The sequence below is a fragment of the Enhydra lutris genome, unplaced genomic scaffold (genome assembly GCF_002288905.1).
Source record: "Enhydra lutris kenyoni isolate GAN:26980312 unplaced genomic scaffold, ASM228890v2 scaffoldscaffold2, whole genome shotgun sequence".
Lineage (NCBI taxonomy): Eukaryota > Metazoa > Chordata > Mammalia > Carnivora > Mustelidae > Enhydra > Enhydra lutris.
In genome coordinates this window covers 40,012,112-40,084,200 of record NW_019154086.1, presented here as the reverse complement: position 1 = coordinate 40,084,200, position 72,089 = coordinate 40,012,112, and the positions used below count along the sequence as shown (strand labels likewise).

General features: G+C 36.9%; 1 protein-coding gene across 1 annotated transcript; it reads left to right on the top strand.

The window, feature by feature from the left end:
• The first annotated feature begins 16,144 nt into the window (after positions 1 to 16,144).
• Positions 16,145 to 59,964, top strand: LOC111150851 (angiotensin II receptor type 1). The gene is made up of 3 exons (XM_022508490.1): positions 16,145 to 16,154; positions 23,958 to 24,042; positions 58,210 to 59,964. Exon 3 carries the CDS (start codon positions 58,259 to 58,261, stop codon positions 59,336 to 59,338), a length of 1,080 nt encoding a protein of 359 aa, XP_022364198.1. The 5' UTR covers positions 16,145 to 16,154; positions 23,958 to 24,042; positions 58,210 to 58,258; the 3' UTR covers positions 59,339 to 59,964.
• The last annotated feature ends 12,125 nt before the right edge of the window (positions 59,965 to 72,089 follow it).

The window sequence follows — 72,089 nt, the reverse complement described above, 5'->3', positions numbered from 1 at the left end:
TTTTTCATATTATATTCAAATTAAACTGTAACTGGTGTTTAAAAATTAACTTCCTTAATCATTTACTTAAAATTTGATAAAATCAAAATACCTACAATAAAAATAGATTAGCAAACATATGTGTTTCCTCAATGTAGATTTCTGAATTCATATCAAGTTTAGAGTTATCAACACCAACAATGTCCGTGAAAGCTAAGCTATGATATTCTGAGCTCAATACAGAAGGAATTCTGGAAAGGCTGTGCATATTTTTCTCTTCCAAATTTAAATACTGGAAAACTGAGGTAGAATCTAAGACCAGTGAAATGCTGAAAATTCTGGTTCTTTCTATGAGTATGATTGATGTACTCTCTACAAAGACCAGGAAAAAAGGAAGCTAGATAAAATGCAGGGGAGTGATTTAGTTGATCTTAAAGAAGGGTATCTTAAGCACACTTATAAAAGTGGGGCAAATAATAAACCCTGCAGCATTAAGAGATTTAGAAAACCATGAATAATTTGACTAGTCACCAACTTGCAGACAAAGCATATGGGCTCTGATTTATGACTCTAGATTAATTCATATATGTCATATTTAAATTCACTTTTATGCATATCACCTAGTACTTAACTACACTAATCAGTCGTTGATAACCTCTTTTTGTATTGTGCAAGTTTTCACTTTTAGCAGCACTTTCTCCTCAAACCTAAAATAAAATGTGACAACTATTCAGGAAATTTGAATAGGCATTTTATTTGAAGAAACACAATTTCTATTTAACAGAAATTTTAAGTCCAGCTATCAGGCAGAGTCCCAGTAAGAAACAGAATTTACCCTAGAAGGATCATTGAAGACTTCCAAAATCCTTATAGAAGTGTGGATAAGGATGAGGAAATAAATAAGGTAGAGACAAGCAATAGTGGGAAACCATTACAACCCCTAAGACTAAAGGGATGAAGAGAGGAAATGGTGCTCCTGGAACCAAGTGAAAACTGTAGCCATAGAGAATGAGCTCTCCAGAATGAACTAGACACTTGGAGGAGTGACACTACTGCCAGAGACTCCATACCAAAGCAGGGAGGGAGCTGAGAAGAAATATTCCAACCTCCCACCCCCAAACCTCTTGCCTGTGCCTCCTCTTAACCAAATCCAACAAGAGGCCAGAACCAGAAGCCAAACCCAATTTCCTATTGAACAATTTAACCAAGGTCAGCCAGCAAGAAAACCAGATGATGTCTTCAGTAGTAGTCAATCTCCCCAGGAAAAGAACAGGATAGAAGATACACAATGGATTTGTGTGGTATAGGGGTACAAATTAATTAATCATCACACCAGAATAGCTAAGTCTCTTTTGTTTGGTGTTTTGTTGTTGTTGTTGTTGTTGTTGTTGTTGTAAGATTTTATTTGAGAGAGAGAGATGGTTCAAGTACGGTAGGGGATGGGGTGCAAAGGGGAAGGGAAAGGGACAAGCAGGCTCTGTGCTGTGTGCAGAGCCCGACTGGGGGCTCCATCTCATGACCCGGAGATTATAACCTGAGCCAAAACCAAGAGTCAGAAGTTCAACCTATTGAGCCTCCCAGGAAACCCAACAAAGTGCTGTTTAGATTTAAAGTATGAATTGAAAACATTAACATGGTCCTTTTTGGAGTTCACCAAGTGACAACAGTGTGAAGAGAAAAAGCATTCAAATGTATTCCCTAAGAGAGTGATCATTACAAAGCTATCACAAAATGGCAAATCTAAAACCAATGTTCCTACCACCTGGGCTGTTTCTCTGAAAAAAGATATGATCCTGTCTTCTGGAGTGAAGAATGGAAGTATAAAGTCACATTCTAAAATAATTTGTCCTTGAAAATATTATTTTAATGGACCCTGTGAGCCAGTTACTCCATTTCAGGTACGTACCCTTGAGAAATATATATATAAGTGGAACCATCTACAGGGATGTTCATTCCAACAATACTCATATTCACCAAAATGTCAACCCAAATAGCTATCCACAAAAGAATTCATGTGGTAGGTATATTCATACATCTAAATACTCTATCATAATAAAAATGAACATACTAACACTATACATAGCAACATGGAAAATTGGGACCAACCTGATATAGAGCAAAAGTAGCAAGATGGAGACAAATACATTAACAATATAGTTCTATCTATATTATTTAAAGATACATTCATATCTGGAAAAAGTATAAAGAAAAATAAGGAAATGATTACCATACAGATCAGCATTCTGGTGACCTCTAAGGGAAATGTGATAGGAAAGAGACACGCTGGGGGCTTCTGACATTCTGGCAATGTTTTATTTTTTATTCACACAGTATATTAGTTATCTAGAGATGCCTTAACAAAATATCACAGATTGGGTGGGTTAAATAATAAGCATTTATTTTCTCATAATTCTGGAGGCTGGAAGTCCAAGATCAAGGTGCTGTCAGGATTAAGTCCTCTCTCCCTGGCTTTTGCAGGGCTGCCTTCTCACTGTCTTCATATGGCCTTTCCTCTGTATACTAATGGAGGGGGACAGAGCTCTCTTGTTGTCTTCCTGCCTTCTTGTAAGGACAATAGTCCCCCACCCTTATGACCTCACTTAACTTTTATTATTGGCTCTATGACCAAATACTGCATACTGGGATTAGGGGTTCAACATATGAATTTTGAGAGAACAAAACTCAATGTCATAACAGATGGTCCTTACATGGATTTTGGCTTTATAATTATTCACTACAGTATATGTTTATTTTATGTATTCTTCCATATGTGTGTCACATTTCACAACAAAAAATGTTTTTTAAATTATTACCTGAGTTCCTTTTACTTGAACATTTTGAGTTTTACAATGCAGAGGTTTCTTGATAATTAGACACATAATTCCTTTCCAGGAAATTTTATGCTTTGAAATAATTTCCTCTGGTTCCTAATCCTTAATTATAGTACTCACCAGATATAATAAATTAGAAGGAAAAATCCAAAACATTTTGTTTCTGCAATGTCTTTGGGAAAGACATCATAGGTTTATCTCTATTGATGAAGACTATTTGTCCCAGAACACATGTGCCAAGCATCTGTTTTTAGAAGGAGATATAGCATAGAAAAATATAACTGCATTGTTTGATCTCAGAAGGGAAAAATTATAGTATGGAGAAATCATAAATAATAATTAAAATAATGCCAGTGTGTAAAAAAATACATAAAATTTTATTCTGGTGAGTTTGGACTGGGATTAATCACAGTAAGGGTCAAGTTTACTGATGAGAGTAGTGATGTCCTCAGGGAAGAGAAATAGAGAGAAAGCAACTGTAGGGCAGGAGGAAAAAGGCCTTCTGAAATTAAATGCAACGAAAATTGAGTCCTAATTAGAGCTGTGAAATAATTTATTTAAAGAATAATCTAGCCTTAATATGACATATTTGATTTCTATTCCTTGAAATTCCAAGTTCCATTTCACCTTGACATTATTTTCCTTTCATATGCAAGCATTTATCAGATATAATAAGAAATACTGAAGTAACAATTTAGGGGGCTTGAGTATAAACCTTTTCTGCCAATTTTCTTTAACTTTTTCATATTTTTTATTAAGTTTTTTTTTAAGATCTTATTTATTTATTTGACAGAGAGAGAGATCACAAGTAGGCAGAGAGGCAGGCAGAGTGAGGGGGGAAGCAGGCTCCCTGCTGAGCAGAGAGCCCAATACAGGGCTCAATCCCAGGACCTTGAGATCATGACCTGAGCTGTAGGGAGAGGCCTAACCTACTGAGCCACCCAGGCACCCCATATTTTTTATTAAGTTTCTTATTTTAATTCCAGTATAGTTAACATACAGTATACTATTAGCTTCAGGTTTACAGTATAATGACTCAGCACTTCCATACACACTTCCTTAATCCCCATCACTTGTTTCTCCCATTCCCCCCACCTCCCCTCTGGTAACCACCAGTTTGTTCTCTATAGATAAGAATCTATTTCTGGGTTTCTCTCTCCCTCCCTCTCTCTCTTTTTTTTTCCTTTGCTCATTTTATTTCTTAAATTCTGCATATGAGTGAAACCAAATGACATATGTCTTTCTCTGACTTATATGGCTTAGCATTATGGTCTCCAGCTCCATCCTTGCCATTGTAAATGGCAAGATTTCACTCCTTTTTATGGCTAGATAATATTCCATTATATATATACACCACATCTTTCTTATCCATTCATCTATCAGTGGACTTTTGGGCTGCTTCCATAATTTGGCTACTATAAATAATGTTGTAATAAACATGGTGCATGTATCCCTCTGAATTAGTGTTTTTGTATTTTGGGGATAAATACCCAGTAGTGTGATTACTGGATCATAGGGTCGTTCTATTTTGAACTTTTTGAAGAAATTCCAAACTATTTTCCACAGTGACTGTACCAGTTTGCATTTCTACCAACAGGGCAAGAAGGTTCTTTTTTCTCCACATCCTAATCAATACTATTTCTTGTGTTTTTTATTTTAGCCATTCTGCCAGGTAATATGCCATTGTATTTTTGATTTGTATTTCCCTGATGATAAACGATGATAAGTATCTTTTCATGTGTCTGTTGGCCATCTGGATGTCTTCTTTGGAGAAATATCTGTTCATGTCTTCTGCCCATTTTTAATTGGAATATTTGCTTTTTGGGGTATTGAGTTTTATCCCTTTTTTATATATTTTGGATACTAATCCTTCATTGTATAGTCTTTTGCAAATATCTTCTCCCATTCAGTAGGTTGCCTTTTAATTTTGTTGATTCTTTTGCTGTGCAGAAGCTTTTAATTTTGATGCAGTCCCAACTTCTATTGTATTTTTACTAATACGAAACTTCTTTTCCCAACATATTTTTCTCATGACCTGACATTTCTCTGCATTAATTATGTTTTTATGCTTCCTCATTTTTTTCTTTTCTTATTATTTTTTTCTTTTAAATGAGTTTCCCTGGAAACCAAATCCTAAAATGAAAAAACACCATAAAAATACTCTCCAGACATCAGCTTTCCCTTAAGGTTATTACCTTAATTCTGTCTTTTCCTTCCCTGACAAACTTGTTAAGAAAGTCTATGCTTATTCTGTCGACCTAGTTATTCCCAACCTGTTACAATGGGGTTTTGCCCCTCCATTCTACTGAGACCACTTTTGCTGGGTCATCAACTACACTGTGTTTGCAAGATTCAATGATTTTTTGGGCTCACATGCTTGCATCTGACACTTAACACCCTCTTTTACTTTTAACCAAGGTTTTGCAAACTGCAGCCTACTCCCTGCTTTTATAGAGCCCATGAACCTAGAATAGTTTCCACATTTTAAAATGGTTTTAAAAAAAAAACAAAAAATGATATTTTGACGTATGAAAAATATATGAAATTTGAATGTCAGCGTCCATAAATAAAGTTTTATTGGAACACAGACACAACTATTTGCTTATCTATGGCTGTTTTCTCACCTCATAGGCGAAGTTGTAAGGCTGTCTCAAAAGCCTGAAATATTTACTATCTGGCCCTTTGCAGAGAAAGTTTGCCAATGCCTACTTAAAATTCACTCCAGCCAAGTTTTCAGGATGCCTGGAAAAGCTCCTACTTCTTTGATAAGATCTCCCAGAGCTGTTGTGAAGATTAAACTAGACAACATATGCAAAGTAACTAAGATAGCATCTGTCTCACAGTTTGTGTTCAAAACAATGTTAGCTCTCTTGTCTGCTGACTCTTCTCCCTCTATCACTTAAATGTGTGTTTCCCAAGATTTCATCTTCATTTTTTTCCTTTTTTCTTTTCACTCTCTTTTGTAAACCTCACTCAACCTCAAGCATCAACCTCTCCCATAACCTCAAGCATCATTTCTACACTCATGAGTCCCAAAACTACATATCCCAGTCCAGACCCTGCTTTACTTAGATGCTCTTCAAGAAATCAAGCTGATCACATCCAATATTAAAATCATCCTTTCTCTAAAATATGTTCCCTTTTGGTATTCCTGAATTCAGTTAATAGCACTGCTATTCACCCACCCTCCCAACCCAGAAATCTCATCTTTTCCTTTGTGCCTCTCTCTCACCCTTCATATCCAACTAGTCAATGAATCCTTTCCACTGCAATTCAGAAGCTTGTCCCACCATCCATAGAGCCAGCACTTTAGTTTAAGTCCTCTTCATTTTCTTCTGATATTTTTAATTCATCTCCTGGAATTCCTCACTCAATGGGCCCACAATCTGGTCCCATTTGGATATATCCTTTACATTTCCACCAGAATTACTTTTTACCTTCTTACATAACAAATGAGATCATAGGACTCCCTGCTCCATGATCCCCATGACTCTCATTACCCAAAGGATAAGTCAAATACTTGAACCTGGCCTTTCAAAATCTTACCCTCACCTCATTCATTCATCCCTTCAACAACTACTTATTGAGCATGTATTATGCAACAACTGCTATGACAGACTATGGGTACAGAGTGAATAAGGTCACCATGATCTTTGCTTGCTGGATTCCAATCCAGCAGAAGAGATCAAGATTAAACAAAGAACCATTTCCCTTCTACCCATATTGGAAAAGATACACTGTAATAGTGTCATCTGCACATGCAGTGACTCTGTCTAGATTACCCTATGGTAACTTTCTCCAGCTTGGCTATCAGAGTTAATTCTGGCCTTCTTCGCATTCTCTGAACATACCTCTAAGGTTTAAACATAGTGTTATACAGCCCTGCTCATTTTACCTCCCTGAACTGTGAGCATCTTATATTCAGAGGCTGTGTCTTATTGATGCCCTCATGCCTAATCTGGTAGATATTATAGGTGCTTTGATTAATTAGTAGTATCTCTTCTGTGATTAAAGGCCCAAAATTGGTTTACGTCTATACTATAAGAAAAAGCACTATTTGAAAAAAATCAAAAGTAAGAAAATATTTAAAGAGACGACATATGTTGTTCATGGATAAATAAAATAGCATTTTATTTGCATTTTTAAGTAATTAAAAATGTTTACTTTTACATTTTGTTCATTCAGGAAAGGCCAAATGATTTGCCAATAAAAGTATATTTCAGCTGCTAATGCTTAATTTTTATCCAGTAATTTTATTTCTTATGTTAGTATGTTCAAAGTATATTTTAGTAAAATATAAATCTCTTTGCTAAGAAATACTTGAGGATATTATCCTCACAGTAAGATATTTGTTTTATATGAATAATATATTTACATCCTGTAGATCTTCAAGTCATAAACAATGCAGAAAATAGAGAATGATGGATGGGCTGCAGAAAGATTCAAGAAAATAATTATAATAATAACTATTCTAATCTTTAAGATGTGCCAAAGGGGAGATCCAGGAAATTACCAAGCAGTTAACATCAATACTAGGAAAGAATAAGAATAAATAATAATAGAATTGATCAAGAAGTACTTAGACAAGAACAATTTAATGAACAACTAGCAGCATGAGTTCATGTAGAAAGATCGTGGAATATTAACCAGACAGAAAGTGTGGGTATAAGCAGAGTCAGCCAAAGGAACCTGAACGTCTATTTAAAATTATACAACAGCCATTGAAAAAGTCTTAAAATAATCCTATAAGGATAAATATGAAATTCATGTTTGGCTCATATACTAGAAAAGACAGGACTTCATTTAAAAAGTTACTAGTCAAAAGAAACCTTCAACCCAACCACACTTCCACCACTGGATTCAAAGTGGCATATATGAATGCTGATGTTATTACTTCAATATTCTTACTCCGTCTCCCAACAAACAATTGCTCAAACTTTGCTAATAAGTAGGGAAGGGAAAAATGAAACAAGATGGGATCGGGAGGGAGACAAACCATAAGAGACTCTTAATCTCACAAAACAAACTGGGGTTGCTGGGGCTTGGGGAGAGTAGGGATAGGGTGGTTGGTTTATAGACATTGGGGAGGATACGTGCTATGGTGAGTGCTGTGATATGTGTAAGCCCCATGATTCACAGACCTGTACCCCTGGTGCAAATAATACATTATATGTTAATAAAAATAATTTTAAAAAATAAGTGGTTTTCAAGTCATCCAAATGAGGACTGTTGATATAGGCTGTCTTTGTGAATGCCTGAAACTAGTGTAGAAAATCCTTACTAGATGACAGCTGTTAGCAATGGCAGCAGGTGAGTGCATCAAGTTTTTCTTTTTTTAAAGATAATTTGCTTACGTGTAGGGAAGTACTTTGGGGCTGCATGGTGAAGTGAAAGATTCTAAACGGGCCAGAACAAGCTTCATTCATTAGGAATGGTCTCTAACCCAGTGGAGCTCAGATCAGCTATAAACATCTCCCCTGTCAAAGACATGCTTTTCACTGATTAGGAGGAGCCTGCTGCTTGGACCAGGAATCCTGCAGCTCAATCAGCAGGGCAGGACTGTATCCTGGGCCAGCATGGGTGTTCTCAAGATGGCCGGATGCCAAAGAAGCATCAGCCACGTGGGTAGCCTGGTATCATGACCTCTGTAGTGAGAAAAGGACAGCCAGCATGATTGTGTGAATGAACAATCTGATAGTCAATAAGGGGCCAACTAAAACTGAACCAAAACAAGAAATGTGGTGGAAAATATTTGGATTGTACTATTCCAATGACAATGGGAATTTAACTAAAATTGGGATAGCCTAATCTCCTTATTGTTCTGCAACCAGTTAAATTCAAATGCAATTTTACAAACATAACTCATTTTGCAAGAATTTTTAATCTGAAAGTTCTGCCAAATTCTTCATATGGGTTAAAATATATCCTGCTTGCCACCCTAAATACCTACCTTGTTCTTCCTGAATACTTCATTTTTTAGCACCTCCAACTTTTTAGCAATGATATAAAACTTCCCTCTTTTAAATTAAATATTTAATAAATTTAAACAACTCTTACGTATGTCACTTCCTCTATCCAGAGTATGATATATCTATTCAATGATTATTAATAAAAATGTTCATGGGGCACCAAAGTAGCTCAGTCAGTTAAGCATCTGACTCTTAGTTTCAGCCCAGATCATGTTCTCAGGCTTCTGAGATCCAGCCATGTGTTGGGCTCTGCCCTCATCAAGAAATCTGCCTGAGATTCTCTCTCTCCCTCTGTCCTTTCCCCAACTCATTCTCTCTCTCTCTCTTCCCCTTTCTCAGATAAATAAATCTTTAAAAAAATAATGATGTTCATACATTTAAAAACACTCACATATTACAACTGTCTGGTTGGGAATTTTATTTGTATAGTATTTTTTCATTCTTATCATCTATCAACATTTTTATTGGTGAGTATACTAACCTTGCTTTTTTTAGAAAGTAAAATTTGTCCAATACTAAATTGATCCATCTCATTTATTATATCTGACTTCATCTCTAAAGTTAAGAGTAGCTTTATTCCTATTAGTTTTTCCTCATTCCTCATCAACATTTAAATAATTTTAAATGTTTAATCATAGTTAAAGCCAAATATAACTTAGAATAACACGTTTTACTCTTTTAGATGTGTCCAAGCCTCTACAGATTATATTTCACATTTGCCAGCTTACTGGATAACATTTATTGGACCATGCTTATGCTCTGGTGAGTTACAGAACCTTGCAAATGTTCATTCTCTATCTTTATAAATGAAGGTAGTAAGAAATAGTAGAAAGACTGTCTAGTTAATGATATATCAAGTTTATAACTCTGTTTTTTAAAAGGTTACATTTGTAAAAGGTAGAAAATAGAAGGGGTAAGACAGTTGTTTACTCACACTACGTATCAGTTTCTGAGAATATACTACCTGGACAATTTAAATAAATTTTCCTGAGACACTGATCCTCATTATAATACATAGCACTGTAAACTCAATTATACTCAACAAGGCTATCAATCTACATGCCCCAGTCAAGAATATTCACCAATGCTTTTTTGTTGTCATAGTCATCTCTTTCTCTATATTCCTGTAAAACTATTTAAAGCAGGAATATCAATTTTGGTAAAGTACATTGAGTAAGACAGACTCCTACCTTATCAAAAGGATTTCTTAGAACAGTGACTATATTTGAAAAATTGGACAACATACATGCTTAGAATTAATGGGGTTAACTTTTTTTTTAAAAGCCAACATTTGTTTAAGTACTAACTATAGAACAGGCATGGTTCTATTTGCTTTACATGTATTACTTCATTTAATCCTCATTCACAATGAATTAGCTATTATTAGTACTCACATCTTACTAATGACTAAACTCAATGATAAAAAGGCTAAATAACTTGCTCAAGTTCACATAACTTATAAAGAGAATACTGGAAAACCTTATTTTAGGAAAAGATCTAGATATCCACTTGTTTGGCCAACCTTCACTGATGGCTCATGAGAAAATGGAAAATGGACTCCAGGACACTAAACATCTTTTCAATAAACTCATGCTACTTTATATATTCAAAAACAGTCACATAAAGTTCAAAGGAAAAAGCGGTAACTTCTGGCAGATGTGAGTGGGAAAATTAAAAACTGGCACGTGATCTGAGTCTTTGAAGATAACCAAATTTTCAAATGGCAAACACTGGAAGGTAATCTAGACATAGATCAATATGGGCAAAAGATAGAAATTTAAAAACCTGAAGAGAGGCGAAAGGCACATCTGAGAGAATCTAGGAATAGAGGTAAAAATTTTAAAAGCTGGAGAAAGAGAAATTGGAATCAAAATGAAGTTCTTTCTGTAACTTTAAACTTGATGAGGCTTAATGATACATTCTTTGGGAAAATTTTTAGAAGAGAAATACAGAAAATGTTGATTTTTTCCATTCTGAGTAATGTAAGTATCCATTTGCATAAGTTCCAATTTACGATTGCCAGTAGCTATATAATGAATTCATTTGGAAGTACTATACATAGGATTAAAGTATATGATGTGGTATTTTATCCAATGTTCTCTCTGAAACAATATAACCAAACTACATGCAGTAGCATATTAGGTTAATGTCTGTTATAGTATTCATCTGAAAAGCATGGCTCTATTCTCTTAGAATTTCTGCAGTCACTATATCAGACCTCCATATACATTGTGAATATATATGAACGTTTATAACACCTTTTCCTCAGATAAATGCCAAATACTAAACTGCCATAAATATGAGAACCAGTTGTATATTCTAAATCATAGGAATGCTCTAGAGTATAGGTATAGGCACACTCATGTCTTTGCAACATTAGGCCTTCAAGTTTAGTGGCAGCAAAATGTGTCCACACAGATGTTTCTTGCTCTCCAAACAGTTCCTGTGCTAAGCTCTCTACCTTCTAGTTCACCCTGCTATACTGATGTAATTGTTATAATAAAATTTGGGTAACATACACAAGCATAAAAAGCAAAAATCATCTAAAAGGATCCATAATTATGACCTTCAAACAACCACTTTATACATTTCAGTGAAATGCATATGCATGTGTATATATATTTGAAACTGGGTTTCCAATCCATGTCTCTAGTCATAACTCTAAGGCTCACCTTTATGTGTTACTATATCCAGAAAAGCCAAGTGTATAAACTATACTATTACTCAGCTGATTCATCACAATAATAATGATGCCATTAATTTCTTGGGAACTTTCCCTTCTCATCTGCTTGTTTCTGGTGATAAAATATCCTTAAGAGCAAAGCCTGCCCTTTCAAATCAGTTTCACTCAAAACAGCTGACTCTCTAAAGAGCTTCCAGTCCTCAAAACTATCACAATTTCTAAAACTAAGGTGGAATTCAGTACATGCAGGATTATGGTTAATGACTTATAGCACTAAATCAATTTAAAAATATAAGACTCTCCTGAACCTCATATAATAATTACAGGAACATTCCCAATTTCACTCAGACTCTGGCATTTGGTTGTCACATTAATCGAAAAGACTACTTATTCCCCACTGAATTGTATTAGTCCCTTTATCAAAAATCAACTGACCATAATATACTAGAATTTCTGGACTCAATTCCATTCCATTGATCTGTATATCAATCTTTATGCCAGTAAAATCCTGTTTAAGTTATGACAGCTTCATAGTAAATTTTGAAATCAGGAATATGAGTCCTCCAACTTTGTTCTTCTTCTTCAGGATTGTTCTGGATATTCTGGGTCTCTTGCACTTCCATATGAATTCAGGATCATCTTATTAATTTCCTTAAAAACAACTTGTTGGGATTTTGATTAAGATTGTGTTTAATCTGTATGTTCTGTGGAGATTATTGCCATTTTAACAGTATTAAGTCTTCCAATCCATGAACAGAGAATGCCATTTGTTTAGGTCTAATTTAATTTCTTTCAATGTTTTATGGTTTTCAGAATACAAGTTTTACACCTTTTTAGTTAAATTTATTCCTAAGTATTTTATTTTTTTGATCTACAGTAAATATAATTTTTTTTCTCATTTCATATTTGGACTGTTCCTTGCTGAACTTATTAGCTCCAATAGTATTTTAATTGATTCCTTAGGATTTCCTAAATTCAAGATCATGTCATTTGCACATAAAAATACTTTTACTTGGGGCGCCTGGGTGGCTCAGTGGGTTAAGCCTCTGCCTTCAGCTCAGGTCATGATCTCAGAGTCCTGGGATCGAGCCCCACATCAGGCTCTCTGTTCGGCAGGGAGTCTGCTTCCCCCACTCTCTCTCTGCCTGCCTCTCTGCCTACTTGTGGTCTTTCTCTCTCTGTCTCTGTCAAACAAATAAATAAAATCTTTTTAAAAAATACTTTAAAAAATACTCTTACTTCCTTTCTAATCTAGATGACTTTTTTTTATCTTTTTCTTGCCCAACTGCGCTAGCTAGAACTTATAGTACAATGTTGAATAGAGGTGAGGAGAGTCAACATTATTGTATTATTCTTGATTTTAGATACAAAAACATTCAGTCTTTCGCCATTAAGTATGATGTAGTCTTTCACAGATGGACTTTACATATTAAGTAAGTTCCTTTCTGGTCCTAGTTTGTTGAGTATTTTTATCATGAAAGGGTGTTGAGTTTTGTCAAAGCTTTTTCTGATTTGTTAAGGTGATCCTGTGGTTTTTGTCCTTTATTCTATTGATATGATGTTTTACATCAATTGATTTTCAGTAAACTAATCTTGCATTCCTGGGATAAATCTCCCTTGATCATGGTGTATGATCGTTTTTATATGTTACTGGATTCAATTTGTTAATATTTTACCTACATTCATAAGAAATATTTATCTGAGTTGTCTTTTCTTGTCATGTCTTATCTGGTTTTAGTATCAGGGCAATACTGGCCTCACTGCATGAATTGGGAAGCGATCCTCTTGTTTTTTGTTATAGCTTGTGAGGAAATTATAGTAATTCTTCCTTAAATATTTGGTCATATTTATTCTTTTACTTTTTCTGTTTTTATACTTTTAAACGTGCACTCTGACAGCATGTCCAATAGGAGGACATAAACGTACACCCTTCCACTCTGTAAACCTGAAATTAATATATGGTATCTATGATCCACCAGAGTATTGTCAAAGTTTGAGTTACAGGAAAGAGAAGTTCGCTAATTCCTCCTTAAAAGTTTTCCAAGCTTTAAAAAAAAAAAAAAAAGTTTGGAAACATTTATCTCGGACCTGAACTGTTTCTCCTGTACCCCCAGCTCTCTCCCATTTCGCGACCCTCCCCAATGCAGAGTTCCAGCCACGTGCGCACAGATCTGAGAGGTGACCCTGGGGTAAGATCCTGGCATCCTCCCGCTTCCGTCAGCATCTGGAGGGGGAGGAGGTTGGGCCAAGAGGGTCTCCAGAGGCGGGGCGGAGGAGGAGAGAATGCAAAACAGTGCCTCGTCCCTGGAACCTCCAGAGCAGCAACGCCCCTCGCTATAAATTCAGAACTGCCTCATCGAGGATGATTCCAGCGCCTGTCAGCCAGGGCCCCAGGCAGTGGTGACAGGCAAGGGCTAGCAGCTCTGCCGTGCTAGGGTGGTGATTGATGGGGAGCAGTCCAAGCGAACCCCAGGAGTGAGGGCGCACCGCCGGGACGCGGAAGCAGCGGGCGGAAGCCCCGCAACAGCGCTGCCAGCTTGCGGTCCGACGTGGGCTCAGTGCCCTAGGCGCGGGTGAGTCGACACCAAGTCCCATGCCGGGTGTGGGGGCTGCGGGGCGGGCCTGCTCAGTTTTATGTCAAGGTGTCCTAACTGCGGGTGCTGTGTTGTTAGGCTCCCGGGGACGAAGGAGAGAGCGAGCTTAGTTCCGGCCGGCGCCCACCAGGAACGGGCAGGGCAGCCCTCCCCCAAATCAGGTGAGGGCGCCAGGGTTACATGGGACAATTTGAGACTGTTCGCTGCGTGCCCCCAAAATTTCATTCTGATTTGACCAGACTCTTTTGAGTCCAAGCAAGAAATCTGCAGAACTGGGATGCAACCAAGTAAACTTTCTTCCTGGCTTACTGGCTTTTAGCCAACTCTTGTCTTTTCACCGTAGCTTGAGAGAGAAATCGGTATGACTCCGCGGGGCGTCCAGTTAAAAGTTGTGCTATTACTAAGGTGAAGTTTGGAGTGTCCCCAGCCTCCCTTTCTGCTTCCCAGGCAACACCCCAGCACAGCGCATTTCCCTCTCACCCCTCCCTGCAAACTGTACTGGTGGGTCCTTGGTACTGGGCATCGCCCCCATCTGGAGCAAACTCTCCCGCCTTCAGGTGTTTCCAGGTGTCCTTTGATTAATTAGATTGGCAAGGGGGAGAAGCAGGGGAAGCTCCACACCCCAATCTCACAGCCCTGGCCAGTACACGTTTGTAACTGAGGCAGGATTTTAAGAGAAAATCTTTTTGGCTCCCTTCCTCCACATCACCTACCTCGCACTCCATTCTTCAACCCTCTTAACTGTCCAGCCCAGTCTTTCTATACCGCCAGGCTGCTACTTCTCCCCAAGACCTCAGCAAGTCTTTCTCAAAGTGTCTCCTGTCCCATTGTCTTTGGGCAGCTAGTAGAGACCCCGCTATTGAACCCCACTGGGGCTTCTTTACCTTTTCTTTATTTTTTGGTGGTGTATCAGAATTCCACTACTGGCCTTCAAAGTCCTCTCCTCTCAGTAAACGTTTGGGTGTTCATTTTCTCCTGGGATCAAATTTGGGACTTAGCTACATTTATTTCTAGTGTCATTGAGAGAAAAGAAAGTTAACAGTGAGGGATGCAAGAAATCTGGGATGCTACTGTTCTTTTAAAACTTTGTTGAGCGACTTGTTTCTCCTAAAGGTATTTAGTCCCCAACATGACTCTCTTGGTAGACAGCATCTGAGTGCCCAGGATCCCGAGGCATTTATTTCCTTTAGCATAAGTTGTAAGCTTTTTCTAAGTCCTCTCTAAGAAACTGCCTGCTTCCCTATCTCTGTAGTGCTTCCCTAGCTCTAAAGGCTCCACACAGATAATCTCTATTTAGGCTGTGGTGGATTCTACCACCTTCACAAGCAGACAGTGCAGGGGCAGGGAAGTGCCAGGAGCTGGGAATGGGGAGACCCACTTAAGTGGCTGTGTACTATCAGGAGAGTTATTTCACAACTCTGAACCTCAGGTCCCTGCCCTTAAGTTTCCCAACAGTAATAAAATTCCTTGATTCCTTTTGTTTCCTAGTTATTTGCTTAAAAAGTAATAGTCTAAAATAACTACCCATTTAATCCATATTTGAGACCCTCAAAACCCTCTAAATAACTGTCCTGGTAAATTATCTATTCTGGAAAATCATTACGTTTCCAGTGCTAGCTCCAAAAGTCCATCCCTAGTCCCCCCCAGATTATGGCTGCCGGTTCCCATAATCTGGTTTATGGCTCAGGGAGTGTACCCCCAGTTGCCAGGTCTCAGCATTTGTTAAAGTTTCACAGTTATTACTGTCAAGTCTGTCATCTCCTCTGTCTCTCCCCCCCCTTTTTCCCCTGATTTCATTATTCTTTGTGCCCATGATGAAGCCTCCTTCTGTGACCTTAAACTGAATCAAATTCTCCATCATCCAAGTCAGAAGAAAGCTTGTTTTCTTCCACTGTTTCCGCTGATACCAAAGGAAGACTTATCTTAAGATGTATAAAATGTCTCTCAGTCACTGTTGCTTCGGCAGTGCTCCCTATCCCAAGAGTTTCAAGCCTAAATCTTTCCTGTCACTCTCTAATCCTGGTTCAGTGTTCAAAAACCAAACAATCTGAGGATTATTCAGGTTTCTTACATTGTGTTTTTTTCCCCCTAGTTCCAGGTAAGAAGTGTGTGTGTGTGTGTGTGTATACATTTTTTTGTTTGTTGCTGCTGCTTATTACTGTTGTTGTTACTATCACTAATTATTTGCCCTATGCGGGAGGGAAAATAGTGAAAGAAAATTTAATCTGCTACTTAACCAAAGCCCTGGTAAAATACTTAGCTGGGAGAAGTCTAAAACTAACAGCTTAAATGTATGATGCGTATTTTCTACAGTTTTATCTGTGCCACCACATCCTTTTCAAGCAAATAACAGATATACTGTATTTTGTTTTCAGATCTGTTATAGAGACCTAGTCCCATAATACTTGCATGGTTTGGCTGTCTGATGCAGGCTTCCGGCCTTTAGCCCCACACTCATTAGTTTACCTAGTGCTTTGTCTGCTCAGTCATGACTGGCCTATGCCAGAGAGTCTCCCAAGTAAGCGAGCAAATTAGAATTTTATTTAGATGTTTGAAGTAAATCCAAGTGTTGTAAAGATTAATTAAGCTGTGTTAAAGACACACTGTGGCAAATAACAAATACAGAGCCAGACCAGCAAACTATGACAAAGCAATCAAGGTCAGGTAGGAAAGCTCTTCTCCCATTTTAAACTCATCACCACTGAAAAGTGCTATTATTTTTCTTCAAAATAGTTCTAAGCCTTCCCTTTCAAAACTGGATTACATGGTCACCGGATTACATGGTTTGTGTTCCCTGTCATGTAATTACTTATTAAAATAGTATATCAAAGTTCACAAAGTTCACATAAGCAAAAGAAGGTTTGTTCCATTTCCAGCCTAAATTTAGCTATCATTTTACATTTTTCTATTTTATTCATTATATGAGCTTTAGCTACCAGAATTCAATTTTTTGATGACTTAATATATAAGCTATCTTAAATTGAGGAGTGTCCATAGGGGTTTAAGATCATTTTCAACTGATTTGACAAATGACTACCATTACCCTATTAAAGCTCTAAAACACATCCAAAATAAATCACAGCCAAAAACAAAAAAACAAACCAACAACAACAACTAAGGAGCTATACATGAGCTATATATATATTTGCCAAATGTTTTATTAGTCAGTGTTCATTTTAATGACAAATTTGATAACTGGAAATAGAACATAAAGTATATATATAGAGAGATCATAGAAATGACAATGACTCTTGTTATTAGTCGTCATATTAACATTGAAAGTTCTGCTGATTTTTTATCCTTTTGTAGCAAACGATCACAAGGGAAAACAATTCCCTTGAGTGTTAAAACCATCTTTCAAGTATTTTACTAACATAAGATTCACTATATGCTATAAATATTGTATGACTGCTATATTTTACATTATTCTTACAGCTCAATTTAGAAGTTTTTGTTTTATTTATCTGGTTCCTAAATAGGTGCATCATCCAAATGTCTGAAGTAGAAATAAATGTCTAGAATTTGCCAGTGATTACTACAGTTTCCTCCCTATATCTAAGAATATTTTAAATTGTGTTACTAGTCTCACATTTAATTACTTTTCTAACATTTAATAGTTTAGAAAATGGGTGAAGAAATGGGTATGCTTTGTTTTTCTTAACTGCACTATGCCTTCATATTCCAAGTCTTAAGTCTAAATGTCCTTAGAATTTAAAATCATAGAATTAATAATCATTCAGTTTGGGTCAAGTTTTATATGATTTCTTGTTCACTTTATACACAAATAAGCTGTTTTATTCTTCGCCAAATGATGTTAAAACTTATTTAGATTTAGATTAACTTTGAATGGTTAACTTCAGAGTGAGAATACTGGAGAACACATATATGATTGTGTACTATTAAAAAGAGTTTATGATTGCTAATTTGTTCTCTAAGATGTCTTTAGATATTTACTTATTAATATTAATCAAAGTTCTTCTAGCCGCCTTGGAAAATGAAGAATTATATGTATTAAATGTATCAATAATAGTAGAAGATACTTACAAAGGAAATACTATAGATCTGAGTAATATTAGCTCCTTAAGAACACTGAAGTATAAAAATGGTCTTTGCCCTAGAGAGATGTTGGTCAAGCTAAGTACATACTTGGATATGAGACTCTCCAGGCATCTCAGCGACACTGGGGTGGGAAGCCATTTTTAAAACAAGCCTCCTTCTGTCCTCCTTTTCAGACCAGGTGGAACATCTAATGTGGTCACATTGTTTGATTCCAGCCACTTCCACAACTTTCCCTTCCTTAAGGGAGTATACCTCCTTTGATAATATATGCACCACATCCAATGCTTCTTTGTATTCTTTTACTAAATGCTTCACAATTCACTTTCTTCTTGCTTGTTATTTGTTTTTAGCTAAAGCCATGGAAAATGTTAAATACATTTTTCAGGTCCCTATATTTTTTTTCCAAAGATTTTATTTATTTATTTGACAGAGAGACAGATCACAAGTAGGCAGAGAGGCAGGCAGAGAGAGGGAAGCAGGCTCCCTGCTGAGCAGAGAGCCCAATGAGGACTCGATCCCAGGACTCTGGGATCATGACCCAAGCTGAAGGCAGAGGCTTTAACCCACTGAGCCACCCAGGCGCCCAGGTCCCTATATTTTAGAAGAGATATGCTAGAAACCACTCTTCAAAGCTCATTTGAGTATAGTACCCTATTACACACAATAAAATGACTTGAAATAGATGCTTTACTCTTACTAATTGGGGAACTAACTATTAATACTATTTTTTTTAGTCTAAAGCTGTAAAGGCAAGGGGAAAGTAGAGGAAAGAGTAAGAAAAGGAGAAACAGAATAAAAGTTGAAATGTTGAAATGGCAAATCAGTGGTTCTTCAGGCTTTAGGGAAAGGGTAGGGCAAGCATATTATAATCACTTTTTAAATCTGTATATATTGTCCAAAGTTTCCTTAATCCCACTGCCCCTACTGAGAACCACTGTACTATATATTAGGAGCAATAATCCACAATTACCTCAAGTGTCAAAGCAAAGATCAGCATCATGAGCATCACGTGGGAGCTTGTTAGAAATGCAGACTTTCAGACTCCACCTAGACCTACTCAATAAGAATCTGCATTTTAACAAAATTCCCAGGTGGTTCAAACACACAATGAAGCTAGAGTCCAAGTATACAGCACCTAGGCCTTGTTTAGAATGATCACCTAGGATGGTTCAGTCAGTAAAGGGTCTGCCTTGGGCTCAGGTCATTTCCCAGGGTTCTAGGATCCAGCGCCATCAGGCTTCCTGCTCAAGGGGGTGTCTCCTCCTCCCTCTGCCCCACCCCTCTCATGCTTGTGCACACTCTCATGCTCTCTCCCTCATAAATAAATAAAATCTTAAAAAAAACAGAATGATCACCTAGAGGTTATTTCATTGGTTTTTTGATAAACTAACATTTTTACATAAAGCTCACATTTATTGAGCACAGATAATATACCAAATACGTTCAGCCTTTAATACTGTTTTTATTTAATTCTCACAACATCCCTATGAAATAGGCACTGCTTTATCCTCATTTTGTAGATTGGGATACTGAGTAATAACAAGATAAGTAACTCACCCAAATGTGGTAACTGGTAAAGACTTAAACACAGGAATTTTGATTCCTGTGCTTTTAGCTGCCACCCCACATTGTCTACTCTACATTTGGCTGTCTCCTTTTTAAGGCCAACTAATTATTTGAGAATTTATTTAACATTATAATTTGAAATCAAGTTCTGTTTCATAGAAAAAAAACAAGATTTTATTTGTAATATTTGTCTGTCATCTTACCTTTAAGTGCAATAATGAAGAATTCTAGAAATTCCTTCTTTAGTTGGAAAATAAAAGCTAAAGCTATGACAGCTCATTATTTAAAAGTTAAGGTTTGCTATTTCTATGTTTTTTCATAACTTACCTAAAATTTATTCTTCTTACCTTTTGGTGTTCTGATGCTATAAAAAAAACTTTTCTCTTGAACAAGTGATTCCCTACCTACACAAACTATTCAGCCTTCCAACTGAAATTTTATATCACTCTTTTAGCTTTAATATAAAAAATTATCTACAAGCATGGCTCATAAAACTAGTTGAATGTAGTTACTAACCAGTCAGTCTGCAAGCAAATGGTGACTTCTTTTTAGCCAGTGACTATCCAAATGATTGAGTCTCTGAACAATTTCTCCTAGTGCATGTAGATTCTCTGAGAGATGTCAGCTGGATCTGGCCAAAAGCCTGTTGTCCTGACAGGGGCTCACTGACATTGGTCAAAAGACATAAGGGAGTCTGGGTTCCCTGTGATCACGTTTGAGAGGAGAGGTGTGTCAACAGGACTGAGTATCTACAATTTTCCCAGCAACAAAGAGACATCATTGGGAGATGGAACTTCACCAGCTGCTTAGATCTGGAAGTTTAGGCAGCACGAACACTACAGTATCTAATTCGTAACTTATGGCTTAGGATGCAGTCAACCCAGGGCTGCCATAACGCCAAGTTGTAGGGGCCTAGCAGGGTGGTAGCGCCTAGAAGACATACTGCACACAGCAGCAGAAAGTCTTAGAGCTAATAAATGATAAAGTACCAGTGATTCTCTTATGACCCTGCTGGTCTCAACAAGCCCAAATATTTGTGACTGCCATTGCACAGAATCTATACCAGGTTTTCTTCTAAATAAACTGAAAAACATGGGATCTCTTCTACAAAATTCATATATTTATACTTTCATTATCACATACATTTTTCTTCACCTTTTGACCCAAACTCTTCTCATTAATCCAATTCAAATGCATTTTACATGCTTCTAAATCTGTGTAATACACCACTAGAACAAGAATGTTCCATGAGCCCAGCTTTAGTAATTTTCTGTGCAAATGATGTCACTTCACATAAAACACATTGTACCCTGATGGATCCCAGCCCTTAACCTTCACACAGTTAAATGCGGCCACTTTATCAGGAATGGAAAAGTATCTGATGTGATTCCTACGTAATGATTTCTTGAATGTGTTCTGGCATTTAATCAACTAGGTTAATAGAATAAATTTTTAAAAGAAACACAAATCTATTCTTTTTTAAGTTCCTATTAGGTTAAGCTATATGATGAGACATTATATAGTCATTTTTACATATTTAATAATATTTAATGGCAAGGAAAGATAATCATAAGTGAATAAAGCAAAACATAAATCATGAGTGTGATTCAGCTTGTGTGTGTGTGTGTGTGATAGATTCTTGTCAAGTTGACATTATGGCCTTACTTGGGTCTTTAGTGTTCTAATGAAAATAGTTATATTAGCACTGATGTGTGGTTAAATTCACTGATATACTTTTTAAATGTCTGCATCTTTGTAGACCAGATAAGACTAGGAAAAATATATAACAGATCTTAAAAGCTTTGGAGAGTTATTAAGATCAAGGCTAAGATCAAAAGTGACTTTTTTCTTTCCTTTTTTTTTTTTTTTTTTTTTTTGGTATAGATTTCAGATCTTTAGACAACTGCTACTAACTCTGTAGAAAATGATACTGGCAAATCCGACCCTTTCTGATTTTTTTCCCCTAAGGGAAAATTAGGAACATTAGGGCCTTACAGAAGTTCACAAGGTTCATAACAAGGTGGTATTTTTTTAAGAGAAATAATCTTATGAGAAATATCTTATTGCTATAACAACAAAAACCACTGAAATTCAGGGATAAAAAGAGATTCTTGTAATGCCAAAATCATTCCAAATAAGAATGTTATAGTAAAGTTGGTATATATTGTGGTTTAAAAAGTAATCTGTAATATACCTATTGTCTTCTTGAATAACTCTTCAGCTTTAAAAAAATTTCTTACTTAAAAATGTCCCCCAGGGCTCCTGGTTGGCTCAGTGGGTTAAAGCCACTGCCTTCGGCTTGGCTCGGGTCATGATCAAGCCCTGCATGCGGGGGCGGGGGGGGGGGGGGGCCCCGCTTTGCTCAGCAGGGAGCCTGCTTCCTCCTCGCTCTCTGCCTGCCTCTCTGCCTACTTATGATCTCTGTCTGTCAAATAAATAAATAAAATCTTAAAGAAAAAATCCCCCAAATCCATAACGGAAAATATTGGTTAAATTAGCTACATAAAAAATTTTAAATCATCATATGTAAAAAGGACAATAAACAAAGTCAAAAGATAAACAGGAACTTGGGAAAGCTATTTGCCACACATTACATGTTAAATGCTGGTTTTCCCAACATAGCATAAGCTCTTTATTTTTTTTTTTTTTTTTTTAGAGATTTTATTTATTTATTTGACAGAGATCACAAGTAGGCAGAGAGGCAGGCAGAGACAGAGGAAGGGAAGCAGACTCCCTGCTGAGCAGAGAGCCCGATGCAGTGCTCTATCCCAGGACCCTGGGATCCTGACCTGAAGGCTTTAAGCCACTGAGCAACCCAGGCACCCCAGCATAAGCTCTTTAAAATGAGAAACAGTGAACAACCCAATTGAAAAATGAGCAAAGGCCATTACTGGGCAAACTAGTAGAAGAATAACTACAAAAAATAAGAAAACAAAAAGCTCAACCTCATTCATAACTAAAGAAATGCAAATAAAGACAAATATATACTTTACATTTATCACCCTGAGAAAAGAAATTGAGATTTGATAAAAGCCAGATTTTTAGCATCATATAACCTTTATAGAGGACATTTTTAACTATCTCTCAAAAACATGAATTATACCATTTGCTTCAACAATCATTTTAAACTTTTCTAATGATACATAGTTTAAAAAATGCATATGTATAAACAGGATCATTCAGGCATGTTCTTAAGCAGCCAAAAAGGGAAACTGAAAAAAAGAAGACCGTAAGGCCCATTAACAGGGGGCTGGTTGAATAAATCATCATGTGTCAGTGTAATGAATGAAATATTGTATAGTCATCAAAATAAATGAGGCAGATGTATATATACAGTATAGATAGTTATAGCCATATTAAATTTAACAAAAAGGCAAAGAGCAGAATAGTATGATGTGTAAAATGACAAAAAAATGTGGATATACACATTTGTATGCATATGTATGCTTTTTTAAAAGTCCTAAAAAGATGGGGCGCCTGGATGGCTCAGTGGGTTAATAAAGCCTCTGCTTTCTGCTCGGGTCATGATCCCAGGGTCCTGGGATCGAGCCCCGCTGTTTGGCAGGTAGCCTGCTTCCTCCTCATTCTCTGCCTGCTTCTCCGCCTACTTGTAATCTCTGTCTGTCAAATAAATAAATAAAATCTTAAAAAAAAAAGATACATTTGAAACTGTTAGTAATAAGTACCTCTAGGAAGTGTATCTGAGACATGAGACAAGAGCTAGGAGACACGAACTTTTATTTTTATACTCTTTTATAACTTGATATTTATACCACAAGATGTGTCACTACAATGAAAAATAAAAACAGACATACAAAAAAACCCAGATCTCTTAAAAAGATTTATTTTCAGTTCTGGTGCAATCACACTCATATAGGTTTATATTAAAAAGAATCATTTATCAAAGTTCAACTGTAGATTCATAAGTATCTAATCTATTATGATATTTCTTATATTACTAGTTATGTCTACAGAAGTGTCTTAAAATAAGATTTTATTTTACCCAAAAACATTGTTTTTCTCCTCTAGTGTGTATCTACAAGGGTATGGGGGAACATGTTGACTGTAACGAGGAAGAAGATGAAATCCCACATGACAGACTGCCAGTTTGTGCAGCCTAACTCTACATAAGGACAAACATATCCTTGATATGGACCAGACAGTTTCATTCCCTTCAAAAACACATTTAAGATGTAGTGTTAATATTTATTCTATCAACTAGAAAATGAAAATCTGACCATATTCAGTGAATCTCATTACTCTTTTCTCTTTTCAGGTTGAATATATGATAAATTGGTCTAAAATGGCTGAGCTTTCATCTGACTAAGACGTAGAAGCCATCCCAGAAGTTCTGCATCCAGGTAAAATATCTTGTACCTATAGCGCTGCATCTGTCAGTGGTTTTTCTCTAATGTGTCAGTGGTGGAGGTAGCACAAGAAGCCACACACACCATTGTCTAATGACAGAAACAGAGGAAGCAGAAAAGAATGAAATTCCAGTCTTATCTCATCCCTTATATGTAGCTTTAGAACATATATATTTATATAATTTTAAATGTAAACAATGTTAGAATTACGATGCTATTCATCTGTTAATGTAAACCATGTGAGAGATTTGCAACCCCTTGGCAAGGATCTCCTTGTGGCCATTGGTGGATTGTTCTTCATACTCTGCAGGGCTTTCAGAGAACCAAGAAGGAATTGATGGTGTTCTCTCCTCAGCCACCCCTAATTGGGGGTTTGGGCTCTATGAAGCACTCACTTCCAGAAGCACATGTCCAAAGACCATATGTCCAAGGACCATAAACCTTAAAACTTGACCTGCTCACCTTCAGAAAATCCAGATATCTCTGAGTCTCATTCTTATAAAAGTTTCCCCTACTCCAGTAAGATATAGGCAAAAAGGGCAATGTGGAATTGGAGGCAAAGTACCCTTTAATACCCATATAGTCTAGCCCCCTAGTAGGCATGAATCCCATGGAGACATGCAGCAGGGCATTACACTCAGAACCTGAGAGGGCAGCGTGGGTAATCAGAGACTGCCCCGTCCATCCACTTCCTGTCATATTGCTCTACCTGATTATTTTTCATAAAAAGACTCCTGTATTTTCCAGATCAAAAAATTTTTTTCTCCTCACAAAAACAGCTCAAGGAACAAGCCCTCAACCTCCTAAATTAACAGGGGAGACACTCCATAGTCCCCACAGAGAGAATAAAGAGAGTAGCTTGTCCTCTTCTTAATATATTGTGATTACATTTTATCAAAGCAGAAGACAGGACAGGTGCTGGGTGGGCAGACAAATGTTAGAGGTGATTTTCTTTTTCTTTTTATTTCTCTTTTATTTGCTTCATTAGCAAATGGGAAACAGTTGCTGGAAGGCATTCCATGGTGGTATTAGGAAACTATTTAGGATTGCTTTAATCTTGGAGACAAAAATAGAAACATTCTACAGAGTTCTGTCACTGGAAATCTTTAGGTTGGGGGGTTGTTTGGTTGTTTTTTGTTTGTTTGTTTTGTTTTGTTTTGTTTTGTTTTGTTTTTTTGAGGTATAGTTAAGCTTAGAAAGCTGGGCTATACATGTTTTCAGCAAAAATCCAGCTCTAGAAAAAGTATGTTGAAATATATCTCCTAAATAGGAAGCTTTATTTTATATCCTAAGAGTTCTGAACAGAAGAACTGTTTGTCCATAATACTCCATCAGCCTTATAACAGAAAAAGCAAGACAGTAATCCAGGGGAGTTCTGGATGGAAATGATTCTATGAACAGCCTCCCTTCTCTTGTTCTGGAAGCCCTCAGTTTCTAACAGTCACATATTTGTAGCAAAACTTTCAAAATAGTATGTTGTTTTCCTTACAAACAACAAAACAGTGAAAAAAAACACTATAAAATCTTCAACTTTTTTAAACCATTAAGTTACAGATGAATGGGCAAAATGTGCTTACTTCAAAGAAGTTATTTTTTGTTTGTTAAAGTACTAATGCTATACTAATTCTGCCACTGACTAGCAACTTTGCCTTTGGTTTCTTGTAAAATAATCTCCAAGGCCCCCACCCAATCCATAGGCACTCTACTGAAATACAAAAAGTGTGTTTAGAGTTTCTGAACATTGCAGTGCCTGTTTTACCAACTTACAACTAAAGAACTCTGACCTCTTATTGATTTAAACCAGTAATGTGTAAACAGCATTTCAGAGCTTGTTTTATAGGACCAAAAGAATTTAAGTTGAAATCTACTTAGGAAAAATAAGGAAAACAGAACATTTAAAAGAATAAATAAAGACTTCAGTGGCTTAAAATCTGTAGACTTGCACTGTCCAGTATGGTAGTCATGTGCCATGTATGGCTATTCAAATGTAAATATAAATCAATTATGATTAAATGAAATTAAAAATTCAGTTCCTCAGTTGTGTTAGCCACATTTCAAGAAAAGACACATATAATTAGTGGCTATACTGTTGGACAGGACAGATTTACAACATTTGTATCATAGAAAATTCTAGATACAAATTCTAGATACAACATTTGTATCATAGAAAATTTGTTTATTGCTATAAACAACTTACTAATAATTGCAGTGGATTTCCATTGTTACTTCGTAAGAAATTTTTATGGTCTTTTAAACTTACTGGGAAATTTTAAAGTATTTTTTTAAATTCTAATTTTCTCAGCTGTAGGATATCTAATATATAATTCTCATAGTAATTTTCTCTTTTTCCTATTTACTTGCCTATTAAAATACGTGGTGTTAAGTATCTTATTTACTCTCCTAAGGTTAGAGGCTCTTGTTTTCTTAAAAATCATGAGAAAAGGTACACGCAATTTTATTGAACTAATAATATATAGCTGTTGGTTTTTTTTACCTCCATCATTGACATCTCCAAGTAAACAAAACTAGAAAAGAAGTAGGATCATTTCTAAAGACCCACATTTTTTTTTGTTCTTTATATTCTGTGAGATTTTTTTTACTGCAATGATAGATATGTCTCAATTATACTGAGGTAACTACAGATGACTTAGCGTTTTTTCAGAAATTGGAGAGCCATGCAAAATAAGTATTAGATGACTTATTTTTTTCTCTTTTTCTAGAAATGCACAAGATATTAGGAGTCTCTGTTTCCAAATTATTCATATCATAGAGAACAGTAGTTTGTTTTCAATTTTTAATTAATGTAATCACCACCTGTTATAGTATATTCTTAAAGTTCTTGGTCACCATGTCACCATTTTTCCACTAGTATTGATCCCATTATTAAAATGTCAGTCTCAATTACTTTCCAGTCACTTATACCTAGTAATTCAATTACATTTGGTTCCTAGACTAATGGTTGTGTGTTACACAAGGCAAAAAATTAAAAATGAATTTGTCTTTGAGTCATCGAAACATCAAGGATTTGAAATAGCTATATAACTAAAAGGAAAGCATATAAATATCTCGCCTGTATTCCCTTTACACATTATTAGTATTATTTTTCAATAAATGCATATATAATAGAAGTTAGCACCTAGTTTGGAATTATCAAGTATGAATCCTTGAGTCTTACCATTGGGGAAAAAAAAAAGGCAAAGTAAAAGTTAGTCATTTGAGGGGTGGTTCTTACAATAAAGAAAAATATATATTTCTTTATAGAGTAACAGGTTTACTCCAAAGAACCTATTATCCATAGTATATCTATGGAAACACTGTTCCTAGGCTTGAAAAATAGAGCTAGATATGCTTAGCGCATAACTGACCATATAAGAGACTCAAATTTAGGTTACTGTTAAGATTTTTTTTTTTAAGATTTTATTTATTTATTTGACAGAGGTCACAAGTAGGCAAGAGAGGCAGGCAGGGAGAGAGAGGAGGAGGCAGGCTTTCCGTGGAGCAGAGAGCCCAATGCAGGGCTTGATCCCAGGACCCCGAGATCATGACCTGAGCCGAAAGCAGAGGCTTTAACCCACTGAGCCACCCACGTGCCCCTAAGATTTTTAATAATTAAAAGAGTTCAGAGTATTAGCACCAAAATGTGGAGGCTTTGTTTTGCTGGCAGAGAGAACTTTTGACTAGTACCAAAAATACTGTCATCCTTCCCCTTCAACTAGTCATTCCTTTTAAGACTTTTAAGAAGATTTAGACATTTAGGAATCATTTTTTAAATTCCAGAAAGGTGTAAGATATTTTAGAAATATAATAACACAGCACAGATCTGATGAAAGGTGGTTATCTGGAACTAGGTCTTGGGCACCTTTCCAGAACTTAAATTCTAGGGAGCCCTGGGACAACAGGAACAATGTCATACTGCAAGTCCAAAATCCAGTTAGGAACAGCCTTCCTCCTCCTCCTCTCACCCAGGCAAGGCCAAAATACGTCTATACACAGCATAGGTCACCATAAAAAGCAAATAGAGCTGCTGTAGATTAAACGAGGCAGTGGGTAAAGGCTAGACCTTGAACCTTGGCTTCTCAGTGATACTCCCACGTTAAAGAGGAAGAACAAAATGGGCATTTCACTGCTTCTGGTCCCTCTAGTATGGTCAGTGTACAGAGCAGGAGGATAAAACAATTGTCTTAACAGTGTAAAGCAGAAAGTTCAAACTGCTTTGGCAGTGTGAAAGCAATGCAAATTTGACTCACTAAGGACAACAGCTTCTCATGTGATATATATAATACTAATAGGTTGGCTATATTTTGTTCAACTCCAAACCATTAATGAATGCTTATCTCCATTTTACATAGAACATATCTATACACAGTTGAACAAATAGGGAATGGCCCTATTTGTGAGAACTGTTGCCCACAACACATGAGCTTGGTGGGACAACTGAAGTAGTAGTAAGCTCCTCTTGGATTTCTGCTAGAATTTAGACTTTATTAGATGGATGAGTTATACAGAACTTACCACCTGAATTAAAGAGTGAGAAATAGAGTATAAACCAATTAAGTGAAAGAAAATCATATTATGAATAAAACAATAAATGTCAATTAATTAAAACTTTTATTTTAGCTTCCTTAAGATAAGATGACAAATTTAACAGACCTTATTCAACATCTTAAAATGAAGAGATCTAGGTAACCTATTTTATGATTTTTATCTTCTTTGGAAGATGTTTGACATCTTTAATTTTCATATTTAATCAATTTTGTTTCTGTTTTTAGTTTCTGTGGTGTCGCTATCCATCAACTCATATTGGTTGAGTGTGTGTGTGTGTGTGTTTGTGTGTGTGTGTGTGTATCCCAAGAGAAAGTAATTCTGCAATCCTCCTCAGCAATTCATTTTAACAATTAAGAACCCTTAAGCTAAATAGAATAATTCAATTCACAGGAAACTTTTATTCAATATGTATAATTAGTTTTAGTTAACTTTATTAATGAAATGTCGCAAATCAATTAGGTTTGCAATAATCAGATGCTGAGGACCCAAGAGGGGCTATATCTCTCACAAGAGGGGAAGGTGATATACAATTTAGTTGGGAAGCAAATGTAATTAGATTTGATCAGTTGAGTATTCCTGTCCTGATGTAGATTCGGGCACATACCCAGACCTGTGTATATAGTTAAAAAGAAGTAGAAGAAACAATGTGACTTGGAAAATGTCTTCATGGTCCTCTCAGCCACATACTGATAGCTGAAGTGGACCTTTGAAACCACGGGTAGACACATTTTCTTCAGACAGTGCTATCTTTTAAATTTATTTTTCAAATCCAAATGTCTGTAAGTAGGGCAGTATATATAAACTCTCCTGTTTATCACAGACCCCATTGTTACCTAATATCTTAAATAGGGTGCTTCACACATTTATTTAACTGCTCAAATCCTGATGACATTTCAGTTTAAAACTATTGTGATCTAGAAGTTGGTTACTGAATGGGTATTGGTTAATCCTGAAATTTCTTCCTCAGACTCTAAAATAAAAATATCAAATAAAATGCATGACAGTAAGAATCCTTCTGAATGAGAATGATGTTAAAAACAAGCTATTCCTATTTAGAGTTGTGGTTTGCAACGAATTCTGCTGTGATTCACTGAGTATTTCTGTCAGATACCTACATGTCAGGCACTATTCTCAGTCCCGAGGACAAAGTGTGAGCAGCAGACAAAAACCCCTGGCCTCAGAGAACTTATATTCTAGTGCATGTAGACAGAAAAACAATCAAGTAAAAAATGCAATATGTTGCATGATATGGAGAATGGAGATAGAAATGAGAGGGGAAGGAAGGAAAGCCTCCTTTGTAAGAAGGAAGGAACTTTGTGGACATCTGGGGAGAGATTCCTCTAGGCAAAAGCAAAGCATTAAGCAAAAGCAAAGGCCCTAGGCAGTACTATGCCAGCAAATTCAAGACACAGCAAATAGGCCAATATCCTTAGAAACCACAAAAGAAGAACATATAACGAAAGAGAAATCAAGTTATTGAAGGATAGCAAGACTAACAGGTAGAAACTGGAGACTTTAAGAATGGATGCTAGGAGAAGAAACAAATGGAACTTTAAACCTAAATGATTTAAAGACCTAAAATGCTTTGAAATGTAATGAAATGTTTCCAAAATGTTAGATTTTTAAAAGAAGTCAGGTCTGTGGTTCAATCCCCAAGAGTTGGTTCTGTGGCTATAACTTGACCTCTAAATATTAAAAAACGTGCATTTGATGTCCGTTCCTCCTGGACACCAACTGATTTGTTTGCGGCCTTTGGTATACTTCAAAAACTCTTTGCCTATCACTGACCTGTAATCCCTGGTCTCTGGGCCTGAAAGTAAAACTCAAGTAATAAAGACTTGGGGGTATATAACCTGGCCTTTAAATTATTCTTAGTGAAAGTTTTGCCATCTTAGACAAATATACCAGTGAACTTAACACTTAAATCCCAGGGATACTAACAAATGTAAAATGATTTTATATATTAGTTATCCTATTTCAATTATTTTATCTCCAAGTCCAATAAAAAGAAAATTCTAAATAAAAAGATACATTTGGGATTGTAAATGTGGCATTCATCCACATATAATAAGGAAGAAAATTACTTAATAAAAATTTTGAAATTCAACCAACGCTACAAATCTAGGATAGTCTGAATGAGAAGGAATAGCCCTGACTTTGCATTATATTTTAGTGGTGGTGTTTTCTCATAATCCCCATGCTTTTTTCCTGTCCTGCTATTCTATAAGATTTCCTAATGAGGATTAGGGAACAAGTGTATTTAACAATCTGTATTTGCAGGTTGGAAACAAGAAAATGAAGACTAATGGTTTCTCTCCTGCTAATTTGATTTTCTACAGCTCCTCTCCTACCAGCACAGGCAAAAGACTTAGTTACTATTTCTAGCAGATGGGCCAAGGAAGAGACAAGCATCTGTGATGTCATGCTTCCCCCAAATGGGCCAGCTGCCCTACAGGCCTCCATTAAAGACTTCCCCAAGAGTAATAAATGAGAAGTGATCATGAACAGAATAAGAAAAAAAAAAAAAAAAAAAAAAAAGCAACTTCCTTTATTCTAGGAAAGCAATACTCAAGTGGCTGGTTAACAATGCTACCGTAAATGTTTTTGTACATTTCTTTTGCACATGTGGAGAGTTTTAGGGCACGTACTCAGAAGTGGAAATGGTGATTTGATTTCCAAAGTGGTGGTGATATAAGGAGATTCCTGGGAATGGGGTTGTACTGAGTTGACAGAAAGACGTAGGGGTTCAGTCCTTAACTGCCAATGTGTGGCTGGCTCTCTAAACTGTAATATGACCCCAAAAGAACTTTTTCTGGTATACTTCCAGGTCCTAAGGCTAGTTAATAGTACAAACTATTTTATTTATAATAAACTGTTTATTGATAATTATATAGGAATTTTTTTCCTAGTACCCCACATATCAATGACATCCCATAAAATCAGCCTGACAAGGAACTAGAACATTTTGAGTACACAACACATAACTTTAAATGAGAGGTTTTCCTTTTCTCACATAAAAACATGAAAGTCAGTTTGAACTGATGTGGACTTCTGTCCAGGTGAGTGCCTCTGATTTCAGAAAGCATGTACCTCTTTTGTAACTCCAGCGTGTCCTTGGAAATTGCTGCATAAAGGCCAAACTGCCAAGTCTAGTCCTTCTCTGAGAAAAACCTTTTTAGTTGTATGTCAGTAGCTGGTCTTTGTTCTCTTCAGTGCTCATTGCAAAATACAGCAGTTCTAATTCTAAATCCTAATAGTATTGAGAAGACAAGTTGAGTTAAAATAATGCCTGTAATTTAATCAGTATTCGGTCCCTAATAAAAAGCTAGTTAGTCACACCTTCCTTCCCAATCCCTCTCCCACATATTTCTCTCCTGAAAGGAGATACTTACTATACCTCATTTTAGGGAATACAAACTTTCCTCAGTTGCTAGGGCTGAAGTAATGAAAGACATGAAAATAGTATTTTAAGCACGATCACATTTTTCTTTCCATTCTTGGAGGTTCAACAGATTCTTAATTTCAGTTTTTTTAACTTCCCTGAAAATAATTTGTCCCTACTTACCTACTATCTCAATGCATTATTTTATCTTCTTAATCTAGTAGACTCAAAAATTTCAGTCATCATCCAGATCAGAAAAAATAAGTGAGATGTAAAGCATCTAAATGGCAAATCTTCTCACTCAAAAAGCTAAAAAAAAACAAAAACAAAAACAAAAACACCTCAAATCCAGGAATGAATTATCCTTGAAATTCTCCCAACTTGGAGTTTAGTTTTAAGGGTGAAAACTTTGGGAGACCAGTTTGGGAAGCAACCATGCCAGGTACTGTTTGATAAACATAATCTTAACTTCCCACAACACTTAGGAGGTACTATGATGTTACAATTGTATTATATTGTTATTTTATAAATGTAGACACATAGCAGCAGAAAAAATAATGCCCATTAACTGGACACTTACTGGATCAGGCACTGAGTCAGTCGCTTCATCTGCATTTTCTTACTTAATCCACCAAAAAGCAAGCAAACAAACAAACCCTATAGGCAAAGTTCTCTTATTGGTTTCATTTTTTTTCGTGGACACTGAGCCTAAGGGGTCCACTTTGCTAACCAATGTCAGGACCAGAACTGGAATTTGGGACTGACTCCAACACCCTGGTTCTGATCATTTCTTTTCCAGATGTAACCCATCAAGTTCTCCAGCGCCTGATAACTTCCTGCTGTTGCTTTTAATTAACTGCTACACCATCACCATTTTTTACCATATATGTATATAAGTGAACACCTTGTTAATATTTGCTTATACGGATATAGGGTGCAAGTTTAAGCTAGCATCATTTTGTATAGTAGGAGAGTCCAGAGCTCTGAAAGGAATGTTGAAGATACGGTAAAGCAAGTATTTTTGTCACATTTCAGTGAGAAAACTGTTAATTCATATGCCACCAGCCAGACACAAAAATGCAACAGGAAATGAAGAAAGAAAGTAGCTACTTTAAATAATGCGGTATGTTGTACAAACTAGTGCACTGTGAATTAGTTTCCTTCTTCTCTAGAACTGATCATTTGGATTATGTAGGCAAGCAGTGTAAGACATTACTAAAATTATCATTGAATCCTAGCTTTGAGATCTACAGAAGACACTAGGCAATTTGCCTGAGAAAACACTTTTTAAAAGGATAGGGATGGATTATTTCCCTCTCTGTTAAATATTAGCCTTTGAAATGAACCCAGCTGATCTGCTAAATAACACTTGCAAATTGTTATGTTTTAATAAAGTGACAGACTGAGAGAGAAGTCACACTAGACCCGCTTATGCTTCTGAAAGCAGTACAGGCCAGAAACATTATACAATAATGCCTTTTAAAAGAAGGGAGCCTCTTAGCGTTACACCTTGCCTGGCAACAAATGTAGCCACTTACTCCAAATGCAGGCATAATTACAATCTATGAAAATCTAGCATCAGAATCCCAAACCCCTGGTGCAATACACAGTAAATTATGGCTTTTATGTCTCTAATATTTTCCACCATTCCTTTTAAATATGTGAATATATGAGCATGCTGTGTTTCAGGGAGCCTTGCTCTGTAAGGCTGTAGAAAGGTTTTACCATTATCAATCGGGTATCCTGTAAACAGGACACCTCATTTTTAGATTTCTGGAAGGTTCAGAGCCTGCAGTGCTACTGGCAGAGGGCAGGTCCAAATGTGCTACTCCTAATAAAAAAATCTCTGTGCAAACATGGAACAGAGTGAAAACTTGAGGGAGCAAGGTGTAGGCGCCACTAACAATCATCACCTCAATTACAGCTTTAACCATGCAAACCTGGGCTCATTCGTTGGTTTATAAAATTACAGCAGAGCCTTATAAAGTAAGCGTGAAAGAACATTAATTTTCAATCTAATCTTGGATGACCAATAAAAGAAAAATCTTATCTTAAAACCCTCACAAAAGTTGTAAAATCGGTGTCTTAAAACTGAGAATAACTTAGTCAAAAGAGAAAAATAAATGCTTTACAATCTAAAGTTAAAAAACACAGACATCTTAAAATAAATCAAGGGAATAACTATTTTGCAGAAAATAAATTTTGTTCCTGTGATTTGTGACTGGCCATTGAGTTTTGAGCTTGAGTATGAAGCTGTGCTCAGCTGTATAGTGGAAATAGCAGGGGAAACAGGTTCTTCTGCTTCATTTCCTAAAGCGTGGTGATTTTTTATTCGCAGGTGTTATGTCTTAAAAAGATCTTAAATCTTAAAAAACAGAAATAGATTTTGAAATTGAGTGCTGAAAGTTTCAGCTAGTTGGGTATGATTTTTAAAATAGGTAATACAGACCTCTAGTGGTTGAACAGTTTGAAAGCCTCGGCAAGGAAAAGAAATTGTGAGGCAAGTGCAGGCATTTTAAGGAGGAGAATTTTTTAAAAGGAAGAAGGTGGGGGGGAGGAGGAGGGGGAGGAGGGGGAGGGGGAGAAGAAGAAGAAAGAATAGTTACTAGTTAAAATCACTCACATTGCAAAATGCACATATTTCACACAAAAAAAGGTAAGCATGTGCTTCAAGGAAATGTGAAGCACCTGCCATCTTCACTGTGCTCCTTGATTCTCCTAAAAGAAGCAAGGACCTTCCCACCAAAGTTCCGGCAAGAAATCTGGATCTGTATTGATTTTCAGCCAAAAGATTAACATCCAGTTCATCTTTTATATGAATGGACCGGACAGATATTTGTGTTATGTGAAACAGATTTCCTCTCCTTGGTACACAGTTCTGCCTCGTTGGGACTCTATTCTAAATTCCTCATGAAAGCGCTCCCCAAGAAAATGCAACAGACCCTCACACAACCGAAGCTTACCTGTCCTGTTCCCCAGTCCCTCCAACGACAGCCCCACGCCACCAGAGTGGGCTTAGTGACTGGGGCCCTCTCCAGTCTGCAGAAAGGGCAAACTGTTGGGTCCATGCACAAGCTTAAGTGATTACTAAATGTCCCTCTAGACTAGGTTTCTAAACTTGAATGAATGCACAGATTACCTGAAGAATCTTGTTGAAATGCAGATTTTGGCTCAGTAGGTGAGAATGGTGCCTGAGACTGCTTTACTAGTAAGCTTCCCAGTGTTGTTAATGTGCCTTATCCAGGGCCAGCTGGTAGTACCAAGGAAACTCTTTAGTAACATCTCTTCTTTTTAAATTACACTATTGTTTTTACTGATTTCTTTATTTTTTAATGGCATCTCTTAAAATTTGATTTTTGAATTTATAAAACATTTTAAGTTCTCTTTCACTTGACTATATGTATGTATCACTGGGAACCTGTTACTCAAGTTTTGTGAAGATGATCTTAAACTTTAAAAATAGATTCAGTGTCATCTGTTTCGCCTGGTGAGTTCATGGTGATTATGAGCGCCTCTTTAAGCACTTGCGGCCGTCAGGCACTTGTAGCCACAGTTAAATATCTGATCAGCCATACTGGGACAGTGGGTGAGATCAGGTTTTGTGCGTGTTGAAAAACTATCTAAGGTCCCAAAGTAACCTCCACACCATAAAATCAGGAGGAATAAAAAGCAAAAGCTGAAACTATAAGAGTCAACAGATCAGAGTAGAATATGGAAAAATATATTTTTCAGACAAAATGTATTATAATTCCATCATCTAAATAATTTCCTATTATAGCATATTGTCAACCTTAATTTTGAAATCCATAATTTTAGAACTTATGTCACTGAGTAGTCTTTAAAAGCCTCTTGCAAACTTTTAACATCTAGTTTCAAATCAAAAATAATATATTAACAAGCTGTAGCATGGAGGGAGTACATAAATTATCATCATTGCCCTGCATGAACAGTAATTCACAGGTTTGGCTCAGACACAACTTAGATGAAATAATTAACTATGTACAGTACTTAACAGTAAAAAAGTAATTAATCTAGCTGCCTCATACTGGTTTGGCCTAAATAAACATGCAATAAAAAAAGCCATACAATTTTATTATTTTCTCACATTACTAAGTTGGAATTTTAATATGTCAGAAAAAAAGATCTTTTCTTTAAAAAACATCACTTTCTTTTCAAATGTCAATGTACTGATTATAAGCTGAATGAGTTCCAATATTTATAACTGTGGGCAGATGTTCTCAATATATAATGCAGTTTACTTCATAGGAGTTTGGTAAAAGTGATTAAATTAAGGTGAAATAAGGAAAAAATCAGTTTTTAACCACAAATTACACAGATTCTGTTAATGGTACTATAATTGTGTGGTGTTATAGCTTTGGCAGAATGTTTCGGATAAACCTGTTTTTTGCCCCATGGGTTCTTGGAGGAGACAAGTTGCCTCTTGGCTTATAGACCCTTTACTAGCAGACCCACAGGTAAAGGGCAGGGTCATTATTTGGAGTGAGGGCAACAATTAAGGCAAGTGTCCCTGTTTGGGCAAAAGAAAAATGTTCAGGTGATTTCTGCTAGGGAGAAAGTTCATCCCACTCAGGTATCGTGTTTTGTTTAAAGTTCACTTTCAGGGGGCACCTGGGTGGCTCAGTGGGTTAAGCCTCTGCCTTCGGCTCAGGTCATGATCCCAAGGTTCTGGGATGGAACCCCGCATCGGGCTCTCTGCTCAGCAGGGAGCCTGCTTCCCCATCTCTCTCTCTGCCTGCCTTTCTGCCTACTTGTGATCTGTCAAATAAATAAATCGTTAAAAAAAAAATTCACTTTCAGTGTATGGATACTCCTTTGCCTAATCTCATAGACTATGATATGTTCTTCCCTATATGATACCATCAATTAATCACCGTATTATTATCTCCATTTCATAAATAGAAAAGAAGAGGAAAAGGCTGAGTAATTCTTCCAAAATCAAATAACATGCAAGACGTAGGGTCAAAATCAAACCCAGAGACTTCTGTATCCAGCCAAGACAGACTAACAGGGATTTACTTACCTTCTCACCTAAGACAGTAACTATATAATACACACACACACACACATAGGTAAAAAAATGATTTTTTATATATATGAAACAATATATGAGGAACAATGGCTTTCAAGACAGTATATACCAGGCAATGAAGGGCAGTAATTTCTAAGGGATGGAAAACAAATGAAGTGAACCCTGTGGTTGTCCCAGCTCACTGCCTGGGGATAGTTTCCGGCCAAGGCATAAAGAAGAAGAATCCAGAAGGAGCTCCCTGAGTTGAAGAGATGTCTCCCTGAGTTGAAGAGATGTAGCTAGGTCTCCTAGTTGAGATGGAGCTAGGAATACAGAGAGGCAAGGAGCTAGAGTCACAGGGCAGTGTACCACGGAGTTTTACAAAGGAAGGGCCCAGTAATCTGCAAAGTATCCCCCTTGTGTTTCAGCGCATGTGTATGAGTAATCATCCAAAAGGATTAGAGTGTATCCAAAGCCAAAAAATGGTTTCTCTTCCCACCAGACAGGGTAAAAACCCCTGTAAATTCATGGGGCATCCAGTGGTATACTCAGAAGGATTTTTTTGCCTCCAGAGTAAGAAAAAAAAAAAAAAAAAAATCAGCCCTAGACTAAATGCTCCTCTGGTCCCACCTAAGAAAGCATAAAAGCCAGATGTGAAGGGATCAAGCCGTTTGCAAGTAACTTAACTGCTTTCCAGAACAAAGCTGCAGAATAATTTGTAAGAATACAAAAACATCCAATAAATAACAAGGCAAAATTCATAGCATTTACCATCCATTCAAAAATTATCAGGCATTCAAAGAGGCAGGAAAGTACCATCTATAAAGAGAAAAAAAACAATCAATGGAAACAGATTCAGTTATGATACAGATGAGAGAATTAACCTACAAGCATATTAAGTGATTATTGTAAGTGTGTTCCATATGTTCAAGAAGCTAGAGGAAAGTTTGAACATTCAAGATATGTAAGATATAAAAAAGACTGAAACTGGATTTCTGGAGATGAAAACTACAGTATCTCAGATGAAAACATACATCAAGACTTTAGATACTAAGATGTTCCTTCTACTGTACCCACAATATTCTTTTCTGGATCCTGAGTTTGATCCCAGCAGCCTAATACTTAATACTTGCTTGTTACTACAAGTCCCAAGCAAATGTTGCCTTTAGCAGGTGGTTACCAGCTAAAGACAACAGCATTCCTGAAGTCATGGAGCCCTCATCCCTATCCCATCTCACTTTGACCCCTCCCCATCCCATCTCTGCCCAATGAGCAGATTCTACTACCCTCCATGGACTGCCACTCCTTCATTCTAGCATGAAGACTTCTCAGTAGAGTAGCTGCTAGTGGTCCTCAACATAGCATCTCCTGAGTTATAAGGAAGTTTACATTATCAGACCAATATTTTCTATCTTTCTTTTCTTTTTTTTTTTTTTTTAGATTTTATTTATTTATCTGTCAGAGAGAGAGAGAGGGAGAGAGAGCGAGCACAGGCAGACAGAATGGCAGGCAGAGGCAGAGGGAGAAGCAGGCTCCCGGATGAGCAAGGAGCCCCATGTGGGACTCGATCCCAGGACGCTGGGATCATGACCTGAGCCGAAGGCAGCTGCTCAACCAACTGAGCCACCCAGGCGTCCCCATTTTCTATCTTTCTTTACTGTCTTACTTTAAAAACTCTAGAGCTTGGAAAAGCATAAAGCATGAAATTTGATCTTTTACACAAAATAAAATTAAAATAGAATTTAATACTTTTACAGCTCCCCACTCTTCCCATCTAAGGTACTATGTGTAAAACCATGAACTGTGTTCTTCCAGCTAACCAGGCAATTAATCAAAATGTACATGTTGTCCTTTGCAGAATGCAAAATATGCTTACGAGAAATATTTTGTCTAATGAAACTGAAGAATCAACTTGTCCAGGAAACTATTAGGGCCAGAGGCCAAAAAAATGTATCTGCTAGCCAAGTGTTATCATTCATCAGAAATACTCCATATTCAGTATTAATCCTGTATAATTCCCTCAATGTATCCACCTAATCAATACCAGATACATTCTCCCTATGTACTTCTGTGTTTGTTCTTAAACCTGCAGTGAATTAACTTAGAAAATATATTGGTATCAAAAAGTCAAATGAGTAAATAATTTCTTGCTTGGAGCATCACAGTTCACTTTAGAAACACTTTACTACTCGACAATGAATAAATAATATAATAATAAATTATTTATTTCAAAAATAAATATTTTGGGCACTTATTAAAAATATTTTAAAGTTTAACCTCATTACCAGTTATATAACCAGGGCCATTAGGGCTGTGTGGCTCTATGAAATAACATCAGTACCTTTCATTATTGATCTTCCTTTTGGTACTAGATGATCTTTTTTGAATAAATGTTAAAATAACATGAAATATTACCCAAATGTCACAGATTCTATACTGTATTCACCCATTTGGAGACTTTGGTTAAGTGCAGCAACAGCTCTAAAAGACTAATAGTATCTTTAGCAATACGGAACAATGAAAAGGGAAAAATAAGTTGCTATTAGGAACAGTGAAGGAAGGAGTGACATCTAGGTTGCCCTTCTGGGAGAGTTCTCATCATCTGAGCTAGTCTCCCCTCCTGCACACCCAGATGGGGAAGATGGGCTGGATGGGAGCAGGGATGAACAATAACCTCAGCCCATCACATCCACTACCTCCAACTCCTCAGTCTGATTGTTGTTGAATATGGAAATGGAAGGGGAATTTCTAAAAGAGGTGTACTTCAAGTATTTAGTGTAATATAAAAAACACTGAAATATAGGGGTCTGCAGCATCTTTCTGGGGCTTAGGGTCTGCTTTCTTAGTTGTAAAATTAGGCCGTTGACCTGGATCCTAGGTTATAAATCAGCAGCCCTCAGACCAAACTTGATCTGCAGAAGAGTTCTTTTCTACACAGTGTTGCTATTATTATTACTATTATTATTATTACTATTATTACTATTATTTGTATTAATTGAATACATTTCAAATAAAATTTTAAATTTCCAGCTTATCTTTAAAAAAAAAAAAATCAGCCTGTGCCTCCCTACATCACAATTGGCACAACTGGCTATAGCTGAGAAGTAAGACTCCCCAACCCCCACCTCCTCTGAGAAAGAGGAAGGGTCCTCCATTCACTACTAGGACTGCTTCACTCAACTGTTATTCCCAGCCCCTGTAAGTATTTGAATATGTGAACTTTGGTGCATGTAATTTCTAGAGACTATTCTAGCAATAAAATGTTATGAATTTCTGACTTAAGTTGTTTCAATAAAAGCAAAAAAAATTATTATCTGTAGATAATAATAGTTCAACTACATTACAGGTGAAACTAGACTTTGCTTGGATAACCTGATAACAAAAACACCATACAGAATATAATAATTGTGTATTTTCACAGGGACAAAGGGTATATATATATTTTAAGTGTATATATATGTATATATATTTCTAATATAAATTAAGATACTAGAAGCATCTTTAATATATATATGCCCTTTGTCCCTGTGAAAATATACAATATATATATATATTCCTCTGAAGAAAAGCAGTAAATATGACCTATAAATTTCCTTCTACAGCAGAAATTTCTGTGACTTCCTGATCCACACTGAGATAAAACTGCTCTCCAAACCTAAACTGAAAGACCATTCAAAAGTCGTTCAACTTTTTATGTAAAGAGAACATCTTAATTTGTTGGCATACCATAAACCATGCAGTTTATCTAGAGAATGGTTGTAAACTGGCCATTGACATGTATGCAACTATGCCTACTGAAATACTGATTTCTGAACACTTTCTTTGAATTAGAAGTTCTTCATATCAAGATATCCAAAACTATTAGTACACTGTTAGTCTCACAAAATTCTAATGAACTTCACAAATCTGCCTACTGTATTCTGAGTACAAAAATACTTAGCTTATTTTGTTTTCCCATTACTTTATATAGTAATAAAATAATATCAAAAATGTTATTACCAGAAACAATAGTGTTATATAATTATTAGAAAGTGAATCTCATGAAATCATATTAAAGAACAACAATTACCACATGTTAAGTCTGATAATTCAAGGAAGAGACTTATATGAATACTAGGGGAGTTGTTGGCAAAGAAAATCTTTTCTCTGAATTCTGCATTTTGAAGGAAATTTTTGCCATTTAATTAGTTGAGGTATGATTCACCAACCAAAGGTCTATAGTTTGATATTTTCCCCCTCCAACTTAAAGTAATCTTAAAACCATCTGCCCTTTATATGTTCATACTTTCACTTCTTTTAAAAAAATGGATCCTTCCTGGATCCTTTACATTGCTTTATGACTAAGTATCAAAGAAGGTGAATAATTTAACCAATTACATGATTAAGTCAAAGGTGGAGCCTTTATCTTAACTGACTTCTGTGACTGCAAAGCTTATGGGTTATCTCTTATGATGCCTGACAGCCAACAGACTCTACTAAAGTTAATGTTTCCTTTTAAAATTCTAAGTGCTGAACATATACCTCTTAATATATACATTAGCTTTCCACTTCAGTCATGGGTTAAACTTGTTTTTATTGTACCTAGTCTATTCACACTGAATGAGTATAATATACTGTCTTTTAAGGAAATTATGTTAAACATGTAATCTTACAACATTCTTCCACTGGCAAGATAGAGGCTTTGTAGTCTCAGTCCCATTTGTCAGGTCAAAGTCCAATGAATGTAATGCTTTGCCTAAGGTTTCAATTTCTAGAGAGACAAAGAGAAAGCCCCAAAACCCCCCACCCCCAGTTCTAGACTAGGGTTTGTACTAAATCTTTTTTTTTTTAAACCCCCGCTAACTTCAATCAACTGATTTCTACTCTTCTATTTCTTAAATTATGTTGATCTCTTACTACTTTTGGTTTTATATAGTATTAAGATTTGACATCAACATTCACTACATCTTTTCACTCTTAATTCTGAGTGTTTCCATCTGTTTGCTTATTTTTGTACTTTATGGGTTTTTTTTTTTTTTTCCTTATTTCTGTTTTACCCCAATTATCCAGGAAAGGCTGCCTGCATCTTTTGAAAGCTCTGATGTTCTCAATGAAAAGACCTTCTAAATGACCTTGTTTGTCTCCCATGGAGTTGCATATCACAACTTCAAATGCCTCACTAAAATGTTACCAGTTTGGCATCGGTATACAGAAAAGGCTGCACTCTGTGATAAGAAGTACAGTGGTGTTTTCCTAGTGAGAGAATAGAAAATAGTGCCATTTTTTTCTTAACGGAAAGAGGGGTAATATAGTTTCCTCAGATTTAGCTGCTATTTCAAACACAATGGTACTAGAACTAGTTCATAAGGAATTTGTAGTGACAGTACCACATGAACCAATAATTAATATTCTGGTCATTGCTCTCTATTAGTGTTGCTCCTTTAGAAATCCTTTTTTCTAGAAATGTTCTTCCTTGGCAACAAAAACAATTACTCAGTGCCTTTATGGATCAGAAAAGAAGTTGGGTAGAAGAAGCAAGTATGAGAGACTCAAACTAAGTAGCTGAAACACCTGGGTTGCCAGACTTGCAGAGAGTTATGGTTTGTAACTAATGGTATGTTCAACCTCTTTCTCACTTTTGTGTACTTGGTTTTATTCTAATGAGAACCTTGATGACAGACTACATTTAATGTGTTATTCCACGGGGGATGGGGGGGAAGCCCTCATGTGAATATAAAGTTGAATTTACATTTAAATACTGCAAAGTCAGTTCAGACCCTAACACTGCAGACTGACTCTGGCCCTGTCAAATTCCCAGCGGTGTCTATGGCAGTGATGCCACCAGAGGGCAGGGTTTGACTTCCTCCTTGGTGTCTTCCTCCTTCCAGAGGTAACTTTGGGGCTGCTACAATAGCCATCAAATCCCTTAAAGCTCTTATAATGATTCTAAGCCCAAATCTCTCTTCTGGTGTACTTATGCAGGATCCTGGAGTTCTGGAAAATGCTTAGAGAGGGTAATTTCTGGAATGATCTGGCACAACAAATATTTAGTCAACTCATAATTTCAGAGCTCCTACTAAGTACTCAACATGGCGTCAGATATTTGAAGGTCAGTCAGCAGGATTTTACCTTTTGATCTATAGTTTCCCTGGGATGATATGAATATAATACTTGAAATAAAAGCTACTAATAAACTATAGTATACAGTTAACTTATTCCATTAAAAAAAAAAAAAAACAGGAACTATAGATACCAAGAATTGAAAAAAAGGAGGGGGGACTAGAATAAGGTTTCTCAAGAGCTGCACAACTGACATCTTAGGCTAGATAACTCTTTATTGTGGGGTCCTGTCCTGTGCCTTGTAAGATGATTAGTAGTATCCCTGGTCCCTACCCACTAGATGCAAGTAACACTGCCTCTCCCCCATCCCCCTGTTCTAAGAACCAAAAATGTCTCCAGACATTGCCAAATGTCCCTGGAGGGCAAAATTACCCCTCATTGAGAAGCACTGAACTAGACTATGAAATGATGACCTTAGCCCAAAAACACCTTGAAATTTTAGAATCTCTAAAATATGGGGTGCCTGGGTGGCTCAGTGGGTTAAAGCCTCTGCCTTTGGCTCAGTTCATGATCCCAGGGTCCTGGGATCAAGCCCTGCATTGGGCTCTCTGCTCGGCAGGGAGCCTGCTTCCTCCTCTCTCTCTGCCTGCCTCTCTGCCTACTTGTGATCTCTCTCTGTCAAATAAATAAATAAAATCTTTAAAAAAAAAAATGTAAGGACCTGCTCTCTCAGCCTCAGTTTCCTCATCTGAAGAATGGGAATAATGCCGCTTATCCTCACAGGCCTTATTGTAGTTTTGTTAAGACTACCTTAACAAAACACCACAGCCTGGGTGGCTTCAACTACAGAAATTTACTTTCTCATGGATCTCCAGGCTAGGAGTTCAAGATCAAGATGCCAGCAGGGTTGGTTTCTGGTGAGACTCTGTCCTTCACTTGCAGATGGCCACTTTCTCATAGACTTCTCACATTGCTTTTCCTTCATGTAAGCACATTCCTCTTAAGAAAATACCCATCACATTGGATTAGGGCCCCAACCTCATGACCTCATTTACCAATAATTACCTCTTAAAAGGTCCTACCTCCAACACAGTCACATTGGATATTAATGTTTCAACCTATGTATGTTAAAAGGACACAATTCAGTCCAAAACAGGGCTCTTATATATAGGAAAGCAATTATCATAATGCTTGGTACATAGTAAACATTCAATTAATCATTACTCATAAATATTACTAATGTTAATACTAAGCCACATTTATAAGTCCTCTGAGTGAATCACATACCAGTAAAATCACAGAGTATAAAATAACTGTACATTAAATAAGTTTATTTGAACACTGAGTGTCACTTTGTGCTGAAGTTATTAACTGAAAAATTTAAATTGACATTTTCCCCACTGATACAGCTAATCGCTTCAATGATGCTCTATCTTCCTTTATGTGAAGTTCAAAGGGCAGTAGGTCTTGCTTCCCCAGCATCTGATGAGTAGTTAATATTCCATAAATAAACTTGTAAGTACTTTGGGGGATTTCTCTGTGTAAAGAAAATACAGTAGTCCCCCCTCCCCCACCTTTATGTGTGGTTTTGCTTTCCACAGTTTCACTTACCTACCGTCTGGAAGCAGATGATCCTCCTCCTGAAATACTGTCAGAAGGCCAATAGTAGCCTAATGCTAGGTCACAACCTATGTCATTTACCTTACTTTATCTGGTCACGTCAATATTTGATCATCTCACATCATTATAAGAAGAGTCAGTACAATGCAAGGTATTTTGAGAGAGAGACCACATTCACATAACTTTTATTGCAGTATATTGTTATAATTGTTGTTTTATTATTAGTTATTGTTCTCAATCTCTATGCCTAATTTATAAATTAAATGTTATCACAGGCACTCATGCAGAGGGAAAAAACTCTATATATAGAGTTCTACTCTTCATGACTGGGGGTCTTGGAATGTATCCCAACAAATAAGGGAGGAGTACTGTAAATATTTCTCCAAGAGGAGGCTTAAGAATGATAATTCATATTCACCCTCTAATTTGTTTTATAAGCTTCATCTATCTACAGAAGATAGACCCAAAATAAACTACGGAGAAAAAAATAGTTTCAAACATCCATGGTCTTCAGCGGGAACCAAGTAACTGTGGAAATTTTGAAATTGCAAAGGAACATGGACCTTCTTTAGCCAAAAATATTTGTTTATAAAAACTTGAGGATGTTAGATATTTCTATCACACTGGCTTAGCATTTGAAATTTCTGCTGGCTCAAGTGCAGTTTCGCTGTCCTATTTCTGACTGTGGGGTTCCCTCCCTAACCACAACTGATTTCAGATTGGAGGCTAATAACTCTGAGGACAAGAACAGAGTCAACTTAGCTAGCTGGAAGAATGAGAAGAATTTTACTGTTGTGAAGAGAGGGAAGCACTGTTGTTATAGCAGGTTCAGGAAGAGTGGAGTTGACGTTGGCAGTTTTTGATTTGGACAGTTTTGTTGTTGGTCATAAAAGCAGAAGTTGCTTGCTGAAAGCAAAGGCCAGAAAAGGAGAGAGTTGCTATGGCTAAGTTCAAAACAAGAGGAGATGGTGATCTTGGTGTGGCAGAGAATGTTCAAAAATAGTCTCCTTGTACTTAAAGAGTTGCCGCTGCATGAGTAATGTGCCACTTCACTACATAGCCCTTCTATGCAGAAATGCTATATTTCCACTTTACAAACCAAGGGATACATTTTAGTTTACAGTTAGAGGAGAAACATACAATCAAAAGCAAAAATGGTATAATATCTTATGCAGCTCTCTGGGAAAGAGTTCATTTTTTGCCCTACCACTCAGACTGCACACAAATACTAGGAATATATTTTAATTTCAAATCTGACGTGTGACATCTGGTAACCCATTTATTGCTAATGAAGTTTTCGCAGAAAGCAGCCGTCACCAGTATCTCATTGTATTTTTCAGCTGGCAAAGTATTGTTATCTTTCATTGGCCCAGCATTTGTGCCACTTATCACAGGCAGTTTGGTCAGAAAATACAAGTAGTCCCACATAGAAATGAATGGAATGGTAAGTAACAGCAGATAGAATGGTCTAAACTTCTTATTACAATCAGAAGTAATTGTAATTTATACTTAAAAATTATATAGGTATTCAAGAGAATGACTGGAGCTGGCAGAACCATCCAGTCCAAGTAGCTTGTCAGCAGTGCCCTCAGCCTCCCTCTCTGAGCCTCTTTACCTCTTTCTGGTACACTAGCTTCTTCCACTTGCAGTGCCCAATGCAGTTTCGCAGTTCCCCTTCTCCAGATTTGCTTATAAGGAGGAAATCAGTCGTTTATACCATAGCGTAATTTAATAACACTAACAAAAGTCTCAAATCCACAAGATCTTATGACATCACCACATACATAATCTCATGAGGTTCCCAGCAATGTTGTGAGCCTGACAGGATAGGTATTTTTTACTTCTTCATTATCAATTATCATTTTTTATATGAAGAAAATAAGTCACGGGTTAAGAGAAAAGCTAAAGACTCCATAGCTCATAAGAGGTAAATTCATGTACTGATTTGGATCTTTCGGTTCCCATCACCTTACTCTTCCACTGTGTTAGTCTGGCTTTCACCTGAGTCGGTGTATCTCCTCCCTCAAATAGATCTTGGAGGTATGGAAGTGGGTATTCCCAACCCGATTCCACTTAAAGAAATTCCAGACATTTATGAATGAGTGCAGAGAGTATTTTATTAGATAATATCCTTTTGGGCACTCCTTAACTACACTAGTCCTGAATGTCTGGAAAAATACACAGTCTAATGAATAATTCTCAAGCTGTATTTTACGAGTCTGTCATACTTAGTTTGGGTTTTGATGCCTCAGAAGAGCCAAATGAAAGCATTTCAGCTGAGGGCACTTTTGTCATTTGTTGGATTTGGTTTTGCCTATTAATCATGATTAGCAGCATACAAGCCAGAGTTGCAAATTAAGACGAGAGTAGGGCAATGATTTTAAAACATTACTGTGCATCAGAACTACCTGGAGGGCTCATTAAAACATAGCCTGCTGGACCCCACCCACAGAGTTTCTGATTCAGTAGGTCTGGAGTGCGGCTTGAGATTTGCACTCCTAAGGAATTCCCAGGTGAGACTGATGCTGCTGTTCCTGGGACCACATTTTCAGAACCATTGCTAGAAGGGCTCTGTAGGTGAGAGAAGCATCTAACGCTGTATTGTCCAATTTGGGAGTCAGCCCCAAGTGATGACTGAACTCTTGGAGTGTTCAGCTACTTTCAACTGAGATGTGCTGGAAACATAAAACTATATTCCTAATTTTTAAGAACTGGTACCAAAACAAAGGTAAATTATTTTCATTTTTATATTGATTACATGTTTAAAGGATAATATTTTGGAAATATTGGATTAGATAATGTATTATCAAAATTAATTTCACCTGTTTCTTTTTACTTGTTTAGTGTGGCTACTAGGAAACTTTTAATTACATATGTGGTTCCCATAAAATTTCTTTTGAATAGCACTGACCGAAAGAATTGGAAAATAGCAGTGGGATTAGTAAACCACAGAAAATAACAAATCCCAAAAGCTGTAAGTGCTTCAGGATCCAAAGAAAATAAATCGGTTGGTCAGATTTAGTCTCAGGGCTCCACTTTATACACAAGACATTTGCTGCCATAATATTAAATGTAGAAGCCATACAGTATCTACCATTTGACCTTTCTTTCAGCATTAATCAAATGCCTCATTATAATTCTTGAAATAAATCAATTAGATTAAAATGAAAAGCATTTCTGCTGAATTTCTGAGTGAAAAAAATTCCATTAGTTTTTGAAGTTCTGAGCTTTCCTTCATTAAGTTTCACTTATCCTTCCATTACAGAAATCATATTGTAAAATTTATATTTTCAAAGTGCTTTTATGTCTTCCTAAGACTTCACTGTTTACCTTTAACAATCTATGAAACAGAAGTGAGAACAAGGGTATTTCCATTCTAAATATGTTGTAATAGCTAAAGGATAACAAAGAGGTTAAATTACCTCTGTATGATTGTGTCAGTGGTTAGTGACAGAGCAGACTCTGACAGAACTCTTGTCCAGTGCTTTCTCTAAGAGACTATTCTGCTGTCTCTCAGTTTTTACAGCATTTGGATGTTTAAAAAAAAAAAAAGTAGCATACAAAACTGTGCTTTAAAAAAAAATGTAACTCGGGGCACCGAGTGGCTCAGTGGGTGGTTCAGTGGGTTAAGCCTCTGCCTTCGGCTTGGGTCATGATCCCAGGGTCCTGGGATGAGCCCCATATAAGGCTCTCTGCTCCGTGGGGAGCCTGCTTCCTCCTCGCTCTCTGCTTGCCTCTCTGCCTACTTGTGAGCTCTGTCTGTCAAATAAATAAAATCTTTAAAAAAAAAAATGTAACTCTGATAAAATCAAACATTACCTTTACAGAATTCATTTTCATAGGACAAAAGTCTATTTATCCTTCAAAACACTGACCAATGTAATACTTCAAAATATTATTCTGAATAATATATTACTGTGAGGTTCTTTTATAATACTCTGCCTTGACCTCTGTTTTTTTATCTGGGCAACTGAATCCCATTAACTATTTGCTAAGCTTTAAAAAGTTGTTTTTTCCCCACAAAGAAATCTGAAAGTAGGTTTGTTTTGTATGAGTTATTTTAACAATAACACACTGTGCCACTTTTTACATAGGATGTTATAATCCTGACTCCCTAACTGTAGGGCATGCTTGTAATTTTGATTTGCAGCCATGAAAAAAATCCTTTCACCTGGAATTGCCAATGAATTACACGGGTGATGCCTGAGAGGTTCATGGTCTAGAAACCAATCAAGCTAGTCTAGATTAAGGCTGAAATCTATACCTTTGACCTCAATAACCTAGGGTCATAACCAGCTATCCAAATGCTGTGCTGGGAAAATATTTCTTTGATTAGATAATCTAAAAAATGGGGAGAAAAACCAATGTCACTGTAATGTAATATTCTTACACAGAGTTTATCTTCAGTAAAAGGTAAAATTCATTTTGTTTTTAAGAAAAAGGCTTCTTGTATTTAACTATCAAATCTTATTAAATCATTGTGGCATTAATAACATCCATATCGATAGATAGATGTTGGCAGATTTAATGATTTATCAGTAGGTCATTTCTACTTGTTAAGCCATCATTGCCTTTGTCTTCAAAAGATATATACCTGTTCCAAAGAAAGGTTATAAAATTTCAGTGTTTCAGGAAATTTCTTTAACCATTTACCAGTTCCCTGAGAATGCAGAGGTCTAGAGGAGCTAAGTGACTGGTTCAAGGTCACTTAGTGAATGAGAAAGCCAAAATTTGAATCCTAGTCTCCTTATATATTGTGTAGGACCAATTTGTAGAATATCATTCAAAAAGTATTTCTACTGCAATCAGAACATTCGGCAATTTGAGGAAACATATACAATATGGGTAATATTTAATCCTTCTAGCTTGTATGATTATGTATGATTTTGTGATTTCTATAATGTTAAAATTTTTAATCTGAAATGAATTGCCATATGGCCAGTAAATTCTTTTTTTTTTTTTTAAGATTTTATTTACTGGAGAGAGAGAAGGGGAGCAGGGACAGAGGGGGAAGCTGGCCCCCTGCTGAGCAGAGAGCCTGATGTGGGGCTCAATCCCAGGACCCTGAGATCATGACCTGAGCCGAGGGCAGAGGCTTTACCAACTGAGCTACCCAGGTGCCCCTGGCCAGCAAATTCTAACCCAAAACTCATAATACATATAAATTCTATAATAATATCACAATTTCTTAAGAGTACAAATTAATTAATGCTTTCTTTCTTTCCCAGTAACTTTCCTCATACCCTTTAAAGTGGAATGTGAAATAAAATAGGCAGTTTCTGCTGCTGATTTAAAGTCTCAGAGAAGGAAATATGAAGTGATTTAACATATAAAATTTGGGATTTTGCTCACAAGTTGGGTAAAACAGCTGTTGATGGAGATGCCCACATAGGAGCTGCCTTTTTCATTTATTGAAAAAGAAAAGCTTGTGAACAGTCTCCAAGAGTCCTATTATTAAAAATGATGTTTCCTCCCTTTTGATGAATGGCTGAGATGCTGATCCTTTGAAATGTGGTTATGATTCCCTTCAGGAAATTCTATGAGTCCCTAAGTTGAGGAATTTGGGAGTATATGAGAACTGGAGTTTATTTATATACAAGCTGGATTTATTTTCCTTTTCTCTTAGTCTGTGCTCTTTCAACTCTTTATAGGCTCACTAAAGCCTTCCATGACCCTCTATTTTTAACATAAGAATATTTTCTACTAACACCAACAGGTCAAAGGACGATTTCTAGCATATGATTAGACTTAATGACATATATCTCATCCCTACCTGTTTCTCTTTTCTTTTTGAAATTAAAAAAATTAAAAATACAACAAAAGACAGCCAAGAGTTTAGTACAGAAAAAGAGTAGGAAGAAATATAGGAATAAAGGGAGTTGTATGGGGGCTTGAGATATTCATCACAAGTGAAATATTTGAACTGTAATTTATGATAAATAGCATCTGAAGTGGAGAGAAATTGAACTGTAATTTAGTGTTACATTATTGATACTGAAGTACTGAATAATTCTAATAAGCAAAAATTTAGGATTCCCATTTTACTTTCCTTGAAAGTGTATACCCTAATTTGGAAGGAACTTCTGAATTTCCTTTCATAAAGCTGAGTTCTTTCTATTCTTGGGCTATTTTGGAAAGCAGAGAGGAGGGCTAGTTGAGGATGGCAGAACATTTAACCACCATCACCACAGTTTGTTACCATTGGTTATGTGCAGAAATAAGAAGGCAGTTCCATTTTCATTTCTTGTGAGAGCAGGCCACAATGAATGATGTTGACTTGGAAAGAGGGCCAGAAGCCATTGTTTACCGCTTAGACATATCATACAGCCATTCATTCAGTTTAAGGACACTGAATCTTGAGCACGTATTTAGTATGCATAAATAATTGCAACAAAATATATTGTGTGTTCTAAGAGAAATATTCACCTAGGAATTGAAGAGGTAAACAAAATCATCTCCCAGAAAAGTATTTAACATATAGAGTTTAGTCTAGGATTGCCAGTCATTCTCTCGTGCATCTGATTTAAAAGCATTTCTGGTCACTTGCCCCATGGTGCCAATCTCTCTGCCATGCTTCCTTCTTCATGGCTGTCAGGATTACCATGATGGAGGAGGGTACCACCAGAAGGGCTTAGATGCTTCATTAAAAGGCATGAGGGTGGCAGGGGTGAATATGAATAAGGGCAAGACTATAATCCAAAGTTTATTGGGTCCAAGCAACTTAGCCATTATCTCCAAATAATGGAGGGCAACTTCCAGTCAAGATAAAGACAATGAACTAAGCAATCATGGACATTACCCTTCTTTCTTGAAACATATAAAATATCAGATCACAGCTCTGAGTAAGAATTGAGACCACATGTGGTGCCTGGGTGGCTCATTCGGTTAAGCGTCTACCGTTATTTAGCTCAGGTCATGATCACAGGGTCCTTAGATCAAGCCCCGCATAGTAGGGCTTCCTGCTCAGTGGAGAGCCTGCTTCTCCCTCTCTCTGCCCCTCCTCCCAGCTCATGTTCTCTCTTTCTCTAACTCTCGCTCTTGCTTTCAAATAAATAAATAAAATCTTTAAATCTTTAAAATAAAATCTTTAAAAAGAAAAAAGAAAAAAAGAATTGAGACCACATGGGCCGGAGAAGAACCAATACCAGTTACACAACCAAGAGAAGGTTTTAATCAGTTTACCAGGATGGAAGTCAAGACCATTGGACGCAGGCACTAAAGGCAAGTGAAACCGGCTTTCCTGGTTAAAACCAGAAACTGCAAAATTACTGCCTATTATGACCAAAGATGAGATAACTTCTGCAGACCAGCTAAAAATTGGAGAATGGGCAGGAAGCCTAATCTGCATTATCTGAAGAAAAAGTATGGCATTGGAAACTAGGCTGAGAACTAGTATTAAAAACTTATCCAGATCAAGTAACTATTGTATACCCAAGCAAAAATTTCACAGGCTATCATCATCCAGACACCAAGCCTCCTAAAGTTAATACCACTACAGATTAACGCACAAAGATTACAAAATTTAAGATGTAGGTAAATGCCAAGCAGAGGGTCGGTAGATGAATCAAATAGAATCTACATGAGAAGAGCTATGAACTACAAATAGGAAAGCAATTGGATAGGGGCTCTTAACATACAGATGTTCAAAATGTTTATAGAGATAAGGGTACAAATAGACCCCATAAAATAAGAACAGAAGGTTAAGAAGTAAGAACAAATGGATTTGAAAAAGAAACAAGTAGAAACCCTAAAAATTTTACTGCCAACTTCTATGATTCAATGAATTCACAAATGGATACTAACAGTTGTTCCTGTAGAATGCCTCATTCATATACTGAGAGAGAAAAACACAGAAGAGCAGAAACAGTTGTTTTCTAAAGTCTGAATTATAAAATAAGAGCAATAAAGAGAATGACTTTTGAACAGGATGGTTTATTGAGCTGCCCAGCACTCCAAGCAAATGACTTACAAACACTACTCTACTCTTCTAGATATTTGAGAAAGATACTTTGATAGAAGATTATTCTAAAATATAATTACTTTGTCTTTTAGTTCTCTCTTTATTATTATAGGAAACTATGCGGTATTTTTTTTTCCTTAGATTGAAAACTCATTAAAAAAGGAGCTTGTAATGAACAATTTAATTAGATTGGCTTTGGCTTGCCTAAAAGCTTAAGAAGGTATTAATATTCTAATCATAAGTCTTGGGGAAATATTCTTAGAAAGAAACAGAGGAAAAGACTGAAAGATGAAGGAAGGGAGGGAGAGAAGGTAGGTGGTAGGAAGGAAGAGGAAAGAAAGAAAAGAAAACCTTCCTTCTTAGGCTTGTTTTTAAGAATAAAGGAAGCTGTCAAGGAACACAAGGTATCTACAATGAAAGCGAGCAGTGGATAAATGTAGGGTGGCCACTGTGAGCCAACCTTGTGTTTACAGCTGACCGAAAGTTCCCACCTGACTCATGGCCAGTGTATTCAGCTGTTTAAGATTATTTTTTTTACTCATACTTTGAAAGAACATTTTTAGCCTTTTATGGCAACAGAAAAACTTACCAATGATAAACATTTTTTAAAAAAAGGACCTTTTTTTTTTTTTTGGAGCATGGCTAGGTCAACGTTTGCCTTGCATTCAAAAATTATTGTAAAAATTTAAAAAAAAAACACATTTATTAAATGCATTCTGTTTGAAAGATATGCCCAGTGTTTTGGGTTATCTCATTTAATTTCTGTTACAATCATGTACACTAAGAATCACTGTTCCCATTCCTTCAATGGGAATAATATAATAAATATATTAAAATAAAATATAATAATAAATAAGGGAACTGAGGCTTATGTTCAGAGAAATAGGGTGACTTACCCAGAGCCATACAGATTTCTAAGTGGCAGAGGAAGACTCCATTATAAGTGGTGGTTTTTTTAAGATTTTATTTATTTATTTGACAGAGAGAGAGATCACAATTAGGCAGAGAGGCAGGCAGAGAGAGGGGGGGAAGCAGGTTCCCTAACTGAGCAGAGAGCCCAACGTGGGACTCGATCCCAGGACCCTAAGATCATGACCTGAGCCAAAGTCATAGGCTTAACCCACCGAGTCATGCAGGCACACCCCATTATAAGTGTTTTGACTCCAAATCCCATCTCTTTCCCCCCTAAGAAGAAATGGTGCTATGGAATTCATATAAGGCACAGAGCCTGTGTAAAAGATGTGGTGAAACCAAGAAATAGGGAGAGATGGATCCTCCTATGTTTTTTTTTATCAGTACATCCTACCTGCCTAAAACTCTACTGGGAGAAGTAGTACAATGAAAAATAGCTGCTTTTTGGGACTTTTAAGTTTGCTGTTCCAAATAGATCACATCCCTTTCCTTTGGCTCCTCATCAAAACAGCATCCTTAGGGGCGCCTGGGTAGCTCAGTGGGTTAAAGCTCTGCCTTCGGCTCAGGTCATGATCCCAGGGTCCTGGGATTGAGCCCCACATCGGGCTCTCTGCTCAGTGGGGAGCCTGCTTCCCTTTCTCTCTATTGCCTGCCTCTCTGCCTACTTGTGATCTCTGTCTGTCAAATAAATAAATAAATAAATCTTAAAAAAAAAAAAAAAAAGCATCCTTTCAGCTTCAAAGAGAAAAGACCCTACTCTTTCCCACTCATTTATCATCAATCACAGGTGCCTACTAATCACAAGAGTTCCATTTTCCCTCTTTTCTGAGAATCCAGTTTCTCTAGGAAAGTCTATCAGTGGCAACAATGCTGACTGAGAACGATATTCCTTGCACATCACTACGGCCCATGTCACCCTCACATCCGGCGCACATTCAGACCCTACACCACTGTTCAGGGGTTGTGTGGTATATGTAAATTTACAACAGCAGTTTCCCGTGGATGATGCTGCAGACATTCATAAGGAGGGAAAAGTTCAAGTGATGACAGTCTCTTCTCTACCTCGGCTGACCCACTGTCACCTTTTAAGTTCTTACCCCTCGGTTTCCCATACATCCTCCAAAGTCCAAATGCCATCTTCTCTGGGAAGTGCCCCTGATCACTCCCCCAGTCTCCCACCACACCAAGCTGGGTCAACGATAAATACAGACTATTCCATATGACCCTGTTATGGTACAGTATTCAGCACTGGGGATAATTCTGTCTTTAAAGCTCTTGGCTGCCCCCAAAAAGAGAATATGAACTTTTTCACTTTGCATCCCTAACTCCAACACATAGTAGGTGTTCAGTGAATATATGATAAGTGGATGACTGCCCACGGAACACACGATTTGCATTTGTGCTTCCCTGTGCTTGCTCCCACTGTTTTTATCATCTAAAATTCCTCTCCTCTTTCTGATCCCCTCAAATACGAGAAAATTTGTTTCCTTACCAGACAGGAAGTCTTGGTCATTACTTACATAAATATTTATGTAAAATGTTCTTCTTATTAGTATACTCAATGTGATGTCTGGAGTTTCTCAAGTGATATGCACATTTAAATGATAAATGTCTGGAACGCCTTAAGATTCAGTCAGTTAAACATCTGCCTTTGGCTCAGGTCATGATCCCAGGGTTCTGGGATAGAGTCCTGCATTGGGCTCCTTGCTCAGTGGGGAGCCTGCCTCTCCTTCTGCCTGTTCCTCCCCCTGCTTGTGCACTCTCTCTCTCTCTCTCTCTGACAAATAAATAAAATCTCTAAAAATTAATTAATTGATTAATAATAAATTTCTTACTAAAATATCCAGGTATGTTTCCCTAGTTGTTCAGAGCAGGCTTCTATATATTAAACATTAATCAATATGGATCAGTGGGAACTGAAAAAGAAACCAACCTCATATTGTGAAGGAATTGGAGTCCAAAACTCCAAAATGCAAACTTTTTCCCATAGAAATTCTTTAATAAATGATGTGTATAGTTCCAGACTAATCAACAAAATTCTACTCATTCCAGACACAGTATTAATGGAACCAGCCTGAGACATGTACTCTTAGAGTTAGGATCAAGAGAGAAAGAAGAGAAAGAGGAAAATTTCCTCCCTACTTTCAAGCACCCAAGCTCCTGGCACCCAAGGGATTCTAAAATATTAAGTTTATTCCTTCCTATCTGTTAGTGCCCTTATGGCCAAGCTGAAACAAATATTTACCTCTGTCCTAGTTTTCAGTTATGGAGTTCACCCAGGCTGCTTTTTAATCTTTGAGATTCTTTAACCTTGACATTTTCACTTTTTTCCTAAGCAAAATCCAACTGATCTTAACCAGATGTTAAAAGAACAAGTAAGTAAATTAATACACATTAAGGCGTAAATGACTGCTAGCCCATAAATCTTTTATGAAGCATTTAATTTTTAATAGAGAATAGTTGTTTACCTAAAGGAATGCATACTTCTAAACTGGCATAATTTCAGTAACTTTAATAAAATAAACTGAAAAATCAGCAAAATGTAGGGAAATCCTTCTGGGTGAGGAAGAAATAGGTCATATCTCCCTGAGAGACTAGCCCTAGTTTCCATTATATTTATCCCTTCTTTTCATCATCTTCTGTTTTAGAAACCACATATTTCTAAAAGTACTGAGGATTTTTTTTTTTTTTTTTTGGTCTGTTCGGTTTGGTTTTGCTTTTGGTTTTGATTTTTTATCCAAAGTGAGACTGAGGTTAACATTAAGTATCTTCTATAAGATCATTTCAGGAACAAAATGTAAATTACTTCATTAGGCCCAGTCTCAATATGCTATACTCATAGCTTTTAAGGTATATGCTATTTACTCATTCTTGTGTCCTCTGGCTGCATTATTTGTCGAACACTTATCATCTGTCCCCTGGAATAGGCTGGGGCCTCCATCAATAAACAAGATTATTTGAAACAGGCCCTACCATCAAGAAGCTGACTTACCAGTGGAGAAGACAGGTCAACAGACAATTATAATATAGTGCCAATTCCTGCATCCCAAGTGCCAAAGTGGCTTAGAAAATGAAACATCCAATTGCCCAGACAAGTCAGAAGGGCTCCACAGAGGATGTGACATTTGCTTGTTTGTGGATACTAATGCTCCCATGAATGAAAAGAGAAGAAAAAAATTTTCAATTATTTAAGACTGAGTATAAAAGGAGGAGATAATGGGGACATGAAGCCAAAACCTTGGATAAGAATAACTGCCTCTTGGGAGAGGCAAAGAGGCCACTTAGGAAACTCTTTCTTCCTAGTGTTCTCTCTTAAAATCTGGCTACTTGAGTCTCATCCCTCTCACAGCACGACTTTACACCAAGATGAACACTAGCTAGGTGTTTATATTTGTCCAGCTCTCCTGGATGCCAAGCACAGCTATCCTGGGAAGATTAGTAGTATCTTATTTTGTCCAGGATACTTTGCTACAGCAGGAAAGCACAGCCATGTTCTTCCAGGGACCTACTCCTGGTGTAGCAAGAGGATCTTTACTCAGCACCCTTTTCCCACCCAGGGAGCCTCACCTGTGCCGGATGCTGAGCTTTTACCTCAGAGTGTGCCTGTGCCACATGGTGTGATGTTACTACCTTCATGGCATCCTCAGCCTTCCTCCCATGGGTTTTCTGATGGACTCTGCTAGGGCAGAATATGTTGATTTTCTAAATCACATAAATGAATAGCTTGATTACTTATTATGTAAATTATTGAAGCAAATATTTGCAGAAGTCTTTATGGAGCTCATTCCTGAGCATCTGAGTCTTCTGAAAATCCTAAAGAACTGCTACTATCTTAAGCCCCCATGAAAGACATGTTTTATTGATAATCCTGGCCTATTCTGCTCACTTGATATTCTTGTTATACAGATGGTTAACCTCAGAGTTCACTCCAGAAATGGCTGGCAAGCACATAAGTTAGGAGATACAGTCTCTTGTGCTAGACTGAGTTTGAAGTTAAAGAATAAAGTGGGTATTGCCCAAAGTGGTCTGGGAAACCATGACAAGAATACTTTTCCACAAAGTTTTGAGCCCTCCCCATTATCCCATCCTAAATCAGTTCCCACAATGACCAATTTCCTCCATAACCTAGAGGCAGCTATTCTGACAACTTCAGGGAGGATGCTAATAAGGTTTATATTTAAGTAAAGATTGTGAAATGAAAGAAATGGTTTGATGAATAAGATACAGATGTGTCACATTTCTAAGGTTAAAGACAAATTAATTAGTCTCTGGCTAATCTACCTCTGGAAAAACTCGTCTTCCTCAATAACTAATTTAATTCAGTGTTATTTTCTGAGATTTAGATTAGGAGTTTTTAATTAATTTGGAAGCTAGGATTTACTTCTAGAAAAAATGCAAAGGACCTAGATAAGTTTATTCACACAGGAGTGTCCTTTGCATTTTTGTCTGGAGGGTATTTATCTGGAGGGTATTTATCACTTTCTAGAAAAGCAATTCTAAAAACTGATTCAATGTGTAAATTAGACTTTCTTGGTTCAGTTTTTCTCCAAAAAATATGATCTATTTTTTCCTAAGACTAAAGTTGAGTCACAGTATTTATGATTGAAAAATAAAACTATATGTTTATAACTGAAAGTTCAATTTTTTTTACCTCTTCATTTTTATTTTCTTTAGGTGCATCTGGCCTAGTGTCTAAGATTAATTAATAACCCAAGAGATCAAAATGATTCTCAACTCTTCCACTGAAGATGGTATTAAAAGAATACAGGATGACTGTCCCAAAGCTGGAAGGCACAATTACATATTTGTCATGATCCCTACTTTATACAGTATCATCTTTGTGGTTGGAATATTTGGGAACAGCCTGGTAGTGATTGTCATTTACTTTTACATGAAACTGAAGACTGTGGCCAGTGTTTTTCTTCTGAATTTAGCACTGGCTGATTTATGCTTTTTACTGACCTTGCCATTGTGGGCTGTCTACACTGCTATGGAATACCGCTGGCCCTTTGGCAATTACCTATGTAAGATTGCTTCAGCCAGTGTCAGTTTCAACCTCTATGCCAGTGTGTTTCTACTTACATGTCTAAGCATTGATCGTTACCTAGCTATTGTTCACCCAATGAAGTCCCGCCTTCGGCGCACAATGCTTATGGCCAAAGTCACCTGCATCATCATCTGGCTGTTGGCTGGCTTGGCCAGTTTGCCAACTATAATCCACCGAAACGTATTTTTCATCGAGAATACCAATATCACAGTTTGTGCTTTCCATTATGAATCCCAAAATTCAACCCTCCCCATTGGACTGGGCCTAACCAAGAATATACTGGGTTTCTTGTTTCCTTTTCTGATCATTCTTACAAGTTACACTCTTATTTGGAAGACGCTAAAGAGGGCTTATGAGATTCAGAAGAACAAGCCAAAAAATGATGATATTTTCAAGATAATTATGGCAATTGTGCTTTTCTTTTTCTTTTCCTGGGTTCCCCACCAAATATTCACTTTTCTGGATGTATTGATCCAGCTGGGCATCATACATGACTGTAAAATTGCAGATATTGTTGACACCGCCATGCCTATCACAATTTGCATAGCTTATTTTAACAACTGCCTGAACCCTCTCTTTTATGGCTTTCTGGGGAAGAAATTTAAAAAATATTTTCTCCAGCTTCTGAAATACATCCCCCCAAAGGCCAAATCCCACTCAAGCCTATCAACAAAAATGAGCACACTCTCCTACCGTCCCTCAGATCATGGAAATGCATCCACCAAGAAGTCTGCCTCATGTGTTGAAGTTGAGTGACACACTTGAAACCTGTCAGTGAAGTAATCTTGTGAAAGAAGGAGCAAGAAAAACATTCCTCTACAGCACTTCACTACCAAATGAACATTAGTTACTTCTCAGAATTTAAGAAGAAAAAGGTTTTATGGTCTCAAAGAACCATTCCAAAGCTCTGAACAAAAGCTTTTCTTTCCCTGTGCAGCAAAACAAAGCAAAGCCAGATTTTGCATTAGATAGATGAGGGACCACTCAAAGAACGATGTCAGAAACTGGATGAATGTGTTGACTGGAAAAATTTTACTGGCAGAAATGCCATCTCCCCAGTCTGCTCTTTTTCTGCTATTTTTGATTTCCACATAAAGGTATTTGGAATATGTTAAATCCTGAGAGGGGCAACAGGGGATCAGAGCTCAAGACAGCTCTGCCCCATTTCCAAAGGGCAGTAAAGCTTTTGTTCCTATTTACCTATTAGCAACTCTGACCCACTTGTACCTGCTACTGCACATTTTGTACATAGACCTGCTAAGCAGTAATCGTCAAGTTTCAGAAACTTCTGTGAAATTCAACTAATGTCTTATTGATTCACACTGCCAAAATATGCCAGCTAATAGGTTTATTTGTATATAGAACTAAAAAGTGAGATATAACCCAAGTAGTAGTGTCTTCCTAGTCATATCAGTTTTGTTTCATATCTGGAAGTATATATATTTTGTGGTAAAAAGATTATATATCATAAAGTATGCCTTACAGTTATAAAAAAATATATGTTCTATCTGTATATCTCTAAACTGTTGTTACTTGATTAAAATCTGGCAAACATATTTACATTAAAATAATTTTATTGTAATGTATTTAATCTTCATTACTCATAATGAATACTGATTTATTTTTAAAATGACAAATATAACTACGAACACATTTCCATTTAAACTTTAATACAACAGATAGTTTAATGCTATTGCTTATAGATTCTATATTTTGCCATTGAAAAGGTAAATAATACATTTTATTCCATTTTAGTCCAGCATATAATAAATACACCCTTTTGAGTTTTTCAAAGTTTTTCATGCAACAAAGAAAAAAACTCATTTCTTGTAACACTAAAATAAAACATTATTTTATACATAATTATTTAATAATAGGACTTTTCTAATTACACACATGATCATTGTAGGACACGAAGATATAGGAAAGCATAAAAATAAGTTTTATTTAGTTCTCCTGCTTAAAAATTGCCATTTTAAACATTTGGGTACATTTTCTTCTACTTTTTTTGTATTCATTATACACACATACATATACAAATCATGATATTTGAGTCAGAATATGTATAGTACTTTGTATACAGATTTTTCACTTAATGTAATAGCTTGTTAGCTTGCTACACCATTAAATATTTTTCTAAAACATTTAAATAATTGAATAACATTGCAAAATACAAAAACATTCTGATAGAGTTAGCTAATCCTGAAACTGGAACATTTAGTTTTTGATTTTTCAGTATAATAAATTGCACTGTGATAAATGTTCAAGTACTGAATCTGATAAATTTCTCAATGCAGTTCTAGAAGTGGTACAACTGAGCATACAGATATAAATATTTTTAATACTCTTAATACATATTACCAAATATTTTCCAGAAAACTTATAACAATTTATAATACTACCAACTATGTATGAACATATCTCACCACAGTCCCAGCAGCATGGAATATTTACTAGATTTAAACAAAAAGGAAATTTTACTGTAATCCAGGTACAGCATGCAAGAACTGGGATGCACATGCCCTAAAGAAAGTAGTGTAGTATTTTGGCTCCCCTTGGGCAGTTGCCTCATTTTTCTCCCTAGAGGACTCACTGGCTTGGAAGTCCACACAGAGCAGGCTGATGTGATCATCTGACTCAATAAACAGTGGTAAAAGTTGGAGGTGATGTATGAAATAGTCAATGGAAGCTATGGAGCCGGCATTCAGAGAGCCGTTGGTGGGCTGGACAGAATCTCCACAAAGCAGCCTATTACACTCACATTCCCAAGGATATAGAATTTATTTGATAATAAATGTGGTTACATATGTCTCATATTATCTTCCTTTTACATTGTTTTGAATTTCACTAATATAATACCAGTCACTAACTCCAAAGTTCTGTTACTATTTTCACAAAGTATCACCTCTAAAAAAAAAATTCTTATCCCAAATTATAGTGCAAACTTATCCTATCTGAATTCCCTCCAAGTCAAATGTATAACCTGTTCTTTTTTTTTTATTCAATAGTCATCTTAATCTAAATGATTACAAGTACTTCAAACTTGCCAAACCATTTGCTAAGTTACAGTTGTTAAGCTTTCTGGCAGATAATTGTATTTAGATACCCTCCATCTCATCTGTATTTATTAGATGGCATGAATAACATGTTCCAAGCCTTGTTTTCACTTTAATTTAATCAAATCATATTATTGTGATTTTTTTCCCAATCCAATTTTGTGAAATGGACATTGGTAACTTCAGTGATTAATATTGTTTTTTCAGTAAGACCAACTTAATATTGTAAACTCTACTTACCAAAATGTTAAGATGAGATGCCATAATTTACTCTTCATGGACATCATCAGAGGTTAGGGGAACTCTGTATTTTTTGGATTATTTTTAAAATTTATGGTGAAAGGAGTATTTACCATAAAAATATAGGTGCCAAATCATCCCAATATGCATTCCAGTGGTAAACATTTCAATCAGCTGCTGTGGGCAGTATGAAAGAGAGCCAAGTAAGAAGCAGCCTGATTGGCAAGCCATGGAAAGGCTCACAGAGATATGATACCACCAAATCACAAAAGTAAAGTGAGTGAAGAAAGTGAGTCCCAGGGAATTTTGGCTATTGTATGAAAGATGATTTCCCAAGGATAGAGAAGAAAGTAAATCAGGAACAGATGAGACTAAGAAATGAACAGAAGCATGGAGGCAACCATACACTGTCTCAGTGCTCAGGGTGCAACCCTCACAAATGAGCTACATACGGGGGTTTAGGTCCCCAGGATCATGTGTATCCACTGGATCCAGAATAACCACAGCAAGATAGAACCTAAATATTAAGGAGGGAAGCAAGTTATAAAAACAGTAGACAATGGTATGGGGCAAGATCAACTTTGATTTTTATATATTTAAGTCTTCATGATGGGAGAGAAAAGATCTCTAGAACCGCACTGGAGGCTTTGATGAGACTGAAAAATAAATGTAACAGGTTAAGAAAATGGAAGAGGTAGAACATCAGAGCTAATGGTTAAAGAGTCAGATTTTTCAAATTTAAAAATTTGATTGAATCAGTTAAAATATGACATCTATAACTATATCCACTATTGTCTGATATATTTGTATAGTGAACACCTGTGGAACTATCTACGCAGTTTTCCTTCACCCATTATCATAGGAATTTCCCCACCTCACCCAAGGACAGGACCACCTCAGAATGAGCCATTTTCCTACCTAATCCTATCCCCAGACCACAGTTAATTGGTCGAGGCTTGAAGTGAACCAATCAAAGATTTTTTTTCCCCTAAGCATCTTTCAAACAAATACTGAAGAACAGCTGGCCCTTCCCCAATGCTAGAAGTTGTAAAATGTAAGCCTGGATTCTATTAGCAACTATATCCTTGGTGAGAATGAAGTTAAAAGGCAAAAAGCCCTGAGATGCTTGAGTCCTTGATTTTACCTGTGCCTGATGCCCATGTCATACTTCAGAATCCATGTCTTTAATCAAGGAACAGAATATAAGGACCTATAGTGTGATAACTACATTTATTCCTTCCCACTTGACCAATAAGAATTTCCTCTCTGATGGCCAGTAGACACATGAAAAGATACTCAACATCAGTAATCATTAGGGAAATGCAAATCAAAACCACAATGACAGATCACCTTATGCTATCAGAATGGCTAGAATCAAAAAGACAAGAAATAACAAGTGTTAACAAGGATGTGGGGAAAAAAGGAGCCCTTATGCACTACTGGCGGGCATGTAAATTGGTTCAGTCACTGATGAAAACAGTAGGGAGAATCCTCAAAAAATTAAAAATAAAAGTATCATATGATCCACTAATTCAACAAAGAAAACAAAAACATTAATTTGAAAAGATATATGCACCCATATGTTTATGTTTATGGCAGCATTATTTACAACAGCCAAGATATGGCAGCAACCCAAGTGTCTACTGATAAATGAATGGATAAATAAGATGTGATATATATATATTTATATATACACACACATACACACAAACACACACATATACATATAGAATGGAATATTACTCAACTGTTAAAAAAAAAAAGAATGAATGTTGCTATTTGCAACAACATGGATGAACCTAGAGGGTATTATGCTATGGGAAATAAAGAAAGAAAGACAAACACTATATAATTTCACTTGTATGTGGAATCTAAAAAACAACAAACAAACAAAAAGGAAAAACAGACCTATAAATACAGAGAAAAAAACTGATGGTTGCCAGAGGGGAAGTAGGTGAGGGGATGGGAAAAACGGGGGAAGGGGCATGGGAGATACAGTTTTCCAGTTATGGAATGAATAAGTCATGGGAATGAAAGGTATAGCATAGAGAATATAGTCAATGGTACTGTATTAGTATGTATGGTAACAGATGGTAACTACACTGTGGTGAGGCATAGCATAACATGTAGACTTGTTGAATCACTATGTTGTACACTTCAAACTAATGTCACGTTGTGTGTCAACTATACTTCAGTTAATAAATAAATAAAATTAAAAATTTTTTTTTCAATTTTTAAAAAAAGATCTTCCTTTTAATAATGGCTAGCACATCACTCACTGGCCATCTAGCAGGGATGATAACAATCTGGGTTCCAAAATATCTTGGTCCCTAACTTAATAAAGGATCATATTGACTGTCCCTCTTTCAAATGTCTCCTTATGAGAGGGTGAAGACCAGGATATCCAATGTAGTAAATGCATTAGAAGGGAAGAGGTGTGGAGATATGAAAGAATTTATAGTTGGATGGGACTAAAGGAACTTACTGATAGTACCCACTGTTAAAAATTATTGTAAATGGAGCTCTCTCCCTGAGGTAGCATACTGATAAAACACCCTGTGTTGCCCACACAATTATAATAAGTATTATCTAGACCATGAAATGGTGGTACATGGAAATGAGTACTCCGTATCACCTGAGAGCTCCAATACATTCCCCTCTCTCTCTGTGATCTCGATGTTCTCTAAATCTCTTCAACCTGCAAATATCACATCCTACCCTGCCCAAATCCAATGAACAAGACCTTCATTCAGCAAGCTGACCTACCTTATTGACAAATGAGGTAAATAAGGTCTAAAATATAAATTTTCATAGTCATAAAGAGCCAGAATTAGGTTACTGTCTTTTTTCAAAAGACAATAAGTTAAAATGAGCAATTTAGCTTTTAACAGTATTTAATTCTAAGTCACATATATACAAATAAGCTTTGTATAGTAACCCTCTAAGAGTTTAAATACCTGAGATTTGCCCTTCAAGCAGTATAATAGGAAAATAGTTATCTATGTGCACAAGAGATGTAAACTTGATGAATAAATGTTCATTTTGAAACTTTTTAAAGATTTATTTATTTATTTTAGGGGAGAGAGGAAGAGAGAGTGAGAGAGCACATGTGGAGGAAGGGGCAGAGGGGGAGAGAGAGAGAGAGAGAGAATCTCAAGCAGACTCCCTTCTGAGCCTGGAGCCTGATGCAGGGCTCAGTCTCACCAGCCTGAGATCATGACCTGACCTGAAATCAAGAGTCTGATGCTTAACTGACTGAGCCACCCAGGTACCCTTAATTTTGAAACTATTAAAAGCCAGTTTGCTATCATAACTTCTTCAAATATCAAAATGGTGATGAGCCATATATGCCCCTGAGTCCATTTCTTCATTCTTTCCAGGTCTTAATAAGCTTTCCTTAAAAAACTGAACAAGATGAAAAATAATAATCCTGGCTGACCCTCCCAGTGAATTGGGATGTATTTCATGGAAACTCTTGGCAAGCCTGATGAAGTTCTGCTATGCCACTATGCCTTATCAGCACACACAGTTGTTAAATGATAATTTTCACAAAATAAGCTTCAATTCTGCTAAATGGCTGAGCACAAGCTGGGATTAGCCCATAGCAAGAAGCCCTTATGGAGTTCATTGCAGAGAGGAAAAAACATCATACATGCAGATCTCTGAGCAGAGGTGTTATGAATCAGCCAGCACTGTGTGATGGAAAAGCCCCCAGATCTGCATCTGCTTTGATTTGGCATCCTCCTGGCAGATATTGTTACAGCCAAGTTTCTGAGTAGTATTGAATGGACACAAAACAAAGTATATTAGGCAGAGACTATAAAGCTGTACTTCAATTTTAATCACTGGAGACATGCGCCAACAACAAGAAAGAGAAGAGGGTCTCCAAACATATAATCTGATGCCTTTACAAATACGTTTCATTCATTCCCATAACAAGTGGATAGTAGGAAAGAAAAAGAAAAGAAAAAAGGAAGAGAAAAAAAAAGAAGGAAAAAAAAGAAAAAAAAAGAAGTGGGAGGAGAGGAGTGGGGAAGGGAGGGAGGGAGGAAGGAAGAAAGGAAGGAAGGAAAGCACCTTTTTCCCTGATGATATCACCTTTATGGCTGCTCCTTGAGTCTGTTCCACCTTCTTCCAGAAACAGCCACCTATTTCCACTTGGTGTCCACCAGTTCCCACATTTAGTCCAGAGTCTGATAGAGCTCTACACCCACTGCCAACACATCCAATATGGAATGTGACAAGACCTAACCAAATCTGCCCATCATACTCCCCTGACTGCAATGGGATGGGCACATAAACTAAACGGAACCAGTGAAGGTGACTCTCCTGATTTTGAAAGGGGCTACAAGACAAAATTCTTTTTCTTTCTTACACAGACTGTAGGTGGATGTGAGGAGCAGTTGCAAATATTTGGTCATTCCAAAGGGAGATGCAAGAACTTTCTGGAGTTCTCACTGGAAGCCTAAGAATGAAGCCAATGTATGAAGCCAACATATGGAAGGCTACACTAAGAAATGGGGAGAAACCAAGTCCTTATGATATTAAAATTCTATACCAGAACTAGCATTACTCTCCAGACCTTTCTTCTCTTAAGCCAGTTAAGAATAGGTTTCCTGTCAACAATAATCTACCAAAGTCCAATCTTCAGCAAAATCTAAATTACAGCTGCCAGTTATCAAATTCTTACATAGGACAGTCACAGAGTTCTCTGTTTATATGTGTTTTATTATTTAATCCTCATAATGATCAGTTTTATCAGTTCCATTATTATCCAATGAGACAAAAAGAGGCTTAAAGATTTTGTGCAATCAATGTAAGATAACATTACTGGCAACTGCTAACCCAGGCATTTTGACTTCAGAATCTGTGCTCTTATTTATTAAACTATGTTGCCTCCCTCCAAAAAAAGGGGGGAGGAGGCATCACAAAATATGAGTCATGTAGGTACCTTCCAAAATATTGCCCACATCTGTTTATTAAATCAGTGTCAGTAATATTTTACTTTGTCTTAAACTCATACTTAACTGGGTTTCAAGCTAGCATTTCAATAGTCTTCATCCTTGAAAGTTGGGCTCATTAATGGAAAGTACTAATTGACCTTATACGACATAACATTGGATTTTACACTTATTGTAATTTGATTTTGGATGAGCTTATATGGAGTCTAGCAAATAAACAGGCTATGACTGCTAACCATCACAATAATTAGTTCAGTGCTCTCTGGTCTTTTCTGCACCCAAGATTTTAGATAGCATTTCCTAAATAGAAGGGGGAAGGAAATTCCTAAAATAATTTTCATGTCAAATTTTACCTTCTTACAACCTAACGGAATGATGTTCTTTTGAAAAAAACATTGTGGAGAAACTATATTACATTCTGAGATAGATTTCCTTTTAAGATATACAGTTCAGATTTGGCAATAAATTTAGATGAAGAATATACCTGGAATAACGAAAACAAAAGTGTGATTTATTACAACTGTGCCCAGAAAATGGGAGGATAAAGATGAAAGATCACAGCCATGAATCCTGAAGACAGTTTTAGGAGCATCATAGAAAATCACCTCAAAATGGTTGGTAGTCAAAACAGTGAGAAATAAGAAGAGAGTTGCAACTGATCAGGTAAAGCTTGTTCACCACCTCACCTTTTGCTTCTACTGCAGGGCAATAGAAAGCAGTAGTTATATATGAAACATTAAAAAACAATGCAATTCAGCGACAATCTGAGAAAATGACCATGACAAGATGGAAGTTTCAGCAGCCAAGATGAATCAGAAAGCAGTGATGAAATCTATCATGATGGGAAAGTAGGCATAGAGGTAGATAGATCAGTGATTCTCAACTGGGAATGAGTTTGTGCTCCAGGGCGTATTTGGCAATGTGTGGAAACATTTCTGGTTATCACAACTTGAGTGAGGAAAGTGCTACCGACTGGCACCTGCGTATAGAAGAGATGCTTCTAATTGTCCTATAATGCATAGGACGGTTCCACAAAGAATTATCTAGTCAAAAATGTCATTAAGGCCAAAGTTGAGAACCCTTGGGATCAAGAAGGAAGAGGAGAGCACCATTCAAGCAGCATGTATTAGCAGCCATGCATGGTGGTAAATGACAAAATATCTGGTCTCCAATTTTTATGACCCCCCCTCTCATTTACCTGCTTTCCCCCTTTTTCCCCCTCTTTTATGTGCTTCCACTCATCTTATCAAATTGTACTTCATGTAAACTTCATCCAAACAATCTATTTCATGGAAAAACTAATAAAAAGTGCAGTGTCAGGGCACCTTGGTGGCTCAGTCAGTTGAGTGTCTGACTCTTGAGTTCATCTCAGGGTCATGGATTGAGCCCTGTGTCGGGCTCCCTGTTCAATGAGGAATCAGTTTGAGATTCTCTCTCTCCATCTGCACCCCCTGCTCACTCTCTTTCTAAAATAAATACATAAATCTTTTTTTAAAAATGCAGTGTCATTTCTTGGGCTAAGTACACAAATCTATTAGGCGTGTGCAAAATGTGTATTTTAAATTCACTCATGAATGTTGGGAACAAAGGCAGTTGGTAACATAATATAAAGCCAGCGGTTACACCTCCACTTCCATGGGAGTCAAAATGAAGGTGTGGGTCCCACTGAGCATCTAATCTTCGGAGAAGATACTAACTGCAGAAATGAAATACGTGGGCATGACAGTGCAGCCAGCAGCTCCACCAGGACACTCTATAGTATTTCTAGCATCTGATGTGATTCTAATGAAAATTTTTATTGAACAAAATCAAACGTATATTTTATTTTTACTTTAAATATTTCCACAGAGGATTATAGCAGCTTCCAATAAAGAGCACATTAAAACAGCGTAATATTGTGGAAATCAGAAATAACGACCACAAAAAGGAAACAGCAAAATGACTGATGATGCAGGCTAACAGAGTAGTTGTGACTGAAAAGAATATTGGGTTCTGAACTTCCTGCAGGTGGGATGAAAATAAAAACATTACAACATCTTCAGCTCTTTTTATCAAAGCAACAGAAGACCAGGTTCCCAAGGAAGAGTATTCTTGACACTGGACACCTTAACAGAATTTCTCATATAGGATTATGGATAAAGAGTCATATGATGGATCATTTTTTCATTAGGCCTGATTTTTATATGGTTATTTTTGATATTTCTATAACGACCAAGAGCATGACACCACCAATCCAATGAAGGTGGTGATGTGAGGGTACCCTGTAGTGTGGTATGAGAGCCATCCAATGTTGTGCTTGACAGGAGTAGTGATGGATTTCTGATGTTGGTGGAGACCTCTGGGTCCACTGAAATCCTAGGTAAGACTAACTCAGACTCCCTGAGAAAGTCCAAGATCTTCAAAATTTTCTGCAGAAGTCTGAGAAATTTACATTTCCATGGTCTCATTTGAGCCATCTGCTTCCCCCAGTTCAGAGGTCATTTCACTATTCCACAGAGGCTGTCAGATGCCCCCATTCCGTGTGATACAAATGTGAAACAGCTCCAATAACACACACACACACACACATGCACCTGCATGCACACATGCATACACACACATTCACAGGCATTAAAGGATACCTTTGATTCAAAATGTCCTCCATTGGGGGAGGAGTCAAGATGCCAGAGAAGTAGCAGGCTGAGATGACATCAGGTAGCAGGAGATCAGCTAGATAGCTTGTCACACCATTCCGAACACCTACCAATCCAACAGGAGATCGAAGAGAAGAAGAGCAGCAATTCTAGAAACAGAAAATCAACCACTTCTGAAAGGTAGGACCCGCGAAGTGAATCCAAAGCGATGGGAAGATAGACCACAGGGGGAGGGGCCAGCTCCCGGCAAGCCACGGAGCAACAGAGCACAACATCAGAACTTTTAAAAGTCTGCTCCACTGAGGGACATCGCTCCAGAGGCTAAGCCGGGGTGAAGCCCACACGGGGACAGCTTGGCCTCAGGGCCCGTGGGGTCACAAAAGGATTGGGGGTATCTGAGTGTCACAGAGCTCACAGGTATTAGAGTGGGGAGGCTGGCTACAGAGATGGAGCCAAGGAGCTAGCGCTCAACTCGGGGTTACTTTGAACCATGATCTGTGGCACAGGCCACTGCTCTGTGAGCGGGGCCCTACAGGATCTGGGGAGACCCACCTGGAAGAGCTCAGAGATCTGTGGAGTTCGGAGACTCTAGGTGGGGCTGTGTGCCAGAGACAGAGACACTTGTTCACAGGCTGGGTGAGCTCGGAGCGTGGCCAGAGGCCAGGGAGACAGGAGTGATTGAGCACTTTTCTCCGAGGGCCCCGAGCTCTGGGTTCCTCCAGGCCGGCTGGAGATTGGGAGGCCACCATTTTCATTCCCGTCCTCTGGAACTCTATGGAAAGCATTCAAGGAACAAAAGTTCCTGAAAGCGAACCCAAGCGGATTATTTAGCCTGGCCCCTGGTAAGGGTGGTGCAATTCCACCTCAGGCAAAGACAATTCAGAATCACTACAACAGGCCCCTCCCCCAGAAGATCAACAAGAAATCCAGCCAAGACCAAGTTCACTTACCAAGAAGAACAGCAGAATTCCAGAGGAGGAGAAAGCAAAGCAAGGAATTCATGTTTTTCTCTCCATGATTCTTTAGTCTTGCAAAGTTAATTTTTTTTATTTTTTTCTTCTGCTAAATTTTTTTTAACTTTTACCCTTTCCTATTTTAACGTTTGTTAACTAGTTTATCTTAACAATACCTTACATTAAAAAAAATGAAAAAAAAAAAACTTTTTGACCCTTCATTATTATAGTCGTATTTTATCCTTCATTGTATCTAACTTTATTTTTTGTATACACAGAGGGTTTTTTCGTCTAAAAAAATCTGAAGTACAACTTCTTCTAATAGATTAAAATACACTCTAAATCTAACACAGGATTTTGTTCTAGTCTCCAGCATAAGCAAATTCTCTTCACCTTCTTTTTCTTTATTCTCCCAACCAACTTACCATCAACTCCTTTTGTAGAAATTAAATTTTTTTTTCTTCATTATAGTCATATTCCATCCCTTCATTGTGTTTACCCTTATATATGTTTTTCAATCCTTAAATTTGGGAGGTAGTTTCTTCTAAGAGACCAAAATACTCCCAAAATTAAGTGGGTGACCCTGTTCTAGTCACCAGTCTAATATATATTTTTTCTTTTTTATATTTTTTCTTTGTTTTATTTTTTAAATTTTTTTTTTCTGAACTTCTTTTTAACCCCTTTCTCCCCCCCACGATTTGGGGTCTCTTCTGATTTGGTTAAAGCACATTTTCCTGGGGTCTTTGCCACCCTTTTAGTATTTTATTCTCTCCTTCATATATTCTTATCTGGATAAAATGACCAGGCGGAAAAACTCACCACAAAAAAAAAAAAAAAAAAAAAAAAGAACAAGAGGCAGTACTGAAGGCCAGGGACCTAATTAATACGGACATTGGTAATATGTTAGATCTAGAGTTCAGAATGATGATTCTCAAGGTGCTAGCCGGGCTCAAAAAAGGAATGGAAGATATTAGAGAAACGCTGTCTGGAAAAATAAAATAATTAAAATCTAACCAAGTTGAAATCAAAAAAGCTATTAATGAGGTACAGTCAAAAATGGAGGCTCTTACTTCCAGGATAAATGAGGCAGAAGAGAGAATTAGTGATATAGAAGACCAAATGGCAGAGAATAAAGAAGCTGAGCAAAAGAGAGACAAACAACTACTGGACCATGAGGGGAGAATTCAAGAGAGAAGTGATAACCATAAGACGAAACAACATTAGAATAATTGGGATTCCAGAGGAAGAAGAAAGAGAGAGGGGAGCCGAAGGTATATTGGAGAGAATTATTGTAGAGAATTTCCCTAATATGGCAAAGGGAACAAGCATCAAAATCCAGGAGGTGCAGAGAACCCACCTCAAAATCATTAAGAATAGGTACACACCCCGTCATCTAATAGTAAAATTTACAAATCTTAGTGACAAAGAGAAAATCCTGAAAACAGCCCCAGACAAGAAGTCTGTAAAATTCAATTGTAAAAATATTAGACTGGCAGCAGACTTATCCACAGAGACCTGGCAGGCCAGAAAGAACTGGCATGATATATTCAGAGCACAAAATGAGAAAAACATGCAGCCAAGAATACTATATCCAGCTAGCCTATCATTGAAAATAGAGGAGAGATAAAAAGCTTCCAGGACAAACAAAAACTAAAAGAATTTGT

Bases quoted from the DNA above. Each gene is read 5' to 3' on its own strand.
- LOC111150851 (XM_022508490.1), top strand. From the start codon at position 58,259: ATGATTCTCAACTCTTCCACTGAAGATGGTATTAAAAGAATACAGGAT.